Raw genomic sequence first — 62280 nt, 5'->3', positions numbered from 1 at the left:
GCCCACTGGTCTCCACGCAGCGCAGCGCAGTCGGAGGACCTGTTGAGCTCCAACCCCCCTCTAACAGGAGAGCTCCAACCCCCTCTTTCCCTCAGGCCCCCACCTCCTCTCCTCTCTCCTCCACTCACCACCTCCTCTCCGCTCCTCTCCCCGCGCCTCCTCCTCCTCCTCCCCTCCTCAGGTTGCCTGTGTTCACCATGGTGGTCCTCACTCCTCGGAGAGGCCTGACAAACCTCCTCTCCTCCTGGTAGGGGGGTGTTAGCCGAGCTGTGAGGCAGGGAAGAGAAGTGTGTTAAAAAGAGGGGGGGTTGGTGTGTGTGTGTGTGTGAGAGAGAGAGAGAGAGAGAGAGAGAGGGAGAGAGAGAGAGAGAGAGAGAGAGAGAGAGAGAGAGAGAGAGAGAGAGAGAGAGAGAGGGAGAGAGAGAGACAGAGAGGGAGAGAGAGAGAGAGAGAGAGAGAGAGAGAGAGAGAGAGAGAGAGAGAGAGAGAGAGAGAGAGAGAGAGAGAGAGAGAGAGAGAGACTGTAAGTATGAGAGCGGAAGGGGGGACTGCGGAGTAAGAAGGTGACTGTGCAGCTAGGTGTGAGTGTGTGTGTGTGTGTGTGTGTGTGTGTCTCTGTGCATGTGAGAGAATGTGTGCGTGTGTGTGCGTGTGTGTGTGTGTGTGTGCATGTGTGTGTGAGTGTGTGTGTGTGTGTGTGTGAGTGTGTGTGTGTGTGTGCGTGTGATGTGTGTGTGTGTGCATGCATGTGAGAGAGAAAGTGTGTGTGTGTGTGTGTGTGTGTGTGTGGGATGGGGGGGGGGGGGGGTTGGACAGAAGGGCCAGACTCCATGGTCCAGTCCCTGTTCTCCAGTCGGCCAGGTGACGGTTGGAGGGGCAGGGCCTGGGCGGCGGATCTGTCCCAGCTGTGCCTCTCTGAGGGGAAAAGTGGGCAGCGGGAGGCCCATTAGTTCCAGAGGCAGGGCCGGGTCTCTGAGCCCTGTGTGGGCCCCCGGGGGCCCGTGGACGGGCAGAGGCGCCTACGAGAGGCCGGAGGGGGCAGGAACAGCCCTGTCACCACTCACCGCTTCAGCGCACACGCCGCCGAGCCACTCGAGAATGCCAACCGACCACCGTGACGCAGCACACCCACCAACACCCCTCCCCTACCACAGCACCATACAACATGCTCAGTTATGACTCCACTCCCCCACCACAGCACCGTACAACACGCTCAGTTATGACTCCACTCCCCCACCACAGCACCGTACAACACGCTCAGTTATGACTCCACTTTTCTTGTAGTTTTAAAGTCCGTTGCCCAGCGTCACACATTACAAATATTTGAATGAAATAACTTGTTTTTTTGTTTTTTTTTGTCTTGTGTTCATTTTTATGTCCTTATGTGGGAATGCATCAGGACTTCATGCATATCCTTGCTATGCTAATGGTTTTTGTTCAAGTCATGTTCAGTTGCTCAGGTCATCCTTAGTCCAGACTTCTCTTCCATGAGTCTATATTGGCTCTGATGTTCAAACCACAGACTAACTGAGTAAATGCGACGTGGCTAGACAGTGGTCTCCAAAAAAGGTAACTCAAGAAATGGTGTTTCCTTCGGAATGATGTAAGTAAATTTCCTCCCCATTAGGCAGTTCCTTTGAGCCGACACAGACACACTGTTTAATTTCAGAATGTTGGCTAGGTTTGCTCCGTTCACTAAAACCTGCTTTCCCCTTAGAAGTTTGTTTCTCGAAATCCATGTGTTCTTGAGAAATATACTTTGATTTGTCATGTGTCATCAGAAGCAGTCATTTGTCATTTGGAGCCACTACATCGGAAATGTGTTCCAGTTTGTGCTCACATTTGATCTCTTGGTTTTACAAGCCTCAGCATGAGACAATGCACTGTGGAACAGCCCAAGAGAAACCACTGGGTCGGCCAACCAGCTGGCCTTTGGTGTCCAATGGGCCATATCTGTGTTGATTACATTCCCTCCACTCTATATTTCCATAAACCATCACAAAGAGGAAATATTCCCCACCACACAATCGGCTCAAGGAAATTCAAATCCACACCGAGTGTGCTGTGTGGTCTTTTCACATGAATTGAAGTTATTCTAAATATAAGAATGATATTATTTGCAAGAGTACTGCTGTTTGCATAACAACTAAGAGTCTCAAATTTCATGTTGTGAAAATAGCATAATATTGTAAGCCACACTTGACATAAAAATCCATACCGTTGTTTTGTTATATCCTCTGCCCTTTGATCTTACACGTCCTTCACGTCTGTCACACGCCTGTCAGTCTGACTCTAGATCTGTCAGTGTATGGTGTGTGTGTGTGTGTGTGTGTGTGTGTGTGTGTGTGTGTGTCTGTGTGTGTGTGTATATGTGTATGGTGTGTGTGTGTCTGTGTGTGTGTGTTTGCCTGTCTGAAGGCTTGTCTGTCTGTCTGTCCGACCGTCTGTGTGTGTGTTTGCTTGCGGCTCAGCCTTGTCGGTGTGACGCAGCGCTGGTTTACTCCGCCGACCCGCCGTGTTGTCTGTCATCGCCGCCTCCATTTCAATTCTGACAGGAGCGCGCCGGCTCCCAGCGCCTCTCAATGAGACACTGCCGGGCTCTGTCTGGGAACGAGAAAGGCCACTCCGACACAGGGATATTAATGTGCCCTAATTATTTGTCTGGGGAGCAGTGAGCTGGGTGTTTGAGTGTGATTTAGTTGGCAGTGGCAACATGAGTGAAGTTACCTCACAGAGATATCAAGAAAAGATAGAATTTTAGCTGCCTGTATTAGTTCATCATCCAGCATTGTAGTTCACAGAGACTTTTTGATACATCTTGAGTGGAGGTTGTGCTCACGGGGAAGAAATGGGGTGAGTTGTAGGGCTGAGGTTATGAGGAGTATTCTGTGCACTGCATTCATCAAAGAGACTCTGTGTTTTGGGGTGCTTTGGGGTCAGAGCTTTCTGGATTTTGGCTTTCCTTACCCTCATCCCATTACATGACTTTGCTTCACTGAGGCAATGGATCACACGGAGCTGGTGAATGGTCTGAATTTGTGTGTGTGTGTGTGTGTGTGTGTGTGGATGTGTGGATGTGTGTGTATGAGTGTGTGTGTGTATATATATATATATATATATATATGTGTGTGTGTGTGTGTGTGTGTGGATGTGTGTGTATGAGTGTATATATATATATATATATATATATATATATGTGTGTGTGTGTGTGTGTATGTGTGTATGTGTGTGTGTGTGTGTGCGTGTGTATGTGTGTGTGTGTGTGTGTGTGTGTGTGTGTGTGTGTGTGTGTGTGTGTGTGTGTGTGTGTGTGTGTGTGTGTGTGGCCAGCTGAGGTCCAGGAAATGTGAGAGCTCCGGGCTGCCAAAACAGAAGCAGCTGATGTGCCTGTCCACCCCAACAGGTGTTCCATGGGCTCCCACACAACAGTCGGCCACAACTTAACCCAGGAAGAAAGGGTGTGTGTGTGTGTGGGGGGGGGCTGAGACAAGCTAGTGAGAGGAGGGGTGTGTGTGTGTGTGAGGGAGGGGTAAGCTGGAGATAGGGGGTGGATTTGGAGTCACAGTAAATAAGTGAAAGGGCCTGCGATCTCCCAAATCACAACAGGGGTGTCATACACACCACACACACACACAGAGACACACACACAGAGACACACACACACACACACAGAGACACACACACACACACACACACACACACACGCGTGCACGCACCCGTCACGGGGCTCGACTGGGGGCTCAGACTCGGCCCCGAGGAGACGCACTATTGATCCGGGCCGCCAAGAAAGCCAGCTGCCATTAAAGCTGTGACAGTGGAACTGTACCACATCGATCGGCAGCACAGGAGGCTCATGGTATTATTTATGGTGGAGGGAGGGGGGTCGGAGAGAGAGAGAGAGAGACAGACAGACAGAGAGAGAGAGAGAGGAAAAGAGAGAGCGAGAGAGAGAGAGACAGACAGACAGAGAGAGTGAGGGGAAAAGAGAGAGCAAGAGAGTGAGAGAGAGCTTCATCCACCACTCTCTTATGGCTGGTAATTGATGGCAAGTGGAGCCTTGCTTCCTCCCCTGACCCCAGCCGCACCGCCAGTCAGATGGATTGCGGCTAACACAATTATGATTGATATGATCAGATTACACCTCACACGACATGGCAGCCCCGCACTGGCGGCCCACACTGGGCCACTCACCAGGCCCTGTCGCGGCCCTTGCTTACTGCTCCCCAGTGGAGGAATAACAAGAGCGGGTTGTGTGTTTGTGTGTGTGTGTATTTGCTTGTGGATGTGTGCACAATGTGTGTATGGATGTAGAAGTAAGTGACTGGATGAAACTAAAAAAAAAAAAAAAAAAGCTGCTGTGCTTTATGGAGCCAATTCAAAAATGTCAAACTAGGTTGCTGAAAATGCGTAGCAAAAGTAACAGAGGCTTGTTTTCAAAGTTGATGTCATTTCCTCTCATTTTTTTGCCCTCCCTTCGTAAGAGACTTAAAACTGAGGCTGTATCTGTTCCACACGTCTTGGTGTTTACCTCCCGTGGTCCGACACGTCTGTATCGACACCTCGGTGCTGGATGAGCTGCCAGCGTAGAATTGTGCGCGTCTGAATATTTAAAGGCCTACAATCAGCACCAATCCATATCACTTTGTCACATGAGGTGCTAAAATGTATTGGCAACTGATCTAGCCCGACTTTATACTCCAACAGCTTCTGCCCATGCTTTAATCTATATCCTGCTCCATCCCATCTTCCATTTAACAGAATGACTATATTACTGCACTGTCATACATAGACAACCCAACAAACAATACAGCCATCCACAGCAATTGCATGCATATGAGCACAAGAGTGTTAACACTGGGCATTTAATGGCACTGGTTGGATGGTCAGTGGATTCATGGGCTAACCAGCAATGCTGGGATATGAATGCCTTGTTGTTTGTTTGTTGGGTCATTTGTTTGTGTGTATGGGCACAGGTTTTTACATCTGTAAACAAAGTGGCTGTGTCTCCGTTCCTCGATGAACCGGCGGCGCACACAGGCTAACACAAGGCCGTCTGTGCTCCTCCAGTGACCTGCATACCACTCACAATCCATTTCTTTATGTTTTATTATTATGTGGCTAGCTTGTGCTTTTCCACTGATAATTAGGTTTTGCTCTGGGAACCCATAATGCAATTTATGCATTGTTTATTATACTCGCGCAGTGCATAAGTCACCCTGTCATCTGCTGGGGTTAAAATGCCATAAAGGCCTCCCAAAAAGGATCTCTTTATATTAAGGCCGTTGAGTTTCTGCACTCTCATGACATCTTGTCTTATGGGGAATTAAGTTAGTTCAGTTGTTGAAATACCTTCCTGTGAGCCCTAAATTATAATGACAGGCCCTTTAAAATCCATTTTCCCCACTCTGATTAGATTTAATGTTATCATCACTGCCGTGCAGATATGTCTGTGCTTCATTCATATTTCAGAGGAAAAGCATAAATCCTGCAAATTGGTCCCTGTCTCTTCTGGTTAAACTGATTGAGTTACAGTTCTTTTAAAGACCACACTACACTGACTGCAGTGCATTATTTGGGCTTTTCACATGTATACCCTGTATACATAGACTCTCTTTATTTCTCTCTCTCTTTCACTCTGTTCCACATCATACAGATTGTCTTTGTATATTAGTATGCTAGTTTCAACATTTTGTTTGGATAATGTGTTATCGTGCTGATTAAATTATGGCTTTATCACTCTCTATATATTACCACTACAGGCTACATGTGCAGCTGTCCAGGATTTAGATAAATGTTCCTTTCTCTCCATCCCTCTTTCTCTCCCTCTATCTCTCTCTCTTTCTCCCTCTCTCCATCATTCCCTCTCTCTCCCTCTCTTTCTCTATCTGGCCAAGGCCGAGCTGGCACACCTCAGCTCCATTCACAGTCATTGTTCTCTGCTACCAAGTGTTTCTACCAAGTGCACCTGGAGTTCTGGTGGGGGGATTCTATAATTGCTGAAGTATAATAACTCGTTTTACAGGCCTTGCTGGGAACAGACCATGTGATTGAAAAGGGGAAAATATTTGAGACTGGGTCAGTTTACACACACATACATACTCTCTCTCTCTCTCTCTCTCTCTCTTACACACACACACACACACACACACACACACACACACACACACACTTAGAGAGAGAGAGAGAAAGAGAAAGAGCGAGAGATAGAGAGAGAGAGAGAGAGAGAGAGAAAGAGACAAACACACATACACACTCACACAAATAGGACACATAACCCATTATAATGGCTTAATCAGAAGGCTATCAAGGTGGCAATTTTTGTTTTTGAAAAACACACTTGATCTATCTTCTAATGTACAGTAATATCACAAGTATACAGCATACAATAGTGTCCATAGAGAAAAACACACTTGATCTATCTTCTAATGTACAGTAATATCACAAGTATACAGCATACAATAGTGTCCATAGAGAAAAACACACTTGATCTATCTTCTAAAGTACAGTAATATCACAAGTATACAGCATACAATAGTGTCCATAGAGAAAAACACACTTGATCTATCTTCTAAAGTACAGTAATATCACAAGTATACAGCATACAATAGTGTCCATAGAGAAAAACACACTTGATCTATCTTCTAAAGTACAGTAATATCACAAGTATACAGCATACAATAGTGTCCATAGAGAAAAACACACTTGATCTATCTTCTAATGTACAGTAATATCACAAGTATACAGCATACAATAGTGTCCATAGAGAATCTGATTATAAGGGCAAAAAAGGTCTGCCGTAGCCAGTCAGATCCTATTTTTTACAGTCTATGGTCAGATCACAGTCTGCCATCATTGATTGCATTTATAAATTACTGATGTTCAAAGGAAATTATAATTTATATATAAATTAAATATTCAACTATTTAATCAAAAATGATCACACATACTGTAATCATGTATCAAATATCTTGATTATGATTGATAATGACACATCACTGCTTTTGACTCCCAATTATTTAATGCAACTTTTCGACCCTGCTGGGTCTTAGGGTCGAAACGTTGCATTAAATAATTGGGAGTCAAAAGCAGTGTTGCGGACATTATATTTTTTCAATTGAGTATAGTTTTCTTTTCTCCTGCACCTGCCAGAAGGTGGGATGTACACACTATAACTGTTTGCTGATCATGACACATAACATCAGGAAATACACACAGAGTTTTGATTTCTAATTTTGCTTTTGTCATTATTAACTAACGAAAGATTGATACATCAGTGGTAAATATTAGAGATCATCAATATGTGTCTTGTTGTGAGTACCCCATATACAACTACCGCCTACAAAGTAAGTGATATAAGTTATTATTATAAGTTAAAATGTTACACTAATGGTCTTTGCAGGTACGGGGAACAGACGTCTGAGGAGGCATCTCCTTTATTTAAATGCTGTAGTGTTCACATTGATTCAAATGTAACTGGCTTGAATAGCCTTCTTGTTTCTTATTTCAAGATGACGCTCATCGCATGATTTGGTCTGATGACACCTGAGAGGTGTTCTTTGGTAGGTTTTTGATTTTCACATGATGTCATTACATTAAGTTCAGACTCAATTTGCGCAAGCCTCCTCCTTTCTGTTAACTGTGTTTTACAGTGAAAAAGGCAGTACAATCCATCGACATAGCTGGCATTGTGTGGATGAATAATTGAACATGCCTGTTCTCCAAAGTTAATAAGGTCTAGTTTTGTAATGTCGGAGGCTTACATTGACAAACGGATTGCATTTACTCTTAGCTGCCGTACTTATTATCAGTAACTTGTAATATAAATATGCAAATCCTGTGCTTGAACTTTACAATCTTCAGTTGAGGCTATTCATCTCTTTAAAGCGCTCATTTGCATTGGGAGAGCACCCATGCATCATGGCGTGTCATTTTGAAAGCAAATATTAATCAATTTTGGTGTCGTGAATTCCCCCCTCAAGCGGTGCACTTTCTTTGTTTGAATGTTTTGCTCTTGTTCTCATTGTTTAAAGCCATACATGATAATTCACATTTTAGACAATAAATAAATGGAGCTCGCCCTTGCGGACCAAATGAAATTAGTGAGGGTGTTGTCGGCTATAATTTGCGGCTGCTGCGCAATTGATTTGAAGCTGAATCATCCAAAGGCTGTTTGAAATGTCTGTCCCATAACCACATGTTCGGTGCAGCTACTGTAGGTTATGGACTATGTCGGGGAACGGCGACAATATTTTTCCAACCAGATCATAAGTGCCTGTTGTGATTAACCTGTTTTACTGGCAGGGCCCAGGATGGACAGGGTTACTGGAAGTGACTCACTGTGGCATACAGTTGTTTCATGACTGCACCATGTTCTCTTAGTCAGTGCTCCGCAAGTCAGGCCTATTTTCGGCTTCCCAGGCCTGGTTTATTCCCGTCAATGTTGAAAATACTTCTGACGTCCTTTTTATAAACTGTATTGCAGGTTTAAGTATTTTAGAATATATAGACAATTGTGGAACTCACCCGGAGGTCTGACAGTGTGTTTACATTTAAGCTATTGTCTTACTTTCCCTGAGTGTTTTTAAGCCTTTACTGTCCTATGTCATAATCCAATAAAGACGCTGTCCTGGAACTTGGTTTGAAATGCTCCAATGAGGCTTACTGACCTTTGCCAAGTTTGAATACACAAAGGTAAAATGAAAAGGCCTGTATATGTGCACTTTATATATGTGTAGATCCTGCATATGGAATGCACAATGTATCCAGTGCAGTGGGCTTTCTTCTTCATATACATTTCAACTCTACATAAACCTCCTTGACAAGACAAGGCCTGGTTCAGCGATCAGGTCAGTGACACTCAAAACACTCATCATCGAGCCGGAGAGACAGCAGGAGCAGAAAGCCACCTCCCATCAACCCCCCCCCCCCCACACACACACACACACACTCCCACACACCCCCCTCCTCTCTAAAAAGCCCTGAGGACCCCGGCCCAGGCACATACAGTCAGACAAACGATGATAAAGTGATCCCCGCGCCTCTCTGACAGCCACGGTGGCGGCGGCGGCACCCCTTCACAACACCGTCCCTAATAAACCCCCACGGCCGCCTCTCATTGGCTCGCACACGTCCACCGCACTCACCTTTTATTCTGGCAGGTAAATAAAAGCACAAAGCCTGTCAGCAGCCATTTCCCTCTGCTGTCGTATGACTGTTTATTAAGGCTCACCACAAATGGAGGGGGTGGGTGGGTGGGGGCATATTTCACCATCTCTGATGTGATTATGATGGATGGCCCGGGAGTGACTTTTGTAATGCATAATATTTAAAGGCATCAGTCTCCAGCTCCTCTCGCCCAGCTTGTATTTTAGAGTGGGTGATAACCTCTATAACTGCAGACAGGAATATGAAGCCTCTGGAAAAGGTGAGGGGAATGAATAAAAGAAACGGATGAGAATTCTGCCGGCCTTCTTGGTGGGTGCTTTCCCATATGGTGCTCAGATTCTCTCTCTCTCTCTCTCTCCAAATACAGCTCAGTGAAACTTGCGGTGGGGTGGGGGGGGGGGGGGGGGGGCAATGTCTGATTGGAGGAAGCGGTGAAAATGTGACGAGACCGAAGGGGGACGGTGCGGCAGAGATGCGCTCGGGAGGAGAGGTCAAGCATGTAATATCAGCGAGACATCACTCTTGCTTCCAGCAAACAATAGCCCCCAGGAGGAGACCGCGTCCAGCTCCTTTCAACAGCAGTCAGCCATTTCTTTTGTTAATTATAGTCATATTGTGGAATTGAAGTCTGTTGTCCTTTAACATATTCCTCTTTATTTTGAGGCCCTTTTTTCTCAGGTAATGGAATGTCAGCCTGGTGTGATTCGTACATGTCGCGGTGCGTTGATCAAAGTGACCTTTGTCTCCCCCGGTGCTCGCAAATCAATAGGTGCAGTCAACAGCGCTTGACAGATGAGGGTGCAACATATAATAAATGACAATCCTCACTCCTGGCAGCAAGACCATATCTGACAACTACTGTTCATAGCAGTCATTTTCAAACAATGCAAGGCCTGTTATGTTCAAAGTAGGCTTCATTTGCCCATCTCTCTTTTTTACACAGCTGCTGATATTACAGGGGCCAGAGTTTGTTATAGAAACACTTTACACATACTCACACACACACACCACCACCGCCACCACCACCGTCCATCACTCGTCACACACACACATGCAAACACACTCAAGTCCTGAAACCTTAGGAAGCCTGTCCCAGCCAAGCGCTGACAGAAGGAGTAGTATTACAGTTGTAGCTATTTTATTATTGTTGTCCTTCAAAGAGAGCTTATATCGAAAGCAATTTTCCTCTTAAGGTGGCAAATTGTTCTCCGAAAATTGTGACTGCCGTCACTGCTAGGAGTGATTGGCAGGGCCACGGTACATGGCGGCATAGGGGGAATCAAAAGGATTTCATACACTGAAGTGGGGAACAGAAGAAAAGCCCAGTGCATATTAAAAGATGTGTTTGTGCAAACTGAGTGTGAAATTTCACACCCAATTCGCCCTTGCCACGAAAATGGCTGCTGTTTTCCGTCTCCAGGTGTACAAATGGAAACATAATGCCTGAGTGGAGGTTTTTCTCAAGAAGGAACAGGGGAACAAACCTCATTCAGATCAGGGGTGCCAGGTTCATTGTGCAGGCTCCATGGTGGGCTCGAGGAACACTGGAGACAGGCCTTTTTCTCTGTGTTCCCCAGCTTTGTACGGATCAAGAGGATTTGTTGCAGCTGGCAACCTTCCAGTCACCTGAATCAAAAAGGCAGAATGGCAAAAAACAGGGACCTTTGGGTTTTGAGTGTACAAACATTGAGGAAAATGTAGCAATAAGATTTCATTTTTCTATTATGTCTATTTTTCAGACATTTACTTTAAGTACCTCTACAGTTATTAAATGAATAAGTGGCATAAAGGGGTCTCTAAGCTCAGGCTGAGGTGGCCTTAACGTGCCCGAAGGAAGTTTCTGGCTGCTCAGACTGTGTCCCTGGCACCAAGCTCCCTCCCCGGGGTCCAGCAGAGCCAACAGGTCGCCTCTGAAGCTAATTACCCTGAGACGTGACATTTCTCTCATTATGGATGTGATGAATTATGAAAGTAGAAAAGTGCAAGACCCCTCATCTCCCTCCCTCTGCCTCTAATAAACATGTTTGTTTTGGGTCAGCTACACCTCATCCATTAACTGTTATTGTGGTTGTCCAAACATTACATTGATTCAATTTAACACCAATCAATTTCAAATGGTTCTGACATTCAGATATGACCTTAAAGCGGGGCGATTCATGAACTATGATTAGGATTAAACTTTTGCTAATGAGGTGATTTTTCTTCCGCAGGGCCATCCGACAGGAACCTAACAGGAGTGGTCAGTAAAAATTAGATCAATTGTTTCAAATGAAACAGGTTTAACTTGATTACGCCTGCACCCGCTAATTTGAGTAATTAATAACCTCCCCTCCGCCAGAGCTAGCAGTTTATTAATAACAATCTATATAGGCGCCCCGCTAATGAAATAGACGGGCAGGTCATCCGTTAGCCAGGTAATGTCATAATCAATGGCTCCGAACATGTGTGTTAATTAATGCCATTATTAATTGTTACAGTTATACTTGAATACTACATGCTGTCAGACCCTTTGTCCCTATTATATATGGCAATCAGTGGATTGAAAATGGCAGATCTAATTAGCTATTCAGCAGGCAGGCAGGGAGGCCAGCGCAGACGGTATCAGCTCTGACAGCTGGCGGGCCGGAGAGCAGCACACATTGGGCCGTCGAACAAAACCGGCATTATCCACTGCCCCGGGAACAACAGGAAAAGGGATGTATTGCAAACTAATAAATACATTCACAGCGCCAGGCTGCCATATCGCACAATGGGCTGATGAAATGGCTGCTTGATGCCTTTGTTTGTGTTACAAGCAGTGTTTACGCGTTTAGCTATGCATTGGTTGGGGTGGTGGGAGGTTGGGGGTGGGGGTGGAGGTGAGGGGGGGGGGCACCCTCTGAGCAGAGAAATAAAACAAGCATCTTTTCAGATCATCTCCCCTGCATCTCTTTCTTTCAGAGGGCTATGTGGTATAGTATTGCATTGTTTTCCAGGCCCTCTCAGTCCTATTGTACCATGCTGGAGCTTGAGCGTATGCCATGAAAACCAAATGACTTTTCATTTCAAAGGGAAAACATTTAACATAATATATTATATAATATATTATATGACTTTTTTTGTTTGTCACTTTTTTCATGCTACAGAGAATACACTCTAACCTGGCGTAGCAAGACTTTAAAGGAACCGTATGTAAGAAATGTATTTCAATTAATCATAAAATGGCCCTGATACGTCACTAGATATTAAGAAATCATGTTCATTTCAAATACTTATATCACTGACAACAGTAGTCCGGCCAGGATATTGTCATTTAAAAAGTGAAGTTACAGCCCTCAACTGATGTTGATGTTGTCATGTTGTGTTTTGGCCTGATGCGCCACCCTACACCTATCTACTAATCACAAAGTCAGTAGTGTTTCGGCATCCGGGTTGCCAGCTATGCCAGCCAGGGGGAAGGGGGAGGGGATACACCACTCTACAGTAATTTGAAAGTGATTGCAGTACCAGTTTTGGCCACAATCTTACATATGGTTCCTTTAATTCTTATCAGAGTTTGAGTCTGGTAATATGGCTTTCACCATGGAACATATTTCAACCTTGCCTGGAAGACAGCCTAATTTCCCCAGTCGCTGTTTTCTGTTCGTCTTTTAAAATTATTGTGCTGCAATAACTAAATAATCTTGCATAACTGATGTGATAACGGAATTTAAACATTTCGCTTCTCCAGCAGCAGCGATTTTGTTGTAAACAAAATCAACTCAAGCACGCTCAGATGACTTGGATGACTTGCTCATCTGTGCATCATCGTGAAAAGCCCGCCCCAAACGATTTGATTGGTCCGAACACATGTTAACCGGGCATAAATACCTGTCAATGGAGCAACTACCAGCTGAATTTCCTGCCCTCAAATTTTGTTGGTGGGGTAAATTTGGGCTGCCTTCCAGGCTAAATACACTCTCCACTGCTACAAGGAATCCTTTCCATGACGGTCACATTAGTCTCTTGGATTGATGATGCATGCTCACCACAATTATCAAATCTCTCCCTTCAGCCAATACAATTACATTAAGTTTAGTTAATCACAGAGTAATTAAAAAGTCAATCATATTCATGAAGGAAAAAGAGGGAAGGCATTTTCTTTAAGGAGGGGGTAAAGTCTGTGTGGCACCAGGCGAGCACTGGTGAGAAATGAGCTGCTGGGCTATATGGGGCACATTTCCAACAGACACCAGACAGATGGTAAAGAACCACATCCTGCAACCGCATGCACATGATTACCGTGCGCAGAGCAGGAACTGTGGAGGAAAGTTGTTTGGTGCAACACACGTGTAGCTAGCTACACACGCACACACACAGACAAACAGATAGACTGACACACACACACACACACACACACACACACACACACACACACACACACACACACACATACAGCATACACACTATACATACATACACACACACACCATACATACACACACACACACACACTATACATACACACACATGTTGTTTGAAGAGCAGCTTGTGTCGCCATGCACAGCACACCTGTAAATAATGCAGTGTTAAAGAAGGCATGGCGACATGGTGGAGTCGGGTGGAGGGAGTGCACAGGTGTGCTAGGCTGACACGCCAGTCCCAACATATGTCTCCCTCGCACTGCTTTTAGCACTTCACAAGTGTCAGAAATCAGAAATTCTACATCTCACCAGACTCAGTGGGGCAGTGAAGATGTGCTGGTTAAATGTGTGAAGAGTTGGGGAATTTAATCTTTAAAAATCTCTCCCTCTCTCTCTCTCAATGCAGAGTGTGGTGAGGGGTAATACAATTAACAGGGGGTGAAACATGACACACCCGCACGAGAGATATGACTTTAAAATATGGCATGCTGTTGATACATTCCCCCACCTGCCACTGTAATGAAGGAAGAAACATCTGGTGGTAGTTGCTGCCGAAGCTATTCATTCTATGCACCGCTTCAATTTAACCATCTTCCCATATTTGGAGGACTCTGATAAAATCACAAAATGAGTCTGTGTGCACCATAAGACACTTAGGGAAAGGGGTAGCCAATCAGGGACTGCACATTCAGGTTTCAGGAAACTGTTAATGACAAGGACTTCTGGGAAGAGTTTTAGCTTTTTAACATTAGGCCTACTACTAAGAAGTGATGCAACATAGGCTATTTAAAGAATAGGATTCCATCTTTGCTTTTGGGCTTGACTGGGTGACATCTAAGCTATAAATAACATCAAAACACATTTACATGGAATGTGTTAAAGTCAATCATATTTATTTTCTGTCTCTAGACAATATACTAAAAACATATAATCAGCCGGAGAGGTTAAAATACCATCTAGCCTAAGTGGTACATTGGATTAGGTTTGATTGGCTCGGAATGGTTCTCTCTCGGCTCCCTTTGATGTTTAGTGTCGGAAATCACTGTTTTCCTGTTGCCTGAATGGGCTTAAACATTTACCTTCACTCGACGTCTGATAGGATTTCTTTGTTTACGGGCATGCCTTCTCATGGGAATGAACGTGCCCAGAGCTTGTGCGAGCTGTGTGTGAAGTCCCACCATGATGTTTCCAGTGAGTTAAGTGTGGGTAGCCCATCAGACAGGACCCTATTTTAATTTTCTTTTTTCTCTTTCTGGGACGTTTTGGCTGTGCCAGTATTCAACTGGTAAGTATAGGCTAAAAAGTCCCTAACGTTAAACTGTTGAATTTCTTCAAGAGTTTGGATAAGCCCTGGGTGGGAGGTAACCCACGGGCTACCGGTGGGACACTCGCGGGTTTAACGTAAATACAGCCCGGCCCAGAGAGGTCCATCTGCTTTGATTTTATTTAGCGACTTCCCCCTAGGGGCATGGAGCTGGAATGAGAATAACAATACTTCAGCCCATCTGCTCCTGTAGGGCCAACCCCGGCTAAATTAGCACACACTACGACTGACTGGCATATGCTGTGGCATAAAGCTACAAGAGTGTATTGTGTGCCAGCTGTTGTGTTGACAAATACTTATCTGGCACTTCTGAAGTCAGCTTGCTAAGCTGGTTTCTGGTTTGATGGCAGGCCTAAATAGAACAAGGTGTGTGAAAGAGTTCCTGAGGGGGAAATGCTTGTTAACTTGATTCTGATTTATTTCTTTGTATCTCTTTTTTACCCCACAGGGAATCGAATAATCGGCCATAGAAGCCATGTTCTTTGACTAAAAACACATAGGCCTAATTGTTGACTGATATACAACAAATAAAGTTCTGTCTAAGTGTGGGGAAATTCTGAGGTAGAAGAAATCCCTTTAGCTCTTTTTTTTAATATGGTGTTAATTGCCTTGTAGTTTTCTGGGCAACTCAGGCATATTTTGTGACAAAACGTTTCATCCATATGTTCTGGGCTATAAACCTGACTTCATACTTTTTTAACAAATTTAATTAATTTCTCAATATAATTGGCCCAACCTACATATAAACCTCTTTGTCTCCTATCTGTCTGCTGAACACATTTCCCCAGAGGTTTCCACCACCTAGCACCCATGTTAGACACCAGCTAAAGGTAGAGATGTTATTTAAAGGCTACGAAAAGGCCTGGGAGGTACCCTGTGTCAGGGCTCGGTGTGTGCTGCTCCCCGGCCCCTGCAGGACCTTTGGGACATGAGTACAGCTGCTGAGCCTCTGGGCCAGTCAGTCTCATCTGCCTGACGGATGACCTGCGACCTCCGCCATGCCCCCCAACCTTGCGCCATGCTAATGAGACACGCACCTCGGTGACAGGTGAGAGCGCGGCAACGCCAGCAGTGGCCATCTCGGTGAGGTAGCGGCGCTGTCTGTCAACGACATGGACACGGAGCAAACAAAGACACTCTAAATTAGAGCTGAGGTAAAGACTTTAAAAGAGCCAGATAGATTAAAGACAAAACGGGGAGAGGGCACACTGAGACCACTGACAAAAGTGAACCTGAGCCGACATAGGCCTACTTGTGATATTATAAAGCGCTAGGTACCCTCAGAAATTCACACCGGCACAATTCAGTGTTTTCAAAACAAGGATTTTAATTTAGTTAACACTTAGGAGAACAGCACAGAAATATTAAATCCCATTCTGCTTATATGTGACAGATTCCCAAATTCATTGTCCATCTTCCATGTTTTCAAAACTCTCATAAGTCTGTCGCATACATTAGGAACACGACACAGAAAGCAATTATTTAAACCTTAACACACGGACTATCCCATTAAGTGAAGACCTGTGTTCAGTACATCATGACAGGTCTTTTTGGGGACACCACATACGTGCGACTCACAACCTTTTCCTGACTCATGGACCATCAATACAACTTAATTTTCTCCAGTTCAGAGGGACATCAGAGGTCTCCCAGCTCAGTAGCACTGCCATAACTCAGTGTAAACTATTGTTGCTCTGCGATTTCTCTTCTGTGAATGAATATAATCTCAGAACAAGATCCAAAAGGCAGTCGAATTTTATTAATTTAATGATTATGTAGCTGAGCATTTCTTGGTTTGGTGAGTACCTGCACTAATTCCATCCATTGTGTGTAATTTAATTCGTTTTTCATGCCTCCATGATCTTATATATCTTAGTTAAGTATATATATATTTTTAACTCTTAAAAGAAAGTTCAGTGCAATGACTAGGTCGGAAAAGGCAGACTTTTGCATTTTTTTCCACCAATGCATGTTCAGGAGCAATACCTGTAAACATGGGATTACAATAAGTCTAGAATGCATATTGGTAGTAGTGGGTATTACCACGATAAATTCATTTTAGTTTGTCTCCAACACATAGAAAGCTTGTGTGGGAAAGCTGTTTGTTTTTTTTCCCCCTAAATTGAAAATTACACATAAAATCAAGCTGTTACATCCAAAAAGGCTGTGCTTTACTCTTGTGCTATCCGGTCGAATAAAAAAAAAAAAGAGTTGCAGAAGCTTAACATCACAATGCAAACTGTAGCCAAATTAACAATGTGACGTCTAAAGCAACATAGTGCATTACACTGGACAGAGAAAGGGGGAAAAAAAACAAAATCACAGCAAACATGGGAATGAGACCAACTGCCAAAAAAAAACCATGTCCACACTACTTGCAGCGCCAAGGTTTGGACATGATACGCAGAGATGGTTCGTGTACAGTGTACGTGTTACAGCTGAGCGCGGTACTGAGACGTCTGTTCTACAATGGGGCTATTGAGTCGAACAGTGCAGAGTCTGCTTCACGCTGACATGAGCGTTATTTCTGCGTTGGTTCGGTTACAAGATGAGAGAGAGAGACAGAGAGAGAGAGAGAGAGAGAGAGAGATGTCGTCTTGTCCTCTGCTGGAGAGCCAGGACTCCGTCTCTTTCCTTTGGGTCTGAGAGAGGAGGCCGCCGAGCTCCAGTTACCACGTCTCGTTTGGGTATCAGACGCTGCAGTCACCTGAGACGATCACATCCCCCTGCTGTCTCCCACCGATCCCAGTGAATATTCATCAGCTCCCCTCCTACCCCCAAACCCCCCCCCCCCCACACACACACACACACACACTTCTCTGAGGATGAGCACTCAGCCCTGCACCCTTCCGGCACTGGAGAAATTGTCTGTCCACTGGGGTGACTTGTGTTTACTCATGGGAGGGAAAACACGAAGAGAAGAACACTTCAACAAAACACACAGTGCAAATAGGCTTCTTCTTCTTCCTCCTCCTCCTCCTCCTCTTCATCGTAGTCGACATCATCCTCTTCTTCCTCTTACCCCTCCGCACCCTCTCCATCTATCTCATCTTTCTTCATCTTCACACAGACAGCGATGCAGGCAAGGCATTGATGGGAGGAGTATCTCTTTTATTTTTTGGGGAGGGGGGAGGAGAGGAGGAGGCAGAGGGAGGGGAAATGTCAGTTTCATGGGCAACACTCCATGTTCAACCCCCCCCCCCCCCCCCATCCTTTTTCCTCAGTTTGGTTTGTGTCAGTGTGTGTGTGTGTGTGTGTGTGCACATGTGGGATATCTTCATTTGTACAGGCTCATGGTGGGACTCTGGTACATGCACATGTAGGCGTCACACAGCAGGCGACGGGCGTAGCCCTGGATGTTCTTGGGGTCCAGTGCGTGCAGCTCCTCGGGGGTCATCTTCAGGTACGCCCCCACCTCCGGACACGGTGACACCTGGGGGATGTTAAATCCGTTCTGGCCCCCTGAAACAGAAGAGAGAAAAGGGGAAGGGGGGGGGTTGGTGTGGTTGTAAAGAAATAAACTCTCTGACTGTGAAATAACACTTGCCAAACAACTGTGCAGAATTAAATTTGTTTCCATCTTTCCACTCCATTGCACTGCGACAGTGTTAGGAAATGACTCCAATTGAGTTTTAATTGATCAAAACTGACGCAATCCAAAGGAATTAGCCCACAATCGAAAAAAGACCTCTTTGATGTGACTCTTCAAGTTGATTCAATCCCTTCAATCCCTCACAAAATATTAACATCTGGACCACATGGCCATGAGATCTTTGCATTTTAAAATACTTTTTTTTTTTTTTATCAAGAACTTAACCGTACCATCCCGGTCGGCCATGCTGTCGAAGAAGAGCCAGGCGGAGTCGGCGGCGCCGTACTTGACGAACGCCACGTAGTGGCTGGTCTCGATGCAAAGCACGGCGAACAGCTCCATCCGCTGGTGGGGGAAGCTGCCCTGACGCCACACGCTCTCCTGCAGTTCCTTGGGCACGGACAGCTTCCCGTGCCGGTGGGACTTCCGCCGTGGGTGGAGGTGGACCTGAACAAGCCCCCCAGTAGCACACACACACACACACACACACACACACACACACACACACACACACACACACACACACACACACACACACACACTGAGCAAAAAACATACAAACAAGGTCCTACCTTGTGCCTGAAAATTCAAATCCCTACTTTCGTCACTAATGATTTAATGTTGGAGAAATATCAGAAAAACGATTGAAATGACAAGACATATTTGCAGCTTTGGGATATTTTTTTTATAGCAGTCAACTTTCACAGACATGTTTAAATGAAATGAAATTAAACATTAATAACAACACTGTTTCATTTCCTCCAAACTATGGTAGTCTGAGGTATCTGTAGGAGTATGGTGCCACCTGGTGGACAATTTAGGAACAGCAGGGCTATATGAGCACACTCTTACATACAACAGATTAAGTAATTTACCTGGGTATTGCACTTTTCACAGAACTGCTTGATTTTCCCAGCTGTGATGTCACCGTCCTCGTAACAGTCTCTGCACTCGTATAGGGCCAGACCCCCACAGATGCGGCACTCCCTAGGAGCTACAACACACACACACACACACACACACGCACACACACACACACGCCCAAGGTTATAAAAACCCTTCCTCGGACCACACACATGCACACCACCCTGAAGCAAAAACACCTGTTTAAACCTCCATTCCCCTCACAGTGGATTTCTTGTCTTGTAACCCCCCTACAGAAAGTGGTGCGGTTCAAGCCACACAAACTAGGGAAACTAGGAAAAAGTGCACAACGCCACAAAGAATCAACACTGGCCCCATGGCCTTTTGCAGCAACCTCTTGGTTATCGTTTACCCCCTCTGTTGTCCACTTACTGTCTTCAAGTAAGTCTGTGATGTCGAGCTCGAGAGAGGGGAAGATCTTGTTGAACATTTTGAAGTCCTTCCCAAAGCGAGGCATCTGGATTATAAGGCAGGAGGGAGCCTTTGTAGAGAGAGGAGCAGAAGTTTAACGTTACCCCCCCCTGAGCTATTTTAATTGAGCTGCATCTGTAAACGTGCACTCTTCCCTCAGGCAATTTGTAAAATCTGATACGGTCGTGAAAGTATGTTTCTGCTTAAATCATCATCAGAGCTTCTTTCTGGATTCCCAATCACTTATTGGAATTTTGACTTTGTGATCGTGCATTATATTTTTCAGACAATAAAATGAACTGGTTCGATTAAATCATACCATCAACAAAGCCATGTCATCATCTACTTAACACCTTGAGTCCTTCCTTCTGCAGTCAATGTTGCAGTTCCATTTAAAAACAACTTGATTCTCATCAGTTCAACAACATCAGAAATATAAATGGCCAAAATCTGTATGTTAGATGCAGGCTAGACTCTGATCGGTTAGAGCTGCATCTAAATGCCATTTGAATGATGTGGGATGAGTAACAGTAGTTTTGAAGGACCATGCACAATGACTAAAGTCCATATATGGAGACTGCTTGAAACTCTGGACAGCTCCAAAGTCACATGGTCACTGACCATTAAATTACTTTAGGATTGTGGCCGACATTGATGAGTAATGTTGATGTGTCATGTTGGAATCACCTCACGCTGAGCTACACCTCAGAAGGCAATGGAAATATTTACAAAACCAAACTCGAGAAAAACAAACTGTCTGATCATACACCTGCGAAAATCATAGAGCTTCCTTATACTAGTGCTTTTACATAACTAAATGCATAGGTGGGGAATTAATGTAGGGTGTTTTTTTTGGACTGCATCCATGACAGAAAAGCATCTCACTAACCTCAGCGAATTTGAGATCGCTGTTGATGAAGGACCACTCTAAAAGCTGCTGGCTTGTGGGCACTAACACTTTATCCTTCTTGTCCATGAAGATCTGGTAGAAGTAGCAGTCCTGGACCTTTTGCCCGGCTGACCTGTGTGGAACAGCCATTACTCTCTTTTCAGTAATTTCTGTATCTTCTGGGATATACCTATGCAGTAAATACATCAAGCACTTTACATTTCTAACCCACCATTAAAACCGTAGCCCATAAACCGATTCACATTTTTTACATTTTATGAACAAATATATAAATATATAAATATATAACAACCAATATCACTGCTATGCACTATAAGCTTTTCTTTGACATCTACATATGCCAAATGACTGGAGCAGGTTCTCACATAAACAAAACACTTCAAAGGTGATGATTTGTACACACAGTATCTGCTTTATCTAAATTCCACTTCCTAACGATAGGACTTCTGTAGTTTGTCCTTCAGTCAGTCTGTATTTTGTCTGTGAGTGTGATAATGTTATCCTTCTGCCGAAGCAATGGAGTTACACAAAGTCAGGCCTGTCTTAGTGCTTAACAAGATGTGCGGCTCATGAAAAATGTCTTACAAGGACTCCCTGCTGCCCTTGAAAGCTTTTTAATGGCACAATCATAATCATCATAATCATCTGACAGCCAACATCCAAGCAGGTAATCATGTGTGACCCATCACTGGGGGAAATTAACTGCACGAGACGAGGGCGGCCAAAATCAGCGATGAGGTCAGAGGAAGAGGCAGAGGGGGGAGGGGTGTGTGGTGATGACATGGTGTGAGGAGCAGAGCAGGGATCCTTCACCACACTCACCGCAGCTTCAGCAAAGGGTCTACTCTCAGGATGTGATGGAACAGGATGTTCAGGAATTCCTCAGGATCTGTAGATGGCAGGAATTACATGGGAGAGAGATAGACAGAGAGAAAGAGAGAGAGAGAGACAGAGAGAGAGGTAGACAGAGAGAGAAAGAGAGAGAGAGAGACAGATAGAGGAGGAGGATAGAGATTTGCCAATCAGTCATCGCATTCCTGAAATAGCACCAGAGAATTTAAAAGAAAGACAACTGTTACCTTTATTACAACTCTATTACCTTTCTCTTCAGAGGTGAAGCCAGAGGCTGCCTCCACCTTCTCCAGGATTCTTCTTAGCTTCATTATTTTAGTTGCACACACATAGCCGTGTCTGTGAGAGGAAACACACACACACACACACACACACACAAACACACACACACACACACACACACACACACACACACACACACACACACACACACACACACACACACACAAATACACACACACACACACACACATCAGTCACAGGGTGAACTGCATGCTACTTAGTGTTAGCCATATGGGAATTGTTGAGCTGTTTACATTATGTGCACAATCAGAATCAGCTTTTAATCAGAACCCGCTTTTAATGGCTAAGTATGTTCACACACACAAGGAATTTCTTTCTAGTGGTTCACTGGTGCCACTGTAGCAGTACAACATATAGTCAAACGCCAATATAGACAACATACATATATGAATGCATAATACAATATTAAGTCATTAATATTAAGCCAATATTAATATATCAATTAAAGAAAAATGGGGTGCAAATAATTTGTATTGGGGTCAGTATGTGATGTCAATATGTCAGCAAGATGGGAAGAGGGAGGGAGGGAGGGAGTGTGATCCAGGGGAGGGAGGGAGAGAGTATAAGTAAGTAAGTATAAGTATATATACTATTTTGATCCCATGAGGGAAATTTGGTCTCTGCATTTATCCCAATCCGTGAATTAGTGAAACACTCAATCCCGGCGCAGTGAGCTGCCTGCATCAACAGCGGCGCTTGGGGAGCAGTGAGGGGTTAGGTGCCTTGCTCAAGGGCACTTCAGCCGTGCCTACTGGTCGGGGTTCGAACCGGCAACCCTCCGGTTACAAGTCCGAAGTGCTAACCAGTAGGCCACGGCTGCCCCCACAGCCAGTGTGATGCAGTGGAGGGAGGGAGGGAGGGAGGGAGTGAGTGAGTGAGTGAGTGAGTGAGTGAGTGAGTGAGTGAGTGAGTGAGTGAGTGAGTGAGTGAGTGAGTGAGTGAGTGAGTGAGTGAGTGAGTGAGTGAGTGTGATCCAGTGGAGGGAGGGAGTGTGATCCACTCACATGCGTAGCGGGTTGACGATCTCTGTGCGCAGCAGCTCCTGTGTCTCCTTGTAATACTCAACATCAGTTTTGGCCCGAGGCCTCAGCAGTACTGTATCCAAAACAGAGCTGAACGAAAACAGACTAAAGAGAGAGAGAAAGAGAGAGAGAGAGAGAGAGAGAGAGAGAGAGAGATTGCATAAGAGACAGAGAGATAGAGAGAATTTATATATATTTTTAAAAAGCCCAAGCTAGAATTCTGGTAGGTTTACTACTTGAGAACCACAAATTACCAGAAGAGGGTGGAGTCCAGGTAGCAGGAGTTGTAGTGGCCTTGGATGCCTTTCTTCTTGCCCACCATCACCTCCAGCCCGTCAATCTCTGTGCGCGGAGGGGTGTTCTCATGCACCACCTCGCTCAGGTACCCTCCAAAGGCTGCATGCATCACCACACACAAACACACATGCTTACATCCATTTCACTGGTGCAGTATACAGTCATTTCCTGCGCATTAGCCGCATTGTGTATAAGCCGCAGGACAGTGTTTATGCAAGTTAAAAGAAACAAAACTATATTAATACCATATTAATTGCCCCCATGTATTAACCTCATAACTGAAGAAATTTAGCAAAATCAATGTATAAGCTGCAGCTAATAGTTGAGAAAGTACGGTAGGTATACACAGCATTTAGTAAGGTATAAGCCTGATCCACTAACTGTTACATCCCTGAGGTAACCCCAAAGGCTGACAAAGGCAAAATATGACAAAGCCAAAATATCAAAGCCATCACACTTATAAAGTATACACAGTATTTAGACATTCAGAGACCTGTTCCACCAACGGGAACGGTTATCTTTCAAAACCATCTTCATCGATGTTATCGGTTTCCCATAGCCAAGTATATTGCACCTCATGCTCACTGTTTTTAATAAGCCTACTATGTTTAGTGTTGAATGTCGGCGTCTCACCGATGGAGTTGCAGCGTTCGATGGGGTTGGCGGAGTGGTGCAGCGAGGGGAAGCGTGAGTCGGGCCGGCAGCACTTGAGCTTGACGAACAGGGCCTTCTTGGGCGGGCAGGTGAAGTAGCGCGTGCCCTTGAACGTGCCGTCTGTGCAGCCTACACACTCCTCCTCCTGAGGGGCGTGGACACAAATCAACACGCAAATCAACACGCAAATCAACACACAAATCAACACGCAAATCAACACAGCTCAGCTCACTGAGGTCACTCACTCACTGTACTTCACTCTCAGGGAGGAGCCGAGCTAACTGCACACAAACAAGTTAATAATGATAATAATAAAAAGGTGTTCTACTTTAACATTCCATGAGGGTCTAACAGAGGAGTTCTGCGCTTAAACTACCTCTGGTAAAAATCAAGTTTTAACCTGTCTGTATGATGACCGCTATTTTTTCAAAGACATGTTGTGAGCAAAATAAGCAGTCAGTGTCATGGCTGAGGATTTCTGCTTTGCATCTACGTTTCAACCAATCACAGCCCAAGTAGGCTAATTCACATAAGGGTGATGAACCAATCCTGAGTACTTTAGGGTGGGACAATTCTTCATAAAGATGCAACGTAGCTAGCATGACAGCTGCAGTAGCCAGTAGCAGGCCAAGAGTGTGTAGAGAGGGGGCGGGGCCAGAGAGATTCCAATTCTTGAAATGAGGAAGAGGGTGTAAAGTTACGTTTAAGCCGTTGGAGGGGATTTTTCATGAAAAAGAAAAAAACCTTCTGAATGTATTAGAGGAACAGAAGAAATTTTGAGAGATTTAAACTTAGGAACGGTCAGAAATGTTCGAAGCCTATAAATAAATTGTCTATTTAAGAAATCAGGGGACTACTTCTGAATTACATCACAGTGCCTGACAACTTATGATTTTTCCCCCATGGAACCAAATCTAGAACGTCAAGTAGCTGTACTAATGACTAGAGCCTCAATATTAAGACTTAAAAAGGTAGTGCCTAAATTGTTTATATTATATTATAGAGAAACAGTGAAATCTATATTGAGAAACAGTGTAGCATCAATGAGTTGTTTCCTGCCTCATGCCTCCCTACTGTTCCCATACTCTGCAATATTTATGAAAGGTGAACTAATGGCTACAACCTCAATATTAAGACTTATAAATAATAAGACAATAAATATTTGCCAAGATGACAGCAAAGAAACAGTGGTCTAGCATCACTCGGTCATCTGCTTGCCTCAGACCTGCCCAGTGCTCCCTGGTACTCACCAGCTCCAGGCCTTGCCCAAGTGCCCAGTGCTCCCTGGTACTCACCAGCTCCAGGCCTGCCAGGTGCTCCTCCAGCCCCGGGGGCAGCCCCACCCAACGGATGACTCCGCAGAGCGGCGGGTTCTCCTTCACCTCCACCAGCGAGCCCACCTCCAGGCGCAGGTGCCCCCGCGGCGGTGACGACGGCTGCCTGGGGGAGACGGCAGTTGCCGTGGGCTGCGGCGGCTGCTGCTGCTGGCCCTGCTGCTGCTGGAGCTGCAGGTCGGGCTGGTCGGCCCTGACCGACTGCACGGACAGCGAGAGAGGGCCCTGGCTCATGCTGCCGTTGGGGCCGCTCTTGCGGCTCAGGCTGAAGGGCAGCGAGTGGAACTTCTGGTCGCTGGTCAGCGAGGTAGAGGGCGGGGGGGCGCGGGACGGCGGAGACGCCTGATTGAAGTCGGGGGGAGTGTCCGTGAGGGACTTGGCAGGGTCCTCTCCCACTGCCACCGACCAACGTGGAGGAGAAAACATGGAAACATGGAAGACACACAGTGAAAATCTGCACTAGCAAAAAATACAGATAAAAAAGGCTAAAAATACTGTTCTTGATTGATGAGAGAAAGCAAATGTATCAATGTGGAATTCAATGAAGTGCTTGCTCTAAGAAGTCTGCATTACTTATTGAACACTGCACCGCCGATCTGAACCATCCTCAACTATCATCTACTCTGTTTGAATGAAATCACATATGCACATATGAAAAGACTAAATGTAAGCAATTCCTTTGTTGTCCTCTAGAGAGAGCCAGAGTTCCACTCGTGATATTCTCATGGTTTACCATAGTCCAAATTCATTGTCTAATTTTGACATTTTATTTATGTTTTAGTCATCACATCAAGTTCCTTTTCGCTGATTCTCATTTCTGCTTTTTGTCACTTCTGCTTCCCCCTACATCTTTCTCAGTCTCTTCACTGGGAATGGTGTTAATTACACTTTGCCATGCTTGAAGAGTCAGCTTAAAGTCAGCATGTTGTGTTGTGTCAGGGGGGGGGCTTGTTTACAGGTTTCCCCCTGGTCTTTTCCTGACATGAGTGCATCAGATCATGAAATCACTTCAGTACTACCCTATGGGAGTATTTGTAGGCATAGAATGAACTGTTTCATATTGCATTACTTTTGTTTTTTGACCGAAAGCAACAATGAGTAAATTGCTTCATGCTTGCGATTACTTTTCAAAACTACGGCAGAATGGACGGGGAAAAGATGTGCCAATAACACGTAAATATACTTTCTTTTTACGGATGATTTACTACTATGCAATTACTACTAGTCTCAAAATTCATTCCTTTTACCCTCTCCCCCTCCCCTCCCCTAAATCCATTTTGTCTCTATATTCACATGATCATCTGTTGTGTTGTGAGTTAATGCAAAGTTCATAAATGCATACATACGCAGACAGCTGCATGACGCTTTGTAGCAAATGCCCACATTGATACAAAAACAGAGATAAGTAGAGTTAGAGAGAGAGGCCAGGGCGAAGAGACGGCACAAGCAAGGAAGAGTGGGGGAGGATGTGGTGAGGACACAAAGGTGGTGACAACCACCAAACAGAAACGCAAATGAACCAAGCCTCACAGCGGAACTCAGCCAAAGATGACACCGAAACATGTAGAATTCTTTTGAAAAAAAAAAAATGGCAACACTGAACAATGACAGGGAAATACAATGCCACGATGAGGCCAGCATGCAGGCGAGCGTGTGGGGTGGGATCCAGTCTTTGGGTGAGAGCCTACACATGGCCAGGGATCAACGGCAACACTGAAGGCTCCTTCACAGCCGTGACACTGAGAGCATCAGAACACTGAGGTGCAGCACAACCACATACAGTGATGACGTGAGACAAACCCTTCCATAGCAACAGCACCAGCACCCACCGTGGGCTAGGAACCCAGTTCCATCTTACTAAACCCTTCTTTTGTTACTACAGATACAGAATTTTGTATTTTGTTAACCCATGAAAAAAGGCTTTCATTAAGGCATATTTTCCTTCAACATAATGAAACATGTAACAGTTATGCCAAGATTTGTACATTTGACCAGTGGCATACACTACATGGCACTTGGGTATATTGGGTTATAAGCCTAAATCATCAATAATCCTAATTAAGTGTGAGGTCATTATACATTAGTGGAAGCCTTCTGGACACATAATCGGACATCATACCATATGATTATAATGAAGGAGCCAATGAACAAAAAAAACTCACTTGGGATCAAAGGTCAGATTGGAAGAGTTTTACCAAATCTTAGTTTTTTTTTTTTCATTTTCCATCCAGTATTAAGAGCAAAATGTTAGTTCTAGTACCAAAAATGTTAAAGTAAACAATGACGCTATGTCACAACAGCATTCATTCATTCACTTATAAGTGATTTTAGACAGCAATGCAACCCTTCCAATCAGAGCCCTTGTACCCAGTGAGTGGTGCGTCTGGTCACATATGAGATTACCTTCATCAATGTACCATGTGCTTTTGGATTTGGACTGGGCTGGGTGATCAATAGAACTGCCATTTAAAGTGTAATAAAACTCAGACTTGCTCCTACTCCCACACTGAAGACCTAATCCTGGAAATAACACAGTTCAATAGAGAGACAGTGAGCATCTCGTGGGTGGGCGGACAGGTCACTGTAGCCCAAAGGTTTGGAATCACTCGTCGCATGTCTAGGCCTACATATTTCAGCTTCCATTTTCAGCTCATAAGAAATGTGAAGTGAACAATGAAACTAGCCACATTTCAAATTAGGCTCTAAAAGAAAAGAATGCCTACTGATTTAATGAAAGAACAAGAGGAATGTTACTGTTATGTAAGTCGCTTTGTACAAAAGCATCAGCTAAATAAATAAATAAATATTATGGTATGTTAATGTTATCTGAAAAATCATCAATAACTAAATTACAACAACCGAAGAAACGCCTTGTATTAACATGAAGCAGTTACCATATTTGGAGTTGGAAATGACTGTAATAAAGTCTCTCTATAGGTTATTCTTGCTGCAACTAAAAAAGAACATGTCACAGAGTTAAATCTGAGCGATTAGTGGCAAACCTGTTGGTATGACGGTAATTCCAAACCTCTGAGACGTGTGTGCATATCATTTGCCGTAAATGTATGTTGACAAAGAAGAAAGGCAGACAGTTACAACACGCGTACAACTACTAGCTGATATTGACCTGCTGATGCTATGCTATGCTATGCTATGCTATTTTAAGTAACCAAAACTAACCAGACGATAATTCAACAATAAATGCCACTTTGCAGGAGTGGCTGAGGCTTTTCCCCAGCAAGAATGGAATGCACAGGCCTCCTCGCTTCAGAGCAACCCACTTTCCCCAAAGGGCTTAAGATGGGCTAAAATATCTGCAGTGACAACAGCAGTTAGGGAGAGCAGACAGGACAGAAGCTGAAGGCAATCCAGAGAGAGAGAGAGAGAGAGAAAGAGAGAAAAGAGAGAGAGAGAAAGAGAGAAAAGAGAGGAAAGAAAGAGAGAAAAGAGAGGAAAGAAAGAGAGAAAAAGAGTGTGTGTGAGCGTGCGTGCGTGTGTGTGTGTGCGTGTGCGTGTGTGTGCGTGTGTGCCTGTGTGTGTGTGTGTGTGTGTGTGTGTGAGTGTGTGTCTCTATTGTGTTAGAGCCATGCAGTGCAGAGCACAGCTCTACAAAACAAACCGCGTCTTTCATCATCAGCAGAACATCTAGGAAGGAGCCCACACAGGGCGACAACCATCAGCCAGACAGCAATACTTCAAAGCCTTCACTCCACAAACGCAAGCCACATCAGTGGCAGGCTGCTGTCCATATTCTTGGCCATGCTCACACGCATAGACTCAGTGGGACCGTATATGAGATTTATTCATGACTTCCAGTTAGGGCATGGAATTAATTCATATTTCGAAATGTCGTTATAAACAGCAGTCAGTGATTGTCTCAGACAATGAGAACATAGTACAGAAGCATATAATCAGCTGTAAATTGTGTCAACGGAGACAAATATCAACAGTTAGTAGGCCCAAATGCAACTTTTCAGGACTTTCAGGAATAGCAACTAGCTAGCAAGCTATGTTCATAATATTGACCCCTAAACTACAGGCTACACTTACATCGGAATCTGAGTGCTTTGCTGGCATTGTTAGCAGAGAGCACTACAGCAATATTAGGTACTATGCACTGAGGAGGCAGACATATCTACAGTGAGGGAGACGAGGTGCTCGTGTGGTGCTGTGGTGAGTGCCGTGTGTTTACCTTTGCTCTTTGGTTTGCTCTGGCCAGAGGACTTGTCACTGCTGCTGCCTCTAGAGGCAAAGCTGTGCTTGGGGGGCCTCTGGTCCTGCATGGAGTACTCTGCACACACACACACACACACACACACACACACACACACACACACACACACACACACACACACACACACACACACACACACACACACACACACACACACACACACACACACACACACTATTAACAATAGCACAGAATGAATATCTATCCATTCGTGTGCTGCATATACAGTAGCCTATACATAGGTGTAGCATACTAGGACAGGATAGGTCACCCCTAAACCATTCTGTACTCTGATAGGAGGAAATAGTATGCAGAGTTTGGGTCACAAGCGCCTCCATCCATCTAATCTAAATAATGGCACAAGCCAAAGTAGCCATTGAACTGTGTTTGGAGCACAAGGATGAAGAATAGAGGACGCTCCTCCAATACATCACCCCTTTTCAAAAATGGACCATCAGCCTTACGCTTGGGAAACACTTTTAGTTCTCTAAGGCCTTCAACAACAAAGGGGCTTTCTCTGACAATAGGCAATTTAAACACACTCACACACTCTCACACACACACACTCACACACACACACACACACACACACACACACACACACACACACACACACACACTCACACACACAAACTCTTGAAGAGTGCCCAAGTCAAACTATCTGCAGTCAGAGCTGGTGGGAGAGTCAGACGCACACAGGCAAACAAATCAATAAAGCGACAGCAAGCGAGCTGGGAGTCAGAGAGGCTCTCCGCTGCACTTGACTCTGAAAAACAAGCCGAGGGGACAAAAGAGCCTCTGTCTTCAGGCCTGCCAGCGGAACACGGACGCCTCTCTCCGACACGCACCCAGCAGTCAAGCCTCCCGTCACCGTGGAATCCCAACAACGCCACCCGACGCACAGAAAACCTCCACCAATTTCCGACTGGGACTAATGACGTTAAGCTTGAATTGGCATTGTCCTGTTGTATCAGTGTTGTGTTTGCTGGGAAATGACCCAATAACCTTGGCATTCTTCAAGGTTGTCGCTAGTCAACTCATTACAAGTTAGAACACAAAACTCTTTCTACATACAAAAAACAGAAACACACACATACATACATACACACACACACACACACACACAAACCAGGTGGTGAGTCTTACCTGGCATCACGTCACAGACGGGCACGAGGCGGGTGTGCTCGAGGCTGGCAAAGCTACACAGCAGCTTCCCGTCAAAAACGCCGTCCCAGTCCCCAATGGGATTGTCCTGGAGGAGGAGGAGTGGCAGATGACAGCCTGTTAGCGTTAGCGTGGGCGAGGGTCCTCATCTCCTCAAATCCTACCTTCTCAAGTCCTGCCTTCTGCAGAGTCCATAAAGCCCCCCTTACAGCTCAAGGTTCCACCACCCAGCCGCTGAGCTGAGGCACGGTCTGTGACGCCTGCCTGCCTCTACACTGGGACTGATTAACTTAGGCAGCTAGGAGTCCAGATGAGTCCTACAGAGAGCCGAGCGCTGGCTGCGAGTAAGGGGAGGATTCTTGAAGGACTGATGGGAAAAAGAGGCATGGGCTTGGTCTCTCTCTCTCTCTCTCTCTTCCTTCTCTCTCTCTCTCTCTCTCTCTCTCTCTCCGTCCCTGTCTGGATGCTGGCCGCGTGCCACAGCAGTGGTCATCCAGCGCTCTGTCGGTGGCTCACACGCCGCGTGACTGTGCCTTGTCTCAGGCCAGCAGTGAGTGGGCTGAGCTGCTGCTGCTGCTGCTGCTGCCGTCGCCAGCGTCCCTGCTACAGCCACAGCTCCAGCCCCTACTACTGCCTATGCACCCTGCCCCAACTACTGCCTCTTCCCCAACTACTGCCCCTTCTGCTACTGCCTCTGCCCCAACTACTGCCCCTTCTGCTACTGCCTCTGCCCCAACTACTGCCCCTTCTGCTACTGCCTCTGCCCCAACTACTGCCTCTGCCCCAACTACTGCCCCTTCTACTACTGCCTCTGCCCCAACTACTGCCCCTTCTGCTACTGCCTCTGCCCCAACTACTGCCCCTTCTGCTACTGCCTCTGCCCCAACTACTGCCCCTTCTGGTACTGCCTCTGCCCCAACTACTGCCCCTTCTACTACTGCCTCTGCCCCAACTACTGCCCCTTCTGCTACTGCCTCTGCCCCAACTACTGCCTCTGCTACAGCACCTGCTCCTGTCTTTCCTCTTCCTTCCACCCCTGCTACTGCTACTGCAGTTGGCCCTTATTTTCCCGCAGAGGTCCAGAGCTGTCCACTGAGAGGCAGAGAGAGCAGCACACCTGACTCCCTTCTCCCCACAGCTGAGCCCAGGCCCCAGACCAAGACCGCTCATTAGCAAGGATCAGGTGCACTCCTTGCACGGCTGGGGTGGACATCTGCATCTGCATCTGCGCTGCGCCAGGATAAGATGCCCATCGCAGCTCATGAAGCTATACACACAATGCACCATCTCAACTGCTGAGTCAAGCCTGCTGGCCTCTGGAGAGGACTGCTTTGTGTAACTACAGTAATATTCAAACTTCCATGAGGCAGCCATTTTTTGTAACCTTGCAAATAATAAAGTGGCTCCGTGAACTGTTTTAATATACAACCGATACATCTTTTAAACTATAAACTCATTACTCTAACAGAGTTGTTTCCAGTGGTTCCTAAGAAAAGTTATACTGATCAGAGGGTCTGACCAACACTTACATGTCAGTAATGACTTTTAATGGTTTTCACATAGTTTTTTTTTCAGACCACAGGTAAACTATTTTGTGATGACTTAACTTGTGGTAATACCACAGTCCAAGTGTTGAGTTTGGACAGGAAGACCTCTTACCATGTCCACCCCTACGTAGAAGCCCAGGCTCTCGTTGCCGGGCAACAGGTCGTAGAAGATGATGGTGCCGCGCTCGGGCCCCTCGCGGGTCTGCACCAGCACGCGCGAGTTGATCTCCAGCGGCGGGAAGTCGTGCTCGCTGTCGACCAGCGTGACCGAGTCCACCTCCAGCTCGCCCAGCTCGTCGTCCTCGTCCTCCCACAGCTCCAGCTTGTCCACGGCCACGAACACGCCACACTCGTCCTCGCAGCGGAACAGCTGCTGGCCCTGGTACGAGCCCTCTGTGAAGCCCTGGCCTCGGCCCTCCTCCTGCAGAGGCAAATCAGAATCGGAATCAGAATCAGAATCAGAATCAGAATCATGCTTTAATGGCCAAGGATGTTTCCCCGCACAAGAAATTCAGATTCGGCAGTTGGAAAAGTGTAAAGAGGGACATCCGGCTAAATTGGGTGGTTGGGCTGAAAGACTAGCCCAATCGATTTTTAATCAAAATCACAATTTGAACTAATGCAATTAGAAAATGGCGAAGGCCGCATTTAATTGTGCTGCCTGGAACTGCAAAAAAAAGTCAAGCAGAAGTAGTGCTAGTCTTGCTGGAATATTGAACTGAAGCTTGACTTTCAAAAATGATATCACAAATCAAATTGCAATATCCGTCAGAAAAATAGCAATTAGATACTTTCTCCAAATCGTTCAGCCCTACTGGGTGGTGATTAGGGGAGAGTAGGCATACGGACAGCAGGGATGGGCACAAATACATCAAAATGTATTTCCAAATAAAATACCAAATACCCACCTTAAAAATTTATCAAAATAAGCTACAAAATACAGCAGCCAAAAAATGTATCAAAATAAAATACTGTATTTTTGTATTTTCAAAATACTACAAAATACTTATTTCTAAAAGCCTTTTTCGTCTATCTCTTCACTATCGCTACCTGGAAAAACATCTGAAAGCAAGAGACTCCTTCCATAATCAGTCAACAGATGAGATATGCTGACCCCTCATGTTAGACATCCCAATATAAACCTCTGCCAGGGTTGGAGCCAGAGAGCAACCGGTGGGGGGCGGGGGGGGTCACCTCACGCCACTTTTATCAGTTATTTTTCCAAAATTGCCATATAATAAAGAGCATCCTTCAAGCCTTTTGGATAACTGAAACTATATGATCATGGGATCATGGGAGAAAATAGTGCAAGACCATAGCGGTCATAGCCTATAGTGTTTAATAGACTAGCACATAGTGTTTAATAGAATAGTTGCATAGGCTACAATACAAGTAAATAGACTATAGTCATAAATAAACAGACTCATCACTAGCAGGCCTAGGATACAGCTGAGTGCAAAATCACATCATCACTGTGTCTTTCCATTCATTTCAAAATGTTCTTGTAAGATCCTGCTCAAAAGTCAATTGCACATAGGGCCTACTGATAATATTGCAACATTGAACGTAGGCTATGTGATCGCTCAAACTGTTCTTTAAAGTACAGAACTAATTGTAACACATTTACGTTTTACATTTAAGTGGCTAGGTAGAGGCACCAAATGTGATAGAAAGTTTAAGAGCGAACAGAACACTCGGCATGGCTTTTAGTATGTTGTGCTGCTCTGACAGTCCCCTTTTATTGACTGTTAGTCTACTGTATTTGAGTTTGAAGATGTACTGTTTTGCAGCGAAAGGCTACGAATGCCGACTCCACAACTGTCACACTTCCCAGCCAGGTCCATGATAGGCTTCTTGTCACTGCATCCAAAAATGTCTCCCTCTGGATAAAGCAGGTTAAGACCTGTGCCACGTTGCGCTCACTAAAGGGCGATTCCATCTCCCCTATGAAAGTAGCCCTGAGAAATGTTCGGTAACTCAAGGAACACTTCCTTAAGTATACTGACAGTATTTACTCTGTTGGTGTAATAGATTGCCCACTATGAATCTGTGACAATAACTCAAAGACAAACAATCCAAATGGATGACTTATTTAGGTAGCATTTTAACCTTTTAAGTTATTTAACACCATCACTACCACACTTATGGTGAGTTTCATTACAGTTTAATAATTTTGTATACACCTGAAACTGGTGTGTGCACAACCTCTATCAATGTAAATTAAAAAAAAAAAAAAAAAAAAATCAGGTTGTCGCATTAATACCATCCTATCAGTTAAGCCAATTAGAAGTCAATAATTCTGACATTATCAATCATTTCTTATTTAAAATGTACAAAATTGGAAATGTCCTTGTTTGAGGTACCTTGTCAAGTTACCAGAGCACTGAAATATTTCACAGGTCAGAGAACTGTAACTGTAAAACAGAAAAAAGAAAGGAAAATAGCAAACTCAAGTGTTGCGATCTAAGCTTGTGAACTCAAGTCCTTGTGCTGTCCTTATTTGAGCAAAGGGGTGTGTGTAACCTTAGCTAGTCGTGTCTCCTCAGCTGATGCCTTTAAGCACAACTAACTTCTCAAACAGTGTTGCATTAAGCCTATGGGGCCTGTTAATCAGTCCAGCAAAGGAAAATAAACGCTCTCCTGGAGCAGAGGGGCTTGACCATGTGAGGGTGCCACAGACAGACAGAGACAGAGATTTTGTGCTTTATAGATAGGTAGATAGTTACACCCCTTTGTGCCGTGAGAGAAAATCTTATGCTGAGAGACAATGCAGTTTACAACCTCTTTAACCCTTTTAAATACATCCAATTGTATTTATTTTTTAATGTGTATGTTAATGTGTAATGTGTATGTTTATGTGTGATTTATGTTTATATTATTAATTGCTGCTGTAACACCATAATTTTTTTGAATTTCCCCTGGGGATCAAGTATCTATCTATCTATCTATTTCCCTCTGGGGGTGAATAAAGTAATCTATCTATCTATCTATCTATCTATCTATTATCACAGTGTTTCACAGAAAGTATTTTACAGTATTTTGAAAATACAAAAATACACTGAAGTATTTTGATACAAAATATGAAGGCATTTTCATCATCTCAATAAAATACAAATTACAAAATAGTATTTGTAAATACGTATTTTAAATGCATGTATTAGAAATACTGCCCATCCCTGACGGACAGCCCACAGAGAACAAAACATTTTGTCAAAGACTATGGCCCCGGTCCTACTCTTCAATCTAATTTAGTAAACACGACCGCCCAGGTGAAATAGAATGGCTATTTTCACACATCATTTCCATAATTTGCCTATGCACCAGACTACACAAGTTAGCCAAGTTACCTGCAGCTACAATTAATTACCCATTTATTTATAGAATACAAAGAATACGCAACATCCTCTCCACGCTGTCGGGTACTTTGGAGCCACTCCAACCCGTCCTCAGACAGAAGTCTTAATAAGGCGTATGAGACAGCTTCCAAGGAGCTGAATAATGAGCATAACAGTGTGGAGCAAGGAGGTTTTGTTTTCAAAGTGCAGCACATTGCCGTCATCAGCACCTTCTCCCAATTATGAAAGCCGGCTGGATGTGCTTACAGGGCACATTTGAGACAGACTACATCAAAGACGGAAGGCACTGAGCCCTTTCATAAACACAGAGGAGAAATCTCTCTCCACTCCCAACTGCTGCTGTTCCAGAAATTGATGCAGCCATTCAAACTACAGTAGGGACTCTCTCACATTCATAAAAAAAGACTTCTTTAGGGGCTTTAATTTAATAGGTGAATACATTTAGGATGGCACTGTCACAGAGGAGATATGCTAATAGAGGCTCTATGTTAATAAAGGCTATTTAAAATTTATTTTAAATTGGCAAAGACCGCCCTGCTTAAAAGTACAAATCTCATTAACTAAATGTTTTCCTAAAGCATTGTACAAGGTACACAAGTCGAGCACACTTGCGACATTTCATGTAAGACACACGTGGGCAGTGTGGATGCAGTGACCAGGCATACTGTGTGTGTCCATAAAGCTGACTTCATTAGCCCCCTGCCAAGCGGAACAAAAGCCGGTGTTGATGGGAAAGGGTCAGACACAGACCCCTGCATACACAGCTACGTCCATGGGCTGACTGTCCCTCTCCCACTCACATGGTCTGAGGCGAGGGGCCCTCAGGAAGAAAACACGGCATTGTGTTTCTCTGTGCAGCAGCACTCTTACAGACTCTGCCGCCTCCTCGTGAGAAAACATTTCCAACACCCACGACACACTGGTTAAAATGCGCACAGGTGGCACCACTGGGTACAGACCATCAAGGAAGGTAGCAGAGTGGTTTTGCCATCAGACAGCTTTTCCTGTGATTCACAGTGGCTGACTTGAGGTTTGACAGAATAGGCTAATAGCCTAGCACTTTGGGCTTGAATGAGCACTGAGAACATTCAAGTACAAATGAAGTAGATTAACTGCTGCCCAATTCGCCCTCATTCACTGGCATTTATTATTGCATTCCCTTGCACTATGAAGCCTTTGATAGAATGTTCCAGAGGCTACTGGATGTTCACAGACTCTTTCAGACTCTTATCACTGTGTTGACAAATTCTTACCACTTGACCTGATCAAGTGATACAGTAACCGTTCAAATGTATTTCTCTTCTGTCTCTACCTGCCTTGGACAGGACCTGCAGTCAAAGCCAGTGTCTAGCTTTTAATGCAAATTAAGACTTTTTCCGACTTAGTAGAGTGCTATGTTAGAGTACTGGTTGTCAAGATACGCTTACATTACACTGAGTGTGCAAATGGTTCCTCTCTATTCCTGACATCATCTGCATCAATATGATATTCAGATTTGACATAACAACAGCATCTCTCACCAGTAGCTCAACACCGAACCAGATGCCGGAGAGGGCCCGGTCCGGGAGCAGTGACCCCTTGAAGCGCACCACGCCGGGCAGAGGGTCGTCGCCTGAACGCAGCTGCACGCGCACCTTGGAGCCACAGTCAATCTGACGGGCGCGCTCCAGCCGCGGCTCGTTGCACAGCAGGCTGTAGCGCTCCTCGCAGTTGGTGATGGGGAAGAGCAGCTCGGCCAGCTTCTCGTCCAGCTCGGCCACGTCACGCTCGTCCAGGCTCAGCACCACGTTGGCCTGGTCCAGCAGCCGCAGGCTCCGCTTGCCCTTGGCCGGCGGCAGCGTGCGGCCCAGGCTGTTGCGCTCCTGGCAGGCCTGGCCCAGGCTGCCGCGGGGGATGCGCAGCGTCTTCTGTGGCGGCTTCTCCACCACGCACTCGGTCACCACCATGTAGAAGCGCCAGTCCTCCCGGAAGCAGCCCCCGCCGCTGCCGCCCCCGGGCTTCTCCTGGCTCCACAGGGCCGAACTCATGGCTGAGGGCGGGGTGGCTGGGGCATAGCACAGGGAGCGAGGGGTGAGGGCGAGACAGACACAAACACGAGGAGGTTGGGGGCTACACCAGTGGGGCAGTCACAGGAACTGTGCCAAGGACTCCAGTCATGACCCTTCACCTGGACGCTCGCATGTCAACAGGGGGAAATCGCAGGAGCCCACCGATCAGGACCTGTGCAGAGGGAGGAATAATAATTAAACTACAGTCTGCAGTTATTCCACATAAATTAAGAGAAAAGTCTGGAATACCAAAGGCTGTCATTTTATGGTAGCCTCAGAGGTATGCTTAAATTGCGATTATACATTTTGTACTTGAAAAGCAAAGAACAAAAGCACCGATCAGCCTAAAAGCTACAGGGAATTTTAAGCATTTCACCAAATGGATTTATAAATAAAAGAATGAAAGGTTCACTAAACAATTCACTAACACAAAAAATCTTGACTGTTTATTCACACTCAGGTTCACAGCTCTGCCCTGCACATTCATAACAGCCACAAAAAACTCACCACCCTGCAGCAGGAATGAAAGAGTGCATTTAATTAACTTACCAACAACACAGCTAATATTAACTGTACATAGCATCTGCTTACTAATACTCAGTCATCCTTACACAGCCTAACCTTTTTTTAAATCATGTTCCTAGATGGACATCCACAAAGCTATCTATTTTAAAAGATGCCTCATACAGTCAGCATTTATGTAAACAAAGATTGCGAGCATTGACACAGACACACACACTCGCCAAGTCTGAGTCAGATGGCTGAATCGTTCCCTGGGTGAGGAAATGCAGTCAGATAAAGTGGATGAGGAGACTGTGGGGGAATTCACAGGCCTGAGCAATCGAACACAGCACATCCTGCACACTGATAATGATAATACAGAACATTCTTCTCATGAAAAAGGTGCAATATGTCATAAGAGGTCTAAAAGAGTGGACTCTCAGAAACAGCCAATTAATGTATTTTGTGTGACGCTTCCAACAGAGAAAGCCATTCAGAAGGATTAGACCAAATCATGTAGCATGCTTAACATTTTCACAATACCACAAATCTTAAAATAAAACGAGTGTAATGCATTATTTCCCCAAAAAGGCGTTTTAATATAAAATGGCAAAAGCTGGACAGAGCACTGCAATTTCAGTCTTGGCCACAGAAAACAGGTGGATTCCAATGGAACTGAAATACAGAATGACTTTGCTTACCATCCCTACAAGACTCAGAATAAAAAGCTTTGTTGTTACAAATGTGTTACAATCGTGTCGATGCAAATATGCCCAATGTCAGAGTCGTCAAAATGAAGAGAATATTGCTGAATGATCAGACTAGTACTGTCTGTCAATAGCTTATTATCGTGATGTTTTTTTTTTTTGTATTTGAATAGGAACTCGTCGTTACCCAGGTTTGACATTTTATATATTTATTTCAGATGCCGATCTACTGTCAGTAGATCATAATTGACTTGGATATCTAGCAGCTAGCCAAGCCAATGTTTTCCACCAGCAGCATAATGTTACTTGGCCATGCTTAAATTCTAAATAATATGATGTTACCTTGACATAACGCCATATCATGAAAATATGTTTGCCTTTATCATCAGGTGTGATGGCGAATACCTTTCGCTGAATCCAAAGGTACAGTTAGCTGCTATCTTACCTCCATAGATATATATACTGACAGTCAGTATATTATATATATAGCATCTATGTATTGCCTCCATGTGAAGGATGGCAGGCCTTTAAACCATCAGCCAGCTAGTTAGCCTGCTAGCATAATAACCAAATCCCTCTAATATATATGATAACGTTGTAAAGCTACAGCTAGAATCTAGTTAGCTTCATGAGCCAACTTGTTCCCGAGGCATCTTCTAATAGGAAAACATCTTGCTGAAAATATCTCTGAAACGTCAACAATTTCATTTCTTGTGTCTCTGCATACGTTACATGACAAATGTAGAGCTGCAGACCAGTGAATGCAGTTGGGTTTGGTTTAGTTTCATCCCTACAATGACATTTCCATCGCTATATGGCTGACTAGCTAGATAGCTACGGAAACGTAACGTAAACTAGCTAACGTTAGCCAACAGCACTGACATTTCATCGGCTAGCTATCTTTGCTAGGTGGATTGGCTGATTTCATGGATGCCTACATTCTCATTAGCTGACTACATTGCCATACAACTTGCCAAACTCTCTGAAACTACCATCGCATTTAATTATTTTGAAGTGCCTACCTGCTTATTTCAGATGACATCTCACAGGAGACGCTAACGTTACTAAAAGTGTTCCACTGTGGACTCGCTTCTGTCAAATCCACAAGCCAGCCTTGGTCGTTTCACTCACTGCTTCAAAGCTCGACTGGCTGGCTGGCTAGCTCGCCAACAAACAGACAGCTGTATCCGTAGCCCATGCAGTCGTATTTAGACCAAAATTGTACTGTTTATTTTCTTAAGTTCTTTAAGATGCACTTCGACGACAGCTTGTTGACTGCCCAAGGCTAGTTACATGGCCATTCCACTGACGGTCGACAAGTGAATACAAGACAGCAAGGTGTTAAATAATTTAGAACCAATTTCAGTTTATTTACAAGGAGAGTTACGACGCCATGCTACACTGACATTTGCGGATACTACGTGCTTCATCATTGGCAAATCAAAAGGCGTTATAGATGTGGGATGGCCAATGTCCATGTCAATTTTCAGAAACCCGCCTTCTGGGGTTTTCCAGAGGTTTGGTTGTAAGGAAACAGAAGAACAGTCTGCCAGGGTTAGAATCTATGGTTAGAATAGACTGGAAAATGCAGTCATAAGAGGCTGGCTAGTTGCACACAGTAGTGTAACTTATAGTTCTAATATTGTAGGCAATGCCATTGGAGCTCATGAAATACTACACTCTAACACGTACAATGCCGTTTACACATAAAATAGGCAACATGTCAGAAGGTTACACATGGCCAGGCAGTGAAACATGTAGAAATGTTGGGGGCTATGAAAAAATACACTTGGTTGGAACCCCCCCCGCCCCCCCCCCCCCCAATAATAATGCTGACAAACAAATTTTCAAAATAATAAATGACACACAAGACAAAAGATGTAATAGAAGTCTCCTAACTCCATCAAAAATGTAATAACACCTGATAATGCAATAATATCCCAATAATGTAATACAATGTCTTATTACATTAATGGGAGTTTATTACATTATTGGGTTTAACTTTATTTTTTCAGAACCCAATCATGTAATACTTTTCCAATATTGTCTCTACCTTCTCTATTTAGGGACCATGAAGCAAAGCTAGTTAGGGACACTGTGTTTCAATGCATATTATTGGGGGCCAAGCAGTGAACCTGCTTAGCAAAGAATTGTATTGGGGACAAGTTGGGGACAACAAAATTAAGGGACAAGCAGTGATGCTGCCTACACACCTAATTGTGACTGCCTACATTTGCATATATTGTGGGCCAAACAGCCAAGCTGAGTAGGAACCCATTGTGTTTCTTACTTTTCATATAGCCTATTAGGATTATTATTTTCCTTCCTCCTCTGTCATTGGAGTCTATAATGCCTATAAAACAAGTTCTGAAATTTAGCACACCTACTAGGGACATTATCATGATTTATTCCATCAAGTGGCATATCTACAGTACGCCTTGATATGAAAGATTATATATCTGATTTTCTCCACATTATATATCTGTTTTTCCACATTCCACAGATTTTGCCCAGTTATTACAGTATTGACGGATAGTAATCCATAGATCGATTTTAGATTTTAAAAATCAGTGGTAGAAAGTGAGATCATATTTCAGAAGATATTTGAATGGATAGACGAAAAACAGGATAGAAGAAAAATCCACACACTCTAGTCTGTGCAAAAAAGTTTTTACTCAAATCTGCGCAAGCTTTCGGTCAGCAGACCTTCTTCAGCAGAGTAAATCAGAAGGTGTTTGAATAAAAAAGATAATCTAATTGCTGCCAAACCCATTTGGGCCAAACAGGTAATGATGGCTAATCATCATTTACCATAAAGCTTGGTCTTAGGCAGGGATCACATTAGCCAGCGGCAAGCAGCAGGTTTCCTATTGTTCTCTATGGTCCGGCAGTGGAACGGTGGCAACGCTGGCGTAACGCTAGCGTTGAACAAGCTGAGCGTTGAACAAGCTGAGCGTTGAACTTGGTTCAACTTTCAAAGCGCAACGCAAGCGTATTCAATTGACAAACCGTTTGTGTTGCTTAGGAACGTGTTGCTTACGTTTGCCGCTGCCGCTGGTTGATGTGATCCCCGCATTAGTGCGGTCATCACATTGCCCTGGTGGGCTGCTTGACCACATCATCGCTGCTTGCACTTATCTGGTAATAATAAATCTTTTTAGTGAAGTCCAAAAGCACTGGAGCACTAAAAGTGTAAAATGAAAAAAAAATATATGGTACTTGGCAAAGAAAGTAGTAAATAAAATAAACTTTTCTGTTTTCTGCCCCCAACAGCTAAATTTGAGACACTAAGGGTGCCTACACAACTTCTCTGCTTGGCCCTCATGGCAAAAGGTAGACACACAATGGATGACCCCCAACTATTGGTGGCATGCTACCAAAACACTGAGCAAGTTATTACAATATTGGGAAATTATTACATTATTGGGTTCTGAAACCAACATGTTATCAGATTATTGGGAAGTTATTACATTATCAGGTTCTACGAGCCTTTTTCAGAGTCCTTTTAGGCAAGTCCCTCTACTCAGTGGCCATATTGCATTGCTTTTTGGGCACTCATCGGGCATCCTATTCGGCAGAAATGCACGTGCGCAAGGCTTCACGACACCAACCTTGCTCCAGCGGCGAGTTCACAACACATGATTGGCATGATGTCTTCACAACACACCATATGATTGGCTCAATGTATTCACATCACACCACATGGTTGGCTCAATGTATTCACATTTTGCCGAGGAAGGGGTGGGATATGTGTAGACAACGGCCATATTGGCGTTACAAACTAACCCCGTGAATTTCTATGGAGGATTTTTTGAGTGCTGTGTCTCCTCATTAGAAAGTCTCTGCCTTTTTACTGAGTACCAGCAGAGCAAGGTGTCCCAACATGTCAAGTAGGCCTATTGCCTAGAAGGTAAGTCTACGTTCTTTCAGAGAAAATTCTTCAACCTCCTCTGGACTGAGATTGTTACCCCTCAACCTGAAAAATAAAACAAAATCTATCTTACAAACAATATAATATCATAGGCCTATAATATAATGTAATACTTATGCTGTTACACACTTGGTATTAAATAGGCCATTAGCCTATTACAAAACAAAAGACATATTGTATAATTGAATGGTAGCCTACCATATTGATGTAACACTTGAATTTTTCTCAAGGGCTTGCACTAGATATTGTACTCCATCTCTGGTGATGCAGTTTTTACTCAACCTACACAGCCGGATATACCATAAGTGGCACAGTGGTTATAGTTAATTATTCCATTCAAGAGACTGGCAAGTTGACAAATTAATTGCACACTGACTGATGGAATGTTGGTCATCATTTAATTGCTGTGAAGCTTAACGACAACATTTGTACTGCTAGAGCAATATAAAGCTGATTGACATTTGTCAGGCCATGTAATGCTCACTCACCACAGCTCCTCTAATGTGGTGCTGTTCTGAATGACTTTTGCAAGTGCCTGTGCCCCTGCACTGCCAACTCCATTGTCTACCAGACTGCAAAATGGGAGGAAAAAACACACTGATGATAACCCAGTTAGACCAAAGGAATTAGACAGATTAGTCTTGTTATACACACAATCATTGTCTCACACAGCAATAAATCACTGGAAATCACATTAAGACTGATTTCAAACAAAACCACAGGAGTGTAAGGGGTTGTTAAAAAAATATTTCCATGGCAGGGATTATTTTTGATTTCATTGCGTTTTGACATATACTGTTGTAAGCAATTAGGGCTCTTTAACAAACCCGCCAATCAATCTTGCTGCCCTACTCTTCAAAACATGACATTTGTCCAGATGCCACAAGAGAAACTGAAATCAGTTTCTGTTAGTCCTGTGTTGTAACTCAAATAGTTGAGCAAGGTGCTAACCTAGTCATGGGGTTAATATCCTCTTAGTAGAGTCTACTATACTTTCCCTTGGATAAAAATGCATACAACTCTGCAACAAACAAGATGAATTCAAGGGTTTCTGAGGATCTCTTCAGTGCCATGGAAATAGCAGAAGGTTCCTCCACTGTACCATCCGATCAAGGTCAAAGGTATTTACACAGTAAACAACTGCATTACACAGACAGCTGTGTAGACTGTCATAATGACACAGATAAGACTAACCATAGAAAAACAAATATTGAGTATTTATTAAAACCAAATACCAACTATTATAGGCTACTTTATAATATTGTGGTTATGGTTGCTTGGCACACTTTTATCCAAAGTGATTTACACTCATAGAATAACAATACACATTGCAATAGCATTAACATAACATTCAAGTAAAATTCAATAAATTCAATCATACTAATACACTAATAGAAATCATGGAGAGAATGTGAAAAAAGTTGTCAAGATTACCTCATCCACACAAGCGCTTGACTGTTTTCCAGAGCACCAGCAAGTGCCTGAGCTCCTTTGTCTCCGACTTTGTTCCCCCAGAGACTGAGAGAATATAAAAAGGAGACAATTAGCTATTCATATTCTAAGAGTGAATTTTGGTGAAAAATGGTAAAATGAATTTGCATGCCCGAGTGACTTCTTTGGCATAAACAGATTGTGTTGTAGATATATAGGTGATACATTTTAGATTAAGTAATTTAGTGTAACCCACCCCCCCCCCCCCCCCCACCCCCCCACACACACACACACACACAAATATTATTTTACATAATGAGGGCCTGTTGTTATTGCCAAATTGCAGAACAGTTGTGTGTTGTTGGATGGGGAGAGTATGTATTTTTTCTCCGTACCCCAGAAACTGAAGTGACTGGCTGCATCTCAGGCCTTCAGCCAACTGCTCTGCTCCAGCAGCTGTTATTTTATTATTCCCAAGCCTGCAGCAGAGGAGTACATTTATAGAGATGTCTCTGCCATATGTCCTATTGTAAATCTCAACAGGGATGACCAATATTTCATCGAGCAACTTACCGCAGAGACAAGAAATTCTTCTTTGTTTTCAGAAGATAAGCCAGGTGTTGTGTGCAGCCATCAGTTAACTTATTATTGAAGAGCCTGAAAGTGCAAAGTACTCTTTATATGTCATGTTATCAGATTGTTTATGATATATGATTATTTATTTATACACACTCTAATTAGCATTCTACGTCACATATTCATAGTAGGTATGAGTATACACCCTTCAGTCTAAGTTCCTGTTACACACTGTGGTTTCATGTTCATATATACTTAAGTGTCCACACATTTGTACTTAAAAGACGTGATTTCTTACAAGAAAATTAAACAAGATAATTATTACAATATTATTACTACTTACGCAATCTTTTTGAAGGTATCACACTGAACGCCCTTCTCAACAAGTTTAGCAATCCCCTCATCGGAGATGTTATTGTTTCTCAAACTGACCAACACAACAATAAAAATAGAAAATATCATATCACTCAAATACTGGACTAAACATCAGGTTAGATTAGGTTAGAAAAACTGAAGACTACATCATCTTACTAGTCTTCATCTCAATTCATTAATAGAAATGACGGTAAAGGCTGTATTTAGTCATACTAGAGGGAGTGGCAGACATGCAGGCAGGGCAGAAGCTGCTCCACTCCCACGTCTCCCACTGCATTGCTATCCAGCTGTAGCCCAACTGGACTCTTGAGATGTTGCAGGACGAAGGCCAAAGCGCTGCACTCCAGTGGGCCGATGTTGCAGTAGGTCAGTTTCAGGTGCTCCACATCCAGCTTGGCCACAACATTTTTGGCGACCTCACTATCTTGCATCTCATAAATGCACTTGGTGAGCCATACGAAGCTAGGCATTGCATGCATGCTCTTTTTCTCCCCTTTGACAGGTTGCGGGATGGATTTAAAATGATTCTGCATACCTCTGGACACATACTTCACAACCAGCTTGGATTTTCTGTGAAGTGTCTGGATAGGACAGCACTGTAATAGCAGTCCTTGATGCCGCTGGGACAAGAGGCCGGAGACAAACGTGGAAGTGATTTGAAGGTTTGGAGCCTCTGTGCTTGGCGGCCCGTCTGGCTTTTTGGCTTGAAGAATTCCCAGGCACCCTTTAGCCGTGCACTCGGTCTCGAAGAGCCTTTGAATTGTGCGTTTGTCATTGCTGCTATCAAGAGTGATGAAAAGAGCAGCGAAGAAGCACTGCATGGTGACATGCAGGAATTCATAGTGTTTGTTGTCAAAGGAGATGTTCTTACTTTGGATGAGGAAACCTCTGCCAATATCGTCCTCCGTAACGCCACAGTTCTGCACCTCAGTTTCTGAGAAAATGTAGTGAGATTTCTGAAGGCCTTGCAATGCAAGCTTACCAAGGTGCATAATTGTGTCAAAATGTTCATGGACCCAGCCCTTTTCAGACCTTTTCCCTTTAGAGATTCTGTGATGAAAGAAGTGGTGCAACACCATGAGGTACACATCAGTGATGGTTTGAAGGCTGCTGTTGCCAAAACCGAGGAGTTCTTTGTAACATTTAGACACAATCCAGCAGAAGACAGGAATGTGGCAAAGGCCTAAAAGTGCAGTATTACTGTGTAGTGACTCCAACACACGGGAGGCGATCCCAGGGTCAGAGTGATGCTTCCTTACAAAGCAGTCAATCCCATCTGTAGAAAACCCTTTCAGCAGAACCTCTTTGCATAGATACTTCCTCAGTGTGGGTGGGACTGCCTCAGTCCGGCTGGTCACCAACTTCTGAACACCTTTCATTAAGGAGCCCTGCAGCAGATTGAAGAACAACACAGACACTTTTGCAGGTTGGGTGGGACAGCAATGCCTCTGGTCATCGGAGAAAGTCTGTTTAAACTCATCGAGGCCATCAAAAGTGAACAGCACCAGGTGAGGGTGATCCAATATGAACTGGAAGAGCTCATCCTGGTGGCTGTCGGGCCAACAGCAATGCAGGAACAACAATTCCTTTAAAGAAAGCTCTCGTTCTTCTGTGTTGAGCTTTCTGCAGCTGAAAGGGAAGAGCAGGAGGTAGTCGTGCAACGCTGCTTTCCTGGCCCAGAGTAGATGAAGCCTCTGCAGGAAGGTGCTCTTCCCACAACCTGCCTCCCCTGACACCAGGACTGTGTCGGCCTCCTTGTTGAGGGTCCCCACACGTCCTACCACATCCTCAAGGTTTAAAGACATTTGAGTATCCTTGCCCCCCTGCCCGAGCTCTAGCAGGCCCTCCGTGTAGATGTCATCCAGGGAGAATTTGCCTGTGCCACTGTAGGTGCTGAGGAAATGGAACTGTGCTGAAATAGAACTGCACAGCTTCTTTTGGAACTCTGTTGAGACAGGGAGATAGAACATCACTGCTATTTCACTGCATCAAAGCCTTATAAGGCTCTGCACTGCATCACACACAGAGGTCTTACATGATCTATGCCATTGATTATTTGCCATCAAATGTGTTCATTACAGTACCCTCCAGAATTATTGGGTGTTTTGCCTCTTAATAGACTCAAAATGTCATTACACAAGTAGGCTAGTGACAAATGGTCATAAAGGGCTTTCGTTTTTGAGATACCCCTATTGTTATACCCCAAAACCAAAAAAGGACTAAAATATAGCCTGTCCGTATGGGAGTCAGGGCATATAAACTAGTGCAGATCAATCACACAAGCTCTGAGAGCTTTGAAACTTGGCATGTTTGTAGTCAGGAAGTTTCTTTACCTACTAGAAGAGACTGGATGTGAATATCTTGATGTATGGAATAAAATGAATATCTGTGCAAAATGTTTACTTTTACTTTGTGGTTACTTTGCCAGGGATTATCATAGAAACACATCACATATGTACCACAATACCAAATATGTCAATATAGCATGACAAATCAGGGTGTTCTTTCACTCAATGCATCAGCTGTCCAAAAGGAAAGAAAATGGAACACTAGTGTTGTGCAACATGAACAGGATCCTTACGAGACATCACTATGCGTGTTTAAATCAGTAATTGTGAAGAAACAACATGGTTCAGCTTTCAGTTGTCTTGGTAGTACGTCAAAACAAAAGGGAGGGTGATTACATTGAATCACATGCCTTGTCATATTTCAAAACAATTAGGGGAAATTATTTGAAATAGTCTTACCTAAATGTATCGGAATAGGTTGAAAATTAGACTTTGAAAAGGATTTCCTTTGGGGGGGGGGGGGGGTTGGTAAAAGAGGAAGGACACTTTTTTTTAAAAATAAACGAGTTAGGCCTACCTGACACAAAGGCTGATTTAGTGGACTTCTCATTTTTGTTGGGTGGCACAGCAGTCATTGGTATTTTTTGTAAGAATTGTAGAAGCACCTTTGCTGCTCCTACTCCTTTAAACTGAACAAGGTCAAGCAAGCGTCTTACCTAAACAACACAAAACAGATGAAATAACTTGTTGTGCAATATAGCTTTGTTATATATCATTTTTTTAGCAAGGCCAACAATGACCAAAAAGACACACATTTTAATTTTCATTGAACACATCACACCACTGTGTGGTGGTTCTCCTCATGAAGAGATTTACCTGTTGTGAAGACGTGTACACGGGAAGTTGGATTCCCTCACACTCAGATGAGGTGAGGAATCCCTGCTCAAACAACACATCCAGTGCCCCATCAACACAATGGCGAAGCTTTGTCACCATTCCAGGCCTATCACTCAGCAGTGTCAGTGTGGCAGAAGTCGGCATCTCCTGGAAATGCTGGACATCTGAGCATTTCCCAAAGCTCAGGTTGTTCTTCTGTGCATCGGGAAGAACCTGACTGAAAGCAGCCAGGAGATGACAGCAAGCGATTTCCCCCTTTGAATAAACAAGGTCTAGAAGCTCTCTGGTTCTGCAGCACAAGGTCTTGCCTGCCACACAGACACTCAGGTAGTCCTCCCACACAAGTGCACCGCAGGATAAGAGGAGGTCTAGAATGCTCTCCAGGCCCTCTTGGGTTCCCCCACAGCATAATGCTTGGACAAGCTCTGCTCGTTGCCTCAAGACTAGCTGTGCACTCATTCTTCATTAGCCTAATCACCAAACCTAAGAACAAGAGGTGCCATTTCAGAGGAGGAAGAATTACTTACTGATTATGAGAGGGACATTATAATTATTTACCATACTTGTGAGGGTGGTTGAGCATACATTGGGATTAATCCATCATCAACAATTAAAACGATTTTTGTTTACACATAGGTTACAGGCTATACAATCGCATTCAAAAACGGTAGGCCTAATAGACAGACACAGAAAAGAAGAGAGGTCTTACATACAGTACATCTTGATCCATGGCCATGTCTAACTGTAGCCTACTGCTCACGACTGCTCACTGTGTGGCGTGTCAGGCAGACTTCCTAGTTGAGTTTGGATTTTAAAGCAGCACAGTAATGGCACTCCTAAAACCGTGTCAGACTATTCCTACGTCAGTTTTGTTTTCACTTTCCTAATATTCTAGGGCCGCCAACTGGGATTGACAACTCTAACGTTTTTTCTGTGTTTCTCGCGTAGGCTATTTAATTTTTCTCCCCGCTGTTCAGTTTTAATATTTTCCCGCAAAATATCCCGTGTTTTAATACTCTCTTAACATTCGCACTATCACCGGACCTGTCAGTCTCTGTAGCCTAGCCTGTTGTTGCTTAGCCCACCCCTTGCCCCAGCGAAAAAGTTTAGTATCGTTTTGCTTGCGGAAGGCGACTTAAGAGTGATATGAACTTTGTGAACTGTGTAGCTAACATCTAGGTCCACGCTTTAACATAGCATAATGTAAAATGGATTTATTGAAGAAGCGCACCGCGGAAATGCACTTGCGGAAATTGTATATCGCCACTTGAGGGAGCTATTGCATCATAGTGTGCAATCAGTTCCTTTGGAGGCCAAGGGGTACTAAATGTGGAAGACTAAGCCACATAGCTTAGTAGAGTATGTGAATTGTATCTCAGTAGCTAAATAAACTTTAGTCAAGTTGTATACCTACTTTTAGCTCGTTAAATATGAACAAGACATATTTACATTTTATGTGTCTGTACAGATATAGATAGGCCTAGTCCTAAAAAGATGAATAGGAAAATTATGGCTAATAGAGGTTGTCTGAGTAGTAAGATGAAAGTAGTGAAAGAAATGGAAATAGTGAGCTAATATATCATCTCAACTGTTAGGAGCAAGCAGTATGATTTAGTATGTAATCTTGAGAGAGCTCATAAAAAAAAACACTCTGGAAATGCTGCTTGCACTGATTGCCGCACACTTCTAACAGAGTCTTTGATCTTTTAAAAATGCAAAGGGAAAAAGCATAACATGCCAGTTTGCCTGAGAGATTTTTTTTAACTGTCTGTTGTTTCATTGTAGTGATATTATTGTTGTTTCCTCCTGTGTACTGTGATTAGTTCATTGGCCTTTTCATTATGTTCTGCGTAGGAAAAACCTCAAAAGTCTGTCAAAAGAAAGAGAAATGAAAAGGAGGCCAGGGTTGGGTTTTGACTGTCAGTTTCTCTGAGAATCTGACAAGGAGGCCGGCTTCACAACTGGGTGCAACAAAGATGCTCTTGCATCAATATCTTCATCATATGATCATTTGACTGATATCAAAACTGCACCCCAGGTGAACCCAGCTCATTGTTTTTCGGCTGCTATTGTGTGACTTCACTAGCTCTGTGCTCAAAATCAGTGGTGATGCATTTCATCTTTCAAAATGTGCTCACCAACAACTTCTATCTGGCATTCTCTGCTTGCTGTTTGCCAACAATCCAACCTTCAAAATCACTCTCTTCCATGAAGCCAAACCTTTTACAGTAGAAATTATTATAGCTAAAATTTGGGTCCATTTACTTTCTCAAGATGGGGCGATTTTTAGGTGTCCATTAGTGAACCTATTTACAATATTGCCGTATGTACTACAGCCACAAACTTTTTATGAGCTCACTCAGAGGACTGTGTTTTCTCAAGTTCACCTTAAATAGAAGAAAATGTTGCTCGAAATGTATCCCCAGAGTGAATTCTGACCGAATGAGCAGGCAGTAAAAGACCATGTAAACATACCATGTAGGATAGGGAGCCTCATCTATCACACGCAGCTTCTACATGCTGCTTATTCCCCTCTGAGCATGGAAGCTGTTATGTGTTAAACTCTGATACTGACTACATGGGTGACTTAGAGATCGATGCCACCATTAGCGTGACTGAGAGTCATGCTTCAATGATCCAAAACATGGGTGGAGGAAGGTGCTAAGAGAGAGAATGTCCACCCCTTCCTGAATGATGATGATCAGTCTATATGATCATCCACACTCTCCTTAAACTGCAAGCCTTGGATGGGAACATGACGAAGGTAGTGCAAAAAGACTGCCTCTTATTTACCGTACTCATCAGGAGGTTGGGAAACCAAGTCCACAGAGGATATTTCTCATTTCAATAACAGACCTTTTTCCACCAAAATCAAGCGAAGGTTGTCCAAAGTCCAACACATAGGAAATGTTGATCAGCATGTGGTTTCTATGACATTAAAGCCGAGGGCTGCTCCATATGGACTCAATTCAGGTCCCAGGGCTGCACTAAAGCTGCTTCATAGCAATAAATAACTGTGCTCCACAAGCCATTTCAACCTTATGGCAATGAATAACATCACTCCGCAAAGCCATTCTCATCTTATAGCTATGAATAACATAGCTCAATAAGGCATTTTCAGCTCCCTTCCCCCTCGCTTATGCTGAAAAATCTGAAACACGTGTGGTGAATCTCGAAATCTCTAATGGGACCAGGTGTGTTATATGCAAAAACATGCAAAAAGTACAGTACACAACAGAAAGAGCCAAAATGATGCAGGAGCTCTGAGTAGGAATGTTGCAATGCACCAGTTTCGTTACGGGTATTTCACGGGAATCTGTGCATCCAAGCATCTGTTGTGAAAGCATGTCTTTGCTTCATTTAGTTCCATCTTCCTCCATAGCTTTCAGGGCATACTTACAAACTTTCTTTCTGCAGAGAAGAGAGGAGTCTCTCTGATGTACATGGATGGCGACTGATAGAGCATGTTAACAGTTTAGAATGGCCCAGAGCTGACCCTGGCTGAGCTAATTCGGACCTGTGACCCAATGCAGGCTGATGCAGGCTGATGTAGATGTATGTGTAAACAATGGAATTTTAATTAAGATGGTCAACACTTCATGCTTGTGTCATTAACCCAACATCATCTCAAGGGCTGGATCATAAATGGGTGAGCTCAACAACACTTAGGAAAACTAGGTAGGTCTCTCCATAAACTTTTATTTGACTGTGTGCATACACAATACCTGTGTTACTAAGCATTAAAAGGTAGAGTCAATGGTTATTGTGAAAGCTGAAATACTTCTGGACCAATAATAATGACATGGAATAACACTATGGGCATTGTCTTTTGTGCAAGCCAAGTGCACTTGTTGACGATATGTGGAGAGCACAGGCATGTAAACAAATGTATAAAAAGTGAGACAAAGTGTATAATGTGCAGAGATATTTTTGAAGCCTGTTTATTTTCTATGCCTTCAGAGTTACATGATCATTATCCAGAAGCATTCTTATTTTTTCATCACCTTTAATATGTTTGCCCAGTACTCCCACTGAGATCTGTACAATGGTCATTTTAGTAATCATTGTGAAAGTTATGTTATGGATAACGTTATGAACTTAGACAGGCATTATATAACATTACAAATTAACAGAATATGATACAATTCAGTCCTCATACAATTAATGGATGTAGCTTATCTTGACGTCATACCATTGGCCTTGGAATCCAACTTATTCCAGCAATGCTCTCTTAGGAGATAAAATAGTAAATCAAGCTGAAGCAACTATATCCACACATTATGTAAATCACACCATGCAAACCATTCAATTTTACATTTTTAGTGTATATAAATGTATATATATATATACATATATTAACACAATGCACTTTTACTATGTGACATAAAGTTGTCTACAGCACTGATATCTTTATTATCATCTTTTTAAATATAAGTTTAATTGACAAGGCCATCTGGTATGTTCGGAAGTTTGAATGACTCATCCTTCAGGAACAGATTAGAATACCTCAAAAGAACACAAGAGGAATCCACACGGTCACAAACGTGTCAGTGTGTGTGTGTGTGTGTGTGTGTGTGTGTGAGTGTGGCCAGAAGTGCATGTATGTGTGTTCCCGTCTGTAAATCGAGTTTTAATTGACAAGAAGATTAAAGCTCACATCTGAGGACCTCCCTTTTTTCCAGAGAGCAGTGAAAGTCGAAGGAGTGATCGTCTCCAGCACCTCACCCTTTGGTGGAGGTGTTGGGGGGGGGGTCACTGTGTTCAAGGTTAGCGGGCCCCCCCCGCTGCGCGTATGCTGTCTGAGATGGCTCCTACTTGTTGGACATTCATTATCAAACTCTGTTTGCCCCTTTCATCCCCAGCACTCCGCAGCACTCGGCGTAAACTACAGAGGCACCTTGCAGCTTGACATCCCTCCATTCATGCTGTACCTTAAACAGCGTGCTGCCACATCAAAGAGGCACGGCTGCCTTTGATGTTGCGAAAAAGAAAGAGCCCAATGATCTACTAAAACCAATGGAACTTTTTGGAGGCTCTGCTTGCAACTGTCTCCATGCACCATGCACCCAAAAAGGCGTTGTGTCCTCTGGCAAACCCTAGTTTCTAACGCTTTCACCCAGTTTTGCTGGAGTGACTTTGGCCTCTCTATCACCAAAACACGGTGGACACTGATGGTCCCCAGAGTACCTCGGATGCAACTTGAGAGTGATGACTAAGTTGGTGTATATGTGATGTTGGGGTTTCAAATGTCATATAGCCATTTTTATAGAGATATGCAATGACCCATGCACTAAAGACCAGCTAGTTTGTATATTTATTACATGAAGCAGAGCTTCAAGTGAACAGAAGTTGTTAAAATTCAAATTCAGATTCAAATTAAAATTCAAACAGTTGATGTCCATTCCGGTCTAGGTCACTTGTCAATTATCTGTCAAACCATCAGTGCATTTAGCCATACCATCAATGGTAACACTTTCATTATTACAGTCATGTAATGCCTGTCAATGTACGTATTTGGTGTGGTTGTTCAGAGTATATGAGTGTTACAAGTCTTATTCATTACAATTGAACGAAAGCCTGAAGTTGAAGTTAGTTTCATTATTTAATAGTCACATATTGTATGTCATTTTTGGCATGGTTGTGGAAATGGTGACATGGTTATGATGACGTTGGTTCAGGTTGACGCCATAATACATGGTACAATGTACATATTTACCATTTTTTTGTATTCTCACATATTTGGTATGCATAAACAGAAGCACTAAGACTGATCCACCCAGTTGGTTTGGATACTCGAGTCTGTCCTGTTAAAAGCTCTTACAGTTGTGGATGACAGAAACAATTTTGTCTTTCCACAGCCGCAAGAGCAGAGAGAATACTGAAGGAGGAAGGAGAGTTACCCAGCCCAACCTAAAAGGAGCATCTAAGCAATAGTTTGGGAAAACTTAACTTCCAAGTGCTCCTTTGTTGTTGCCATCACTAATCAAAACCATCATGGGGAAATTGGGCAAGAGGCTTGTTTGCTGGCCATGTGTGTGCACTGGATATCGTAATGCCTGGGCAAACCACGCACAGAAGTGATCTGAGGCTTCAGAGCTTTGGCCTCTAGTGAGTTTCAGAAAGTGCTTTCAGGCTTCCTCTGTTCCAAACACACAAACACACACACACACACGCACACGCATGCACACACACACACGCACACACACACACACACCTCACTCTTTGAAAACAGAGGGGGATTTTTTCGTGTTTGATGTGAACGCAGCGACCTGTTGATTTTCTATTTTCTAATCATGAGTAATTTCCAATTTAAAAGCTACAGTTAAAGATGTCTGCAGGGTACAAGCCCTGAAGCACTGGCCTCCTGAATCCAGACACTGAATAATTCACTAGAGTTCATTAAACGCTTTCCTCCATTAAAAAAGCATCTTTCTGTCCTCAGTGGCTGCAGTGTTTTATGGTAGACGTCCATGCAAGATTTAACACCCACCAGGCCAATCCATCAAATTCTAACTAAACGGTTGGCAATGAAGATAATACTTCTTTAGTTTTCACTATCAGTTTTCACTAAGTCCAACTGTTATTTATTCATAAAAAAATGCATCCATACCAGCTAAAAAAAGTTCCCATGAATCAAAGAGTCTAGTATTAAGAGTTATGGTTGTGGTGTTGTTACACTGTACGTTGGCCATTACTGGTGTTCTTTCTGGGTTAACCATGATGACATTTTGCTAGTCTAAAGGCCCTTTTTAAGACACAAAAACGCTGGAAATAGTAGTCATAAAGCTTTGCTGATTCTTGCTTGTGTATACCTCAGACATCCCAAGTCTCCCGGAAGTTCCGGGAGTCTCCCGCATATTAACAGCGGCTTCCTGACGCCCGCAAATTAGATAAAATCTCCCGGAATCTAGAGCGAGCAATCAAGAGCGCGCACGCGAGACCTAGACTTCAAATCGCGAGTGCATCTGAGTGTAGCGGGCACATGACAGGGGAGAGAGAGAGAGGTGGTGCGTGTGTGCCTGAGCGCATCCAAGACAGAGAGCATCCTGAATGGCCTGTTTTGCTAAACCAACCAATCAGTTTTCAGTGTAGGCGGGCTTTTTATCTCTTTTCTCCCGAACTTAATCAGTTCAGTGCTATGGTTCAGTGTATCTAGGAACAGGAGCGTCATGGAGTCAGTGCCCCTCAAAAAAGTAAATTGTAAGACCCATTTCAAAGTGTACCCTTGTCTCATAAGAGTAAAAAATAATGATAGGCCTAGTCTTGCACGCTGCACTGTTTGTAACAGTGACTTTAGCGTTGCCCATGGCAGGTTAAATGATTGCAAAAGACATGTTGAGGTGAGTTTAACTAGTGGCAATTTATGTGCATATTATTCTATATTCAGGCCTATACATGGCTAATTGCCAAGGCTACATGAAAAGACCAAAAAAAAAGACCAAACTACCAAAATGTACATATTTTATTTTCACAAATTCTATCTTCCTTATTTGGTGTACTGACTAGACATTATTGAACAAACATATTAATCTGTATTTCAGTATCTAAATAGGCCAAGGGCTTCGTGATACCTCCCTGAAATGACTTTTTGCAGGTTGGGATGTCTGATACCTACAGAGACCAGACTCAGATGCGTAGTTGTGCTTATTATACTTTCCAGTCTGCTTGGAGTCCGTGCACACACAGTCGGTGCCCTTATCACGCAGTGGCCTACAAAAGACGTACAGAGTACACAGATGTCCGCAGAGGACCGTGTGTCTACTCCCTTACATCACTCAGACCCTTGTGTATTCTATGCAGGGTATAACACTTGCCTGAAGCGAGACTGCCCTCTTCCTCTCTATTCTTCAGAGCAGGCCGAGATCGGATTGGCTTGACCACCCTGCCGCTGGCCAGGACACAGATTACTACACTGCCCGTCTAATCCGGCCAATTGTCATCTCATCAAAATTTTAACGAGCCGGTCCTGGGATAAATGTCAACAGCAGAGAAGTGATACTCACCGCAACCAACTGCTGAAGTGTGGAGGTGTTTTGAACTTTAGCACATTGTCAGCTGGCTTCTTAATTCAATGAACTTGACAATTATTGAAGGGTCTTATTTCTTTTTTTACACATAAAAGGCTGCCACACCAATTAGGTTTAATTATTTTTTTCTCTCTTTCTCTCTCTCTCTTTCTCTCGCTCCTTCGTTCTTTTCATGCCCTTGAGTCGGCAGAAAACCGGCATATTCCAATCATTTGCATTATCCTGTGAATCTGCTTTGAAGTTCTGAGATACTGTAAGAAAAAGGGCCCACTTATCCCACGTGGAAAAAAATGTTCAAAGCCCATAAATACGCTGGAACAGATGTACATTATCATTGGATTTGCTTTCTCTCTTTGCTCCTGTATTGGTAATAGAGTACCTCATGTCCCCCTCATTCTCAGCATTTAGCATCTCCCTCTCTACAGAAGCTAGCACCCCGCTGTGCCAAGCCGCACTTCAAAGCTCTCTGCCTATCTGCTGGAGACAAAGCACAGAGAACACATATGGCTGCCTCTCATTTTCCCACATTTAAGTCAATATCGTTGCTCTTTCTCTCTCTCTCCCTCCCTCTCTCCCTCCCTCTCTCTCTCTCTCTTGCTTTTTTGGCAACAGGGAGATACGGCTCATCTCCACCCTCCTTCAGACCCCCCTTCCCCCTGGTGTGCAAATGTAACATGGCAGCCCGGGGAGGAGGCAGGGCATCCTCCATTATTCTCACCTGTCACTGCTTTGGGTTGCTGCGAGACAAACAGAAAATAGATAAAGACTTGCACCTGACGACTTCAAATGTTTTCCACCCGTGGCAAATATAAGCAGGAGGAAAATAAAGATTGAAGCCTAAACCTTTCCCCCAGAAAGACTTGGCACGGCGAGAGCTCTTTTGCCCTGGAGCTTTTGTGTAATTTCCGCACCTATCACAATCAAGAGTCAATAAAACCATCCTAGTGGGGAGCATTATCTAGACTAGGTGAAGGGCGGCTCTGTGCCCATGTGTTTATCTATGAGCCTTGAGACTAATAAAGGAAAACCATCACAAGTCAGTAAGACACACTAGGCAGTTCAACACAAGAAGTGAATTGACTTTGATCTATCTCTGGCTTTGGAGGGAACTCTCATATTGTATATAAATATAATATCTTGGACAACGGTTGAGCTCACATCTTACTTACATTGTTTCAGATGTACCCAAAGAAAGAAACTGAGAATGCATTTCAAAGCTGATCTAAAGGAAGTTAGATTTGGCTACCAGTTTGCTGAGTTTGAAATACCAGTGTAATTAAGTGTCACTGACCTAAGACCAGCTCAGAAACACAGGTCTGGCCCCTTAGGCCATGTGTGAAGATACTGGGATCAGTCTGTGAAAGAGAGAGAGAAAGAGCCGTACTGGTATATGACAGCAGTACATTATTGTGTACTTGTTTGCTCATAAGTGATATAATCAAAGAACACTCTGATACCCATGCAGAAAAATGATAATGACCATGACAATGACGATGACGGCTCCCCCTCTAGGTCTCAGGTTTTTGACCTCTGTTTTAGATACATGTTTTCTTCCTAGTTATCAAAAGGCAGTGGTTGCATTGCCCTGGAACGTTTCCACTGGTACATTCCCAAGATCAAAGCAATAACTTCCAAAATGTCATAAAAGTTACAGCCGCTGTAAAACTAGATGCCCTAGAGTGACACACAGAAATTGGCATCTCTGTGAACATTTTTTATTTTTCACATTTTTCAAAAACACACAAAGACCACAATCATGTCAAACAGAGGACCACCATAGGGAGACACTGCGGTGCGGCGTGGATGAAATGAAAGGACCGGACACATTTTCAAAATCCACCAAACACCAATTGTTGGTGTGCGATATGAAGAGACAGTACCCGCAGATTTGTGACGGTCCGACTTAAAACACACACACACACACACACACACACACACACACACACACACGAAAGCACACAAAGGGAGGGGGATTTAAATAGATATTTGTTCAGTGTGAGAAAGAAGGCCGGTCATGTTGTAGAAAGGCGACACTCGGCGGTTGTTCCGAGCAGCGATAAGCGCTTGCGCTGCATATCAAAGCGCTCACATGCGGCGAACGTGGCAACGTGGCCAGCTGTGGTCTGGGAGATTTGGGAGCCTTCTGGGGCTTCATGGGGTTTGTGGGGCTGAGCGAAACACATCTATTCCAAACACACACACACACACACACACAGAACATGCATACACACACACACAGGACATGCAGACACATACACACACACAGAATACACATATGGGACATGCATACACAAACAATACATGCACACGCACACACACATGCACACACTTACACAGGACATGCTGACATACACCACACAGCGTACACACATGGGACATGCATAACCACACAAAACACATGAACACGCACAAACACACACACACACACACACGTGTGCATTCTTGCACATATGCAGAGGGCACTCCTTACATGACTATAAATAAACACATACGTGCAGGCACATACACACACACACACACACACACACACAGAGTAACTAAACAGCTCTTTCAAGGACATTTGCAGACAGTCATGACACATTAATACAAACTAATTTATACACAGAACATATGAAACATACATTTCCTTACCTTGAAAGGTGCATTGAACACCTAGATATTTCCTTGAACATAGAGGTTGGCCGAACAACATTTGTGGGATCACACTGAGATACTGTGTGTGTCTTTCTGTGTATGTGTGTGTGTGTGCATGTGTGTGTGTGACAAAAACGGCACGGCAACAAAGAAGTCAAAGTAGCCAGTTTTAATGAACAAGTCATACTTTAATGAAAGAGTTTCTCTTGGCACAGATCTGCTATCAAATAAATAAACCAATTAATCCAAACCATCTATATAAACTAAACAAAGTCATGAAAAATTTAAGGAAAGGAGTTGGAGGGAAAGGTATTGTGCTGGCTTTCTTTTTTTCCATTTACAACAAGCACCAGGGGGTGATATGGGAGAGACACACACCCCCATTCCCATACACATGACCATGAGAGTAGAAATACAACATTTCAGCATGTGATAGCTTTGCAGACATATTCGATTCAGTCATATAATTAATATAAATAGATGTATTCCTTCTAAAAAAGACTGGGGTTTTAGCCTTTCTCTGCAGTCTGTAGAACTATTTACATTAGGGGTGTGGGGTAAGTAGATCCGCTAAAGGAGATCTGAAATCTGTCACATGGAACATAACTTAGAAGTGGCGTACACGAGAAAGTGGAGTGTCACTGTAAAATGCTGAAAGCCAAATCGGTTGAAACGTGACCCAGGCAGGGCATACCGAGCCATCGTGATACAAGGCATAGCTGTCCCCCAAAGCTCAACGGGGTCCCCGTCAATGGTGAGAGGCGCAGGACACGGGAGTCATTGTACATGAGCCGGACCAACAAATACAGTACGGGGTGGGACACACAGCAGCACATGGCACCAATAAATCTCCCATACAGTGCCGGGAGGATAGAGAGATTAGGGGGGAGATTGGGAGGGATAGGGAGGGACTGTGCTGTAGACTTCATTGAAACCCTTCAAATAAGAAATAAAGAAAGAAAAAAAAGCTTACCACCAAGTCGGCTAGTGGTGGACAGCTGACTGCTAAGAGTCCATCACACGCCGCAAATAATGGGACCACCATGAAGGTGCTTCCCCCCTGCCTGGCTCTCACTGTGTGGGCAGACTGCCCCCCACACACAACAAGGCTGGCGACTCTGCGCCAGGGGTCAGCCATTTTGGTTCTATTTTCTTCATTTATGGGGGAAAGAGGCAGGTGTGGGTGTCAACAAGTCTTGTCAAAGATACCATTCAGCCCCCTCTCTGCCTCAACCATTGGTAGAGGGGCTGCAGGGGCTTGGCGTTAGGAGGGGGGATCAAATGCCCCCGCCCTGGGGCAGATGCCACTGGGGGCGGTGGAGGTTTGGGGGCAGATGCCACTGGGGGCGTTGGAGGTATGGGGGCGGTGGAGGTATGGAGGGCTTGGTTGGGACGGTGGAATGGGGTGCAGCTGTGTCTCTCCTGGGGAGCAACTGGAATCCCACTGGGATGGCAGCCTCATTGGTGCCTGCTGGAATGAACACTACACCATGTTTATGTGTGTGTGTGTGTGTCTGTGCATGTGTATGAGAGAGGGAGGGCATGAGTGTATGGGTGAGTGTGAGGGAATGTGTGAGTGTCAGTGTGTGTGTGTGTGTGTGTGTGTGTGTGTGTGTGTGTGTGTTTATGTGAGTCTGTGTGTGTGTGTGTGTGTGTGTGTGTGAGTGAGTGTGAGTGTGAGTCTGTGTGTGTGTGTGTGTGAATGTGTGAGTGTGAGTGTGAGTGTGTGTGTGTGTGTGTGTGTGTGTGAGTGAGTGTAAGTGTGAGTCTGTGTGTGGCTCTCAGAAGAGGCCTGGTGTGCAGCCGATTCCTGTTGGCCGAGGTAAAGAGAGCAGCACCGATCAGCTCCAGCTCTCCCCCAGCGGAACGGCACAGAGGGAGCGGACCACACAGCGAGAACTTTTAAGACACTTGGCTTTGAATTTTCACACAGCTGGACTCGCAATCCTCCCAACCTGTTGACAGACCCAAGAACATGGGCAGTGTTCTCAGTCCAACGCTATTTCTCCTCGCGTTCCCCTTTTTACAACCACCGACAATCACACCGCTTCCCCTTACCCCAACACACCCCATTCCACTGGACCTTAGGCCGCCAGGCTTGCTTCAATTGGGTGTGACAAACCAGGCATGGAGTTGATGGCCCACATACGCATACAGACAGACAGACAGACAGACAGACACACACACACACACATGCACACCCACCCACACAGACACTAACACACACAAACACATACAGACACACACACACACACACACACACACACACTAACACACAAACACACAGACACTAACACACACGCACACCCACACACACACACACACACACACAGACACTAACATACACAAACACATACAGACAGACACACACACACACACACATACACACACACACACACATACACGGTGGCTCAGCAGATCTCATTAGAATGGGCCCGATGGAGCCCTGCAGCCCGGCCCAGTGGAATGAGACAGCTGGGGGCTGGTCCACCATAAACACCCCTGGCTCTACGCCAGCAAGCCCCCTCTCCCAGGACACCTGCCTTTGGCTGCTGAGAGAAGAGCCATACAGTACACACCTGGAGGAAAAGGGTGCCACGCTGCCACAGGCCTAGCCTAGCACACAACCCCACACTGGGGGATGATTCTCACAGACACAGCCTGCACTAGCCACATCCAAGTTACGACTTTGGTGTAGTTTCAGCCGGGTTTTTAATCAGGTCCAACTTAATGTGAAAGGGTGAGCTTGCCAAAAGATGAAAATGAACACATTTTGCCACGAGGCAGCCCTCTAACTTTACATGGGATGAAAGGCACTACAATATTACATGGGGGGGGGGCAGGAGGAGTGATGATGGGTAGCCATTTTTTTTAGAACAGAACTGGATGGATACAAGCACATTTTTGTTGAACACTCTGAAGCACTAAGGAAGACAAACAGACACCATTATCGTCCAGCTTTCCTGTGCACAGCCACTCCGTGGAGAACAGTGACCTACTCCAAACTGAACACAGCACTGTTCTCTAACATAGTGGTCTTAAAGAAATACAGGTTTTACAGTGAAGAACTGGGCTTGGGAGGAGGAACCATAAAACAATATTAATAAAAACATAGTGATGCTTCAGAGTATGGATAAAAATATATCACATCAATAAAGCTTACATTTGGACATACAGTTTACCTACTGTTTAACAAGAACATACAAATATGCAGAGATTATGAGTGAGGTTTAAAACACGACTTAACTGCAGACAGGTGGAATACTTAAAAAAAGATCTGAAAACATCTGGATAGTAACAATAAATTTAATACCAACAATTACAATAATACTAGAGGTAGCAGCTGATTAGGATATCCTATTATGACTTACGGATCTCAGCGGTTTCCTTTCGT

The 62280-nt window shown here is 44.1% G+C and overlaps 2 protein-coding genes across 5 annotated transcripts; both read right to left on the bottom strand.

The window, feature by feature from the left end:
* Nucleotides 1–17661: 17661 nt before the first annotated feature.
* cyld (cylindromatosis (turban tumor syndrome)) lies at nt 17662–40525 on the bottom strand. Of its 2 annotated transcripts, XM_076286929.1 has the most exons (17): nt 39750–40525; nt 36992–37691; nt 32228–32536; nt 30551–30656; nt 29363–29461; nt 27574–27690; nt 25132–25565; nt 23816–23981; nt 23140–23281; nt 22868–22990; nt 21808–21899; nt 21531–21597; nt 20688–20820; nt 19760–19868; nt 19339–19457; nt 18694–18910; nt 17662–18333 (listed from the first exon to the last, which is right to left on the bottom strand). In XM_076286929.1, exons 2-17 carry the CDS (start codon nt 37496–37498, stop codon nt 18149–18151), a joined length of 2925 nt encoding a protein of 974 aa, XP_076143044.1. In that variant the 5' UTR covers nt 37499–37691; nt 39750–40525; the 3' UTR covers nt 17662–18148. The 2 variants fall into 2 exon arrangements, with proteins under 2 accessions (XP_076143044.1, XP_076143045.1); XM_076286930.1 differs by lacking the exon at nt 27574–27690.
* Nucleotides 40526–40546: 21 nt separating this feature from the next.
* Nucleotides 40547–49395, bottom strand: nod2 (nucleotide-binding oligomerization domain containing 2). Of its 3 annotated transcripts, none has more exons than XM_076286927.1 (11): nt 48935–49395; nt 48205–48708; nt 47906–48044; nt 45254–46985; nt 45009–45092; nt 44663–44746; nt 44485–44568; nt 44093–44176; nt 43147–43230; nt 42857–42940; nt 40547–42703 (listed from the first exon to the last, which is right to left on the bottom strand). In XM_076286927.1, exons 2-11 carry the CDS (start codon nt 48682–48684, stop codon nt 42631–42633), a joined length of 2928 nt encoding a protein of 975 aa, XP_076143042.1. In that variant the 5' UTR covers nt 48685–48708; nt 48935–49395; the 3' UTR covers nt 40547–42630. The 3 variants fall into 3 exon arrangements, with proteins under 3 accessions (XP_076143042.1, XP_076143041.1, XP_076143043.1); XM_076286926.1 differs by having other exon boundaries at nt 48939–49394; XM_076286928.1 differs by lacking the exon at nt 44485–44568 and having other exon boundaries at nt 48939–49395.
* Between the last annotated feature and the right edge of the window lie 12885 nt (nt 49396–62280).

This window comes from Alosa pseudoharengus, unplaced genomic scaffold (genome assembly GCF_046254945.1).
Source record: "Alosa pseudoharengus isolate Yale_2024_CS ecotype anadromous, Long Island Sound unplaced genomic scaffold, YU_APseudo_1.1 YU_APseudo_1.1_scf_16, whole genome shotgun sequence".
Classification (NCBI taxonomy): domain Eukaryota; kingdom Metazoa; phylum Chordata; class Actinopteri; order Clupeiformes; family Clupeidae; genus Alosa; species Alosa pseudoharengus.
The sequence above is the reverse complement of the archived record's forward strand: the minus strand, read 5'-3'. Positions and strand labels throughout refer to the sequence as shown.

What these genes read in the sequence shown, in the direction of transcription:
- cyld (XM_076286929.1), bottom strand. Translation starts at nt 37,498, where the DNA reads ATGAGTTCGGCCCTGTGGAGCCAGGAGAAGCCCGGGGGCGGCAGCGGC. An exon ending in TCTACGTAGGGGTGGACATG is followed by an intron (nt 30,657 to 32,227) that starts GTAAGAGGTCTT and finishes CTCCTCCTCCAG; the next exon opens with GACAATCCCATTGGGGACTG. An exon ending in CACATGGTACATTGATGAAG is followed by an intron (nt 25,566 to 27,573) that starts GTAATCTCATAT and finishes GGTCGGTGGCAG; the next exon opens with TGGGAGAGGACCCTGCCAAG.
- nod2 (XM_076286927.1), bottom strand. Translation starts at nt 48,684, where the DNA reads ATGAGTGCACAGCTAGTCTTGAGGCAACGAGCAGAGCTTGTCCAAGCA. An exon ending in AAGAATTTCTTGTCTCTGCG is followed by an intron (nt 44,569 to 44,662) that starts GTAAGTTGCTCG and finishes CCTCTGCTGCAG; the next exon opens with GCTTGGGAATAATAAAATAA. An exon ending in TCAAGTGTTACATCAATATG is followed by an intron (nt 42,704 to 42,856) that starts GTAGGCTACCAT and finishes TTTATTTTTCAG; the next exon opens with GTTGAGGGGTAACAATCTCA.